This window comes from Pseudopipra pipra, chromosome 7 (genome assembly GCF_036250125.1).
Source record: "Pseudopipra pipra isolate bDixPip1 chromosome 7, bDixPip1.hap1, whole genome shotgun sequence".
Lineage (NCBI taxonomy): Eukaryota > Metazoa > Chordata > Aves > Passeriformes > Pipridae > Pseudopipra > Pseudopipra pipra.
Window position 1 is genome coordinate 2,676,816 of NC_087555.1, and position 60,948 is coordinate 2,737,763.

General features: G+C 52.2%; 1 protein-coding gene and 1 long non-coding RNA gene across 3 annotated transcripts; one reads left to right on the forward strand and one right to left on the reverse strand.

Annotated features, from left to right (window-relative positions):
- Nucleotides 1-25,127: 25,127 nt before the first annotated feature.
- On the forward strand, nucleotides 25,128-58,961 carry SH3BP4 (SH3 domain binding protein 4). 2 transcript variants are annotated; one of them, XM_064660198.1, is made up of 5 exons: nucleotides 25,128-25,268; nucleotides 45,092-45,279; nucleotides 47,286-49,648; nucleotides 55,832-56,020; nucleotides 56,619-58,961. In XM_064660198.1, exons 2-5 carry the CDS (start codon nucleotides 45,162-45,164, stop codon nucleotides 56,841-56,843), a joined length of 2,895 nt encoding a protein of 964 aa, XP_064516268.1. In that variant the 5' UTR covers nucleotides 25,128-25,268; nucleotides 45,092-45,161; the 3' UTR covers nucleotides 56,844-58,961. The 2 variants fall into 2 exon arrangements, with proteins under 2 accessions (XP_064516268.1, XP_064516269.1); XM_064660199.1 differs by lacking the exons at nucleotides 55,832-56,020; nucleotides 56,619-58,961 and adding an exon at nucleotides 50,911-53,830 and having other exon boundaries at nucleotides 25,129-25,268.
- LOC135416895 (uncharacterized) lies at nucleotides 31,275-45,095 on the reverse strand. The gene is made up of 3 exons (XR_010431805.1): nucleotides 44,388-45,095; nucleotides 33,601-33,790; nucleotides 31,275-32,379 (listed from the first exon to the last, which is right to left on the reverse strand). It is a non-coding gene; the product is annotated as an uncharacterized LOC135416895 (long non-coding RNA).
- Nucleotides 58,962-60,948: the final 1,987 nt, after the last annotated feature.

A 60,948-nucleotide genomic window follows, 5' to 3' on the forward strand; every position in this document is an offset into this window, starting at 1 on the left:
TTTGCCAGAGCACGTAGCTCTGACACAGAGAAACTGCCCTTTTGACTCTAGGAGGATATTGAAGATGTTCTGGTAAATATTTACATTTTTTAATCTCCAGTGCTAATCAGAGCTGAGATTATTGAAGTTATTAAAATAAACTCTGACTTGATTGCTTGCTTTCTGCATTTGCTATTTTTTTTCCCCTGACTGTCCAGATGCCAGGGAAGCTGAGAGTTTATTGAGGTTAGATTTGCTGGAGCACTGCAGTTGCTGTAGTAGTTTGAAAGGGTCTGGTCACCAGGGGCAGATGTTGTTCCAAAACGAGATGTCACCCGAATCTTTCTTAATGCTGAAATTACTGAGCAACGGGGAATCTTGGGAGAGAAATTATTCCCTGTGTTTTTATTCTTCCTTGAAGGTTCTGTTTCTCGGGAAGAGGGGTTTTTATCATTAGGGGAGGGCAGCGTGAGCTCTCTTGGCATCGTTTCAGCCCAGCTTCAAGGTCAGGCTTCTCCTGCAGCCCCTGGAAGGGCTCCTCTGGCCCCATTCCCATGGAACTGGCCTGGGTTATCACCATTCATCCATCATCTCATCATCAGCCCCGGGGCTGGCTGATAAATGCTCCCGAGGCCACACTGAGCACTCTGAGTGTGCAGTGGGGCAGGGTTTGCATCCCGGAGCTGGGAAGACTCCAGATTCATGGCTCCTGCTCTTCCCTGGGCCTTGCAGGTGTCCTGTCACGCTTTTAGCAGGGTTTGACTTGGTAAGTCAGCAGTAACAAGAGCCTGGGCTGTGTCTGTGGGAAATCTCTACCCAAAGGAAAGGCTCCAGTGATTTTTTTTTTCCTCCTTCCCTGCTTTGCAAGCTAAAAATTAAGCCCAGTCTGGTTCTGTGCATCAGACCATCTTGGACCGGTGCCTGAGTTTTATGGGGTGGGTTGACCAACCAGGAGCTACAAAGGGTCAGGAAAAAGACCACTTAAAAAGCAAGCAGAGCTTTGTAAATGCCCCCCTGAAGCCTTGGATTTCTTACAACTGTCCCTGCTGCCAGGGCTCATTTTGCTCCTTGCACAGCAAGATTTGTGAGAGAGGAAAGCAAAAGCTGCATGTCCTGAGCTGGGACAGCCAAGGACAAATAATTGCAGTCGGTGAGGACAGAATAAATGAGCTATTTGAAAATCACAGCAGGGCTCAGCACTGCAGCTCCAACTGCTGCCCATATCCTGGGGTCAGGGAGCTGTGGGCTCTCTCCTGCCTTCAGGTGTCTTTGGGTTTTGCTTTTTAATGTCAGCCTTGCAAAGTTTGCAGCTTTTCCAGGCACATTCTTGCAGTGTCACTGAGTTTGGAGTCTGGGCTGAGGTGAGAAGCCCTTAAGGGAGGGGAAAGCATCACACTTTGCTGTTTAACATGACTTTTTACTAAGGCTGAGTCCATTAGAAATCAAGGTAATGCCACCAAATTAGCTTTTGGTTATTCCTGCTAAACCCTCAAACAAGCTGGGGAGGGAGAACATCCCCAGCATTGCCCCGAATTAGGAATAACTCGGGAAAAATCCTTAGATCTCAGATTTTTGTGGGGGAAAAAACAAATTGCTGCTGTCATCTGTGTCCCCCCCCCCCCCCCCTCCCAGGGCCAGGCTGTCTTGTAGCAAAAGCTCACCCAGCTTTTCAAGTCTGTCAGCCAGCTTTGACCTTGATAGGAAGCAGCTGGGGCTTTGGTTTGTCACCAGACAGGGTGAGGAGCGAGGTGAGGGAAGAACATCCCAGTGGGAACAGAGGAGTGCGAAAAACAGGGAGAAAACCGTGAGCAGATGGAGGGAGGGGGGGAGTGATGTCTCGAGACTCGCTGGCCCTGCTGCATTAATGATGTTAATTAGCACTGAGGAGTGATGGGTGAATTTATGGAAGTGGTCAGGGTCAGCTGGGGACACCCCAGGTTGCCCCTGCTTTGCAGTTTTAAGTTGAGTTCTGGGGAAATGAGTCCTTTCCCACCACCAGGGATCAGGGAACTCTTTCCCAGACTCTGGATAAACTGGTTGTTAACCTGCCCCATGTAGAACACAGTGGAGAGAGAATATAGCGGCCTCCGGAGGGGCTGGCCCCAGGATCTCTGGGAACAGGAGTTTTCCCTGGCACAGGACAGCTCAGAGCAGGCTCTGAGTGATGCTTCACATGTCTGAGGAGCTGAGAGTGGGAGGGCATTCCTGGCTGCCTGGGATTCCTGTGCTTCCTGGCTGGTGGATGCCTCAAGCATGTGCTCCCTCACAGAGGATGGGCACAGCCACTGGTGGCACTGCTGGGAATTCCGTCCTCCTGGAGCTCCTAACCCAGCTGGGCGGTTCCAAACTCCTGTTTGCTCACCCTGGGGGTGCTGAGGGTCGTGAGCTCAGAGCACAGCAGGAACCTTTAATCACTGAATCATTTAGGCTGGAAAACCCTCTAAGATCATCGAGTCCAACCATCCCCCAGCCCTGCCAAGGCCACTGCTGACCCCTGTCCCCAGGTGCCACATCCACACAGCTTTTCAATCCCTCCAGGGATGGGGACTCCACTCCTGCCCTGGGTAGCTGTGCCAGCACTGGACAACCCCTTCCATGAAGAATTTTTTCCTAATATCCAATCACCAAATAGGTGAAACAACCCTCTACCACAAAGCCAGCTAGGGAATGTTACCCATGGACACTGACATGACTCCTCCTGGCATCTTCCAACTGCTCCAGCTGGGAGCACCCCTTTCCATCCTGTTTTCTGTCAGGTTTGTACCCAGGCATTGCTGTATCCCACTTTCCAGATCCTAATGAGCACCACCGCAAGCTGCAAACACACTTGTAGGTTGTCAGAGCTCCTTTCTGCTCTCCACCTCAGGCCAATGCTGAGTACCACGGGTGGAAATGCAACTCCAGGGCAATGGGAAGAGGAAGGAGGGGTTGCTTGGCTTGTGTGGGGCTCACTGAACCTGCCAGGTCACGCCTGGCATTCAGTGAAAGTGGTGCCTTTTAATCTCCTGATCTCTGCCCTGCCTTGAGCAGCTTTGCCATCTGTTCTGGAGCAGTGGAAGGTGACGACCCGTGTCCCTCCAAAGCTCCCTCCTCTGTCTACATCCACCAATCCTGATTTCCCTAAACAACCCAGTGCTCAAGTGGTTCACCCTGCGGTGTTTGTCACCTAATGCCCAGTTTTGCTGCCAGAATAAGGTGGGAATCCCCTGGTTTTATTTCCATGATCTTAGAGGTCTTTTCCACCCTCAATGATTTGGGTATTTTTCAGTGGTTCTGCTTGTTTGGAAGCATTTCTGCTCCTTGCAGGGTGGGGGGGTTGGACTAAATGACCTTTAAAGGTCCCTTCCAACCTCAGTGATTTGGGTATTTTTCAGTGGTTCTGCTTGTTTGGAAGCATTTCTGCTCCTTGCAGGGTGGGGGGGTCGGACTAAATGACCTTTAAAGGTCCCTTCCAACCCGAACCATTCCAAAGAAAACTGAACGTCCATTTCCACAGGCAACCTGAAGCTGCAACAGCCCCAAATACTTGAAAATAAAGAAATCCTTGTCTTGCTCTAGACAAGGCTAATTGCAGAAGGTTTCTTCAGCTTTGACAGCGTTTGGCTCTTCGCTTTTCCCATCAGCAGGTCTCCAAGCACTTCCCAGAGGAAATCAGTGTATTTTCCACCGATTAATGCAGGAGAAGTGACAGCTCTAAAAGTCCACGATGTCCCCAGAGTCGTGTCTTTGCTAAGTACCAGCGTGGGGAGGGTTTAACTCTCTCCCTTTCAGCTGTGCAACCCCCGGGGTCTGTATGTGCGGTCACATCTGTGCGTGCCCAGCTCCCTGCGTGATCCTGCCGCTCCAGGACACCTGCCTGCTGTCCCTGGAATACTGATGGACTCTTGCCAGTCAGCCACAGAGGCGAGGGTGCAGAAATGCAGCTGAAAAATGGCTTTTTTTGTCTCAAGAATGAACCTTTTGGGGTTCAATAGTTGAGGCTATTAATTTAAGACTCTCGTTAGCGAGGAGTTGATGATAATTGTGCGAGGGCAGGTGATGTTTGAAATAGGATCTGTGTGGTCACTGTAACTGATCCTTGGCTCAGTCCGTGCTGAATGGCTCTTGAAACACAAATATTTGCCTGTGCAGAGAGGCCTTATTATTAATTTAAAGCCTGCCATAAATCATGAGCTCAGAAATGCAGACTTTAAGCTCCACGGACAAAAATAGATGCAGCCTCTTGCATGGGGAGCCATTGCAATTGCTCTTCCATAATTGGATCAGGCTGCAATGGATACCTTAAATTTAGTTACAAAAGGCTAACAAGAAAAAAATGCCAACAATTCATCACAGCTGTGGTGCTATATTTAAAGCTGTCAGCGTTCCTAGGATATAAAGTGATAATAAATCCCAGTGATTTGTAACCAGCCCTAGGAATCTGCCTCCATGCTGACATTTAACATTCGAGTTCTCCACGCTGGGAGCCCTTGATTCAGCCATGGAATTAAGCCTTCACCTCTTTTTCAGTTTAGGAATTGCTGTTAAAGGCTTAAATGGAGCTCTGTGCTGTCAATTCAGGGTCCAAACTCAATTAATTTCCTTCAGGAATCAATACCTTGCTGTTGGTTTGGAGGTGGAGGAACAAAAATGCTGCTCTCCCGTTCCATTTAACAGAAATAAAGCACTGCCTGATCCTGGTTTGGGTCTGGGGCAGCTCGTTATCTGACAGATGAGAAGAGCAGCAGACAAAAACATGAGTTAGATGTGGTTCTCCATGAGCCTTTCCTAGGAATCTTTAGCAAAAGACAAGCAACAATCCATAGTTTAACATCTCTTCATTCCCTGGAGCCTGCTGGCATCATCAGCCCAGTGCCACGGCTCCAAAAAAGGGATAAAAATCTTGGAAGCAGGCGCAGAATGACTGTGCTGAGGTTTCTTTACTAGTTCATGCCCTGAAGGAAGGGAGTTTACCTTGGTTTCGAAACTCCTTTAGAGCTTAATCTTGCAACCTCTAGTAAGGTGGTGGCTCCCTTCTCACCAAGTTGACTTTTCCATGGACAAAAGCAGTAGAATGACTCTGAAGTTCAACTCCACCTGCCCTGATTCTGCAGCCTGCTAAGATTTCAAAGCAGCCTTGATTTCTAGAAGTTTCCCCTTTTCTTGGGACACACCAAAGCCAGGTTTGCACATCAGAGATGCTGGAACCAAGAGCTGATCCCAGCTCTCCATTCCTTCTCCACAAAGACAGGAGTAGAATCAGAGAATCCCAGGCTGGTTTGGGTTGAGAGGGATCTTCAAGCCTATCTCGTTCCAGCCCCTGCCATGGGCAGGGACACCTTCCACTAGCCCAGGTTGCTCCAAGCACCAGCACTTCCTAAGAATTTCCATTCTTTATTACTAAATGACCTCGGGGGTAGGAGATATTTCACCTGCTTGAGACCTACACAATGGAAAGAATGTTTGCTTTGAATTATGATCCAGATAATCCTGAAAGAGCCTGGAATTTGGAAAATTGGCCAAGAAATAAGCCGAGCAGCAAAGCCTCTGTCTGTGGCTCTGCTTCCCTTTGTGTTTTCATTTCCTACCTTCATTCTTTCTCCCTATCGTGATGTCAAACCTCTGGAATGCCCTTATTGATTGGCAAAGAACAATAAGAGAAAAAATGCAATAAAAGAAGAAATTGCTTCTAAACCTCCCTCGCCAAGCATGTGAATCCCTCAGGAAACTAATACATGCCACAGCTCAGCAAATCAGTGAGGAATGTGAGTTGTCCTGTGGGATTAAAGAGCACTCAGGAAGCCTGCTGAGATATGGGGTGGGGAACCCCACTGCACCACTCTTGTGCCGAGTTCATTTTCCATGTCTTCTAAAAAACCTTGTGCCTATCAAAAGTTGTTGGTGGAGGTTTTTTGGGTGGTTTTTTTCAGCCCAAAAGCTCTTAATCTTTTTTCTTCAAAGCCAGGAAGGGCGAATTTCTCCCTGGAGGTGCAGCCACGCTGCACCTCCGCTGTTCGGAGAATCACGGAATCATATAAGCTGGAAAAGGATCATCAAGTCCGACTGTTAACCCAGCACTGCCAAGTCCAGCACTAACCATGTCCCCATTTACACCTCCCAGGAGAGGTTTTTCAGGAAAGGCTTCCTGTCTGTGTTAATGCCAAGGCAAAAATCCTCGAGCAACAGGAGGGTGGGAGGTCAAAACCAGCCCCGGCTCAGCCCTGCTCTCACTGAAGCTGGAGAGACCATCCCCTTTCCCATCCTCCTGCCCAGGGCAGCTGGCACCAGGCATCTCAGAGAGTTTTTGGAAGAGGGTCTTGCCTTCAGATAACCAGGGAAGAACCTGAGCTCACAGGATTTATGGGTGTGAGGAGAGACAGTCCCGCCCAGCCGAATGCTGAGATAAGTGTCTAAAGGGGCTCCAAGAGAGCTGGAGGGGGACTTTGGACAAGGGCCTGGAGTGACAGCACAAGGAAATGGCTTCCCACTGCCAGAGGGCAGGGTTAGATGGGATTGTGGGAAGAAATTCTTCCCTGTGAGGGTGGTGAGGCCCTGGCACAGGTTTCATGGAGAAGCTGTGGCTGCCCCATCCCTGGAAGTGTCCAAGGTGCCATGCTGTGATAGAGCATCTCAAGTTGGAAGGGAGCCATCAGGATCATTGAGTCCAGCTCCTGCTCCTTGCAGGACTACCTAAAATCTGAGAGCATTGTCCAGATGCTTCTTGAGCTCTGGCAGCCTTGGTGCTGTGTCCTCTTCCCTGGGAGCTGTTGCAGTGCCCAACCACCCTCTGGGGGAAGAACCTCTTCCTAATATCCAACCTTTCCCTGATGTCCAACCTGAAGTCCTGTCACCCAGAAACAACCCCCTTCCCTGTTTTCTTTCCATTTTCACCAAGACTATCCCTTAAATCTCAGCCCTAGTTTGTCAGCAGGTCCCACACATCCGCCCCAAACATCAACAATTCCCAGTTGACAGACATTCCACAGGAAAATTCCTTTTCTTTCACATCTCTCTTGCTGGCTCCTCTGGAAATCTCCCATTGCCACTGTGACTCAGACAAGGTGCCAACAGCAAGCAGAGGAAGGGATTACTTTTGGTGTTCCAGTCAAATTTATGTTCCTAATAATCCTTCCTTGGACAGAGTAAAGAAGGCTCAGCCAAGCAGATATTCCAAACCTCAGGGTTGATGCCTGGGAGGAAGGTTTTCCTCCCTCTGCTCAAATATCAAGTGGGTGGGGGATGGCAAATGTTAATAAAGTTGTTACGTGGAGATCCCACAGGTAGGATGGGCTGGGACTGCGTTTGGGAGAGGGTTCAACGGCTTTGATATCCCAAATATCCTCAGAGCAGCCAGGGGATCACACTCAGCCACCAGGGGATGGATGGCCATCAGTAAAGCTTCACACACACCTCATGCCCAGAGCTCAGGGAACTGTAAAATGCAAATACTTGCTACGATGGGATTTTTAGCTCCCAGACCATCCAGGTAACACTGAATCCCAACTCAGCCACCTGGAGTGAGGAGGTGGGGTTGAATTTGCTGTGGAGAAGGAACAAGCCAAGTGGCTGAAACCCTCTGGGGGGGTTATGAAACCTTCTGGAAGGATCTTTCCACCATAAAAGCAGCATTCAGGATCCTCCTTCAAAGTGAGGTTGCTTTTGGATGTCTCCACATGGGCTCCTGCCCACAGAGACTTCAGAGCTGAGCTTTGAAATTGTCCACCCTTTTCCCATGTGTCTGCTCTAACTTTGACCTTCCTTGCACAAAAATAGCTCCTTTCAGTCACAGAGAATATCAAAGGTGTTGGACAATGATCCCTGTTCTCATTGAAGTCTGTGGGAACTCTGCCATGGTCTGGAGGAGAACGTGATCAGACCAGCAGGGCCCTAGAACAGCCCTACTGGGGTAGGGGACCCATTTCCTCTTGGGAACACATGGACAAACCCAGCCTCTGTTTGGTGGCCTGTGGCACCAGAGCCAGTTCCTGGCACGTGGAGGTCACAGCAAAGCACAGGAGCTCCAAAACCAGCGTTAATGAGCTGGGCAGAGCCAGAGCTGCAGCAACAAGGTTGTCCCAGCCTGCAGGTTCTTCTCCACCAAACCTACACCACCCAACCCACAGGTCTTACCTTCCCAACTTAGGTGTCCTTCCCCATCCCACCCACAGGTCCCACACCATCCCAACCTACACGTCCTTCTCCATCCCCCCCCAAGCCCCACGCCCACCATTAGAGTCACCCGGGTGTTGTCGCCCCACATGGCTTTGCTCTGTGCCTAATTTTACCTCGAGTTTACTGAGAGTCTCAGAGTCTGGACTCATGTGAGTGGGAAACAATCTCCACTCTCATTTTTTAAAGCCTGAAAGTCTTTTGGGGAAATTGCTGTCACACATTGGGAGCGCTTTAACTCCTCATGGGGAGACCAATCTCTGAAAGCCCAGCATGTCTAAGCTTTTTACTTGTTTTTTGGGGGGCTTCGGGGTTTGCTGGATTAAAAAAGATATGGGGTCTGCTCACAGACCTTCCCTTACCCATGACCTTGGACTATCCCAGCCACAACAGCTCTGCCATTTGGAAAAATTATCTTTTGAGCCTGTGGCTGGAAATACCACTCCCAATTGAACTGCCAATTTCTCTGCTGGAGCTCAGGCTCCATCAGAAGAAACTCGTGGTGGTGTTCCAGTTCACAACCTTCTCTACAGGCAACAGAGTTCAACATTAGAGATGATGAGACAAAAATAAATGGAGGAAACTGGACACGGGAACACAATCAAAGGCATTGAGCCTTTTAAGATAGTATTTGTCCTAATATTTACAGAGTTCTTCCAAAGCCAAGAGACTTCTTCTGGACTTCAGAGACTCTGGACTGCTCTGTTCTTGTTTATGGCCCCAATGCCAAAGAAAATTGAGGGGCTGATAAACACTGTGCACCCTGCCATGCTCTGTCAATGGATGTCTTCCTTGGAATTGAGTGCCTGAACAACATAAAAGCATTTTCATTCTGCTTTATGTTCTCATCTGCCTCCTGAACAATTATTTTCAGAGTTGTACAGGAACATGAACTCAGTGGGACTCAGGTTTTGTTCCTGCTTTTCCATCAGGCTCCGGTGGCAGCCCACGTGCAGAGTGTCTCACTCACAACCCACGGCATTGTCCTCACGGGGTGGGCTTGGCGTTGTCCCTCCGCTGGGAATTCGCTCATCTGAATCCAGGGAAAGCTCCAGCCCGCCAAGGAATGGCTCCCCTCAGATGTTTAAAGGGAGCTTTCACTGTAGCCACTGGATGTTCAGTCCCTTTGGGTGTCTGGATCCTAATTAGAGGAGGGAATTGTGGATTGGGAGCAGGAAGTTGGCAGGACTCTCGAAAGAGTTTCACCCCAGGGTTGTGACCTTCTGGGGTTTGCTGTGATTAGTGGCTCCAATCCCACTGCTTGGCTATAATGGAATAGAAGCCCTCTCACTGTGTGTTAATTACAGCTAATTGCTCACCAGGAAGAACTTCAGCCTTCCTAGTGACAGTGGGAAGCAGTGATAGCTGCAGGAGGAGCCCCCGGGGCATCACTCCCTGGAAGGGGGATGCTTGGCAGGAGGCAGGGAAGGGCTGCCCCCTCACATTCCTCCTCTGGCATCTGGGCTGCATCCAAGTGGGCACATCCCCAGGGCTGCCAGAGCTCCAGGAGCACTTGGACAATGCCTTCAGGGACAGGGTAGGATTTTTGGGGTGTCCTGGGCAGGGCCAGGACACAGACTGGATGATCCTTGGTGATCCCTGTCAGCTGTGATTCTATGAATCAAACCCTGCACTGATCTGGCTTTCTTGGGCATTTCCAGAGGGAGAGGACCAAGAGCCAGGGCTGGGCAGCTGTGGAGAGCAGGGATAGCCCAACTCCTGCCATCACCCCACTCCTAAATCCAAGACACTCAAAGCCAGTGTCTTTGAGTGCTGCCCTCACTGGGAATGGAGGGCACGGACCTCCTGCTGCTTCCGACACCTCAGAAATTCCCTCAGATCCTTTTCCCCTTTGAGGATTTCAGACCAACATCAGCTTTGAGGCTTTCCAAGTGACTTGGAGGGGAAGAGAGGCCTGGGGGGGAGCCGGGATGTGTGGTGGGAAGGGCGGATGGATGGGCACCCAGCAGATGTCTGGCATGGAATTCCATGGAGAAACTGCAGCAGGAGTGGAGCTGGGCTGGGGCTGTGACTTTGGAAGAGAAAGGGAACATGGCCAGCAGGACCAGAGCCTTTCCAGGCTCAGGATGAATGTGGGGGGCCGGGGTTTGGCTCTGGGGGGTTTGTTGTTGCAGGGAGGAATGTGAGCAATTCCTTGGCAGGAATCCTCCGCAGGATATTAACATTAGAAAGGGAGTCGCTGGGAAAAAGTAGCTCAGATAGGCTGTTGTTGGCTCAGTTCACCCTCTCCAGGGTCTTGGTTTGCCCTGTCCCTTTTCAGTTAGCGTAGTCTAAGGATCCTTTGATTCCTCCACACTTTTCACATCCAAAGCACCCCAAAACCAGCTAAGGAGGACAGAGGGCGGGATAACATCCCATTCCCCATCCAAAATCTCTGCAGGCAGAGTGCAACCTGGAGCCTGCAGGAAAGGGTCTCCTGGCAAGGACAAAACAACAGATTGATGCTTTCTTTCCTTTCCCGCTGTGACAAAGGGATCCCAAACGGGTCTTTGTGTCTCTGCTGGCTCTGGTTCACATGAGGAATTTTAAACTAATGAGTCTGTGATCATGTCCAGGGCACCCAGGGGACGATGGGGAATCTAGACCACAAGATATAGATTTTAAAAATACAGGTATTTTTAAGGCACAAATGTGGATGGAACCCAGGGGAATATTTCCCCCTGTAGAAAGTTTGGACCGTGACAACTGGATAGGGTGTTTTTTTGGGAAAAAACCCTCTCTGTGCATCCTTTTACAGCAAGTAGTAAAACTTACTGCTTGTCAAGCAGCATCAGTACCTGCCCCTTCTGGGAAAAGGAGCTTCACTGTCATTAGAGCAGTGTCACCAGAGCACAAATTCATGCCCTTGAGCATTTTTAATTAGCACTTTGGAAAACACTCCTTGTCCCTCCCCTCGCTGCTCTGGGAAACCACATCCCAACCAAAACGGAGCTGGAAGAACAGTTTCTGATCTCCCCCTCCTCGGGGGCAGCACTTCCAATCCAGATTAGATTAAACTGACCCAAAAGGCACCCAGATTGTGCAGTTGTAAAGCAGCCAAGAATTAATGAGTTTTCATCCCCCTAGGTCCACACTGCAATTTCTTTTGCATTCCTCTTGCCACCCACACGTGTTGAACAATGACTGTGCCCCATGTCAGGGACCATCAGGTCAGTGGATGTTTGTAAACTGAAAATTGATCTTTGGGCCATTGGAAAGGCACTGCTGGAGCAAAAATGGAAGCCTGGCAGCCCTTATCTGTGGATAAGGAGCTACTGGAATGGGGGCAGGGATGGAGCAGCTCCATCCTTCTCCAAGCATCTGCCAGTGGAAGAAGGGTTTTTAAGCGTTGAATAAATTGCATAAAAAGCTGTCAGGTTGGGTTTTACACTTACTGGTAACTCAGGAGCATAGGGAACTTCAACTGTAAAGAGGCACACAGGGGTTGTGTTTCAACAGACACACGGCCAGGCTTTAAAAATAAGACTGTGAAAGCAACTTGTTGAGAGGTGATTGAACATTGGGAGGGGCTGCCCAGGGAGGTGGTGGAATCCCCATCCCTGGAGGTGTTTAAGGACTGACTGGACGTGGCACTCAGTGCTCTGGGCTGGGTGACAAGGTGGGAATGGGTCATAGGTTGGACTTGATGACCCTGGAGGCCTTGTCTTCTTCCTCAGATGGCTCACCCTTCCGTCCAGGGGCAGGAGAAGGGGCATAGCGTGGCTCAAATGCTTCAAGGCAGCTGCAGCTTGGGGATGATGAGCCTGGGAGGAGTGGGACTTATTCTGGGACAGGAATGAGCAGCCACATGGTCCAAGTTAATCCCATTCACTGGAGAAAGAGGCTGTGGGTTGGGTTCGTTCCTTCCAAAGATTAGAGCAGCTTTGGAAGAGCCTGCCCAGCGTGTGAGCCCTTCCTCCATCCCAGGGTAGTGGGATCTGCTACGGGAGATTCCCTGCACACGGCGAGCCCTCCTCCCACTGCCAGAAAACGGGGTAAAAACCCACAGAGTTTTCTGCACTGAGTCAATGATTTACCAGCAGTTTCCTGGGGAGTGACGTGAATGTTAATGGTCAGTCAGTGAGAGAGCCCAGTGGAGCAGGACACTGATGGGGACAGGTGATCACAGCCATGGTTTGAAGGCTGAGTGCCCCTGAATCACCCGAATCTGCTGCTCAGCCAGCGCCGGTGCAGCAGAGCCTGCAGAGGGAGGGAGGCTGAGCATTGCTAAGGGTTGGACTGCTCTGATGGTTCTCTTGGGACTGTTTCACAAAGGCCTGAGACTAATGGAAGTGCCAGTGGAGCCAAACACGGCGGGCAGGGATGTGAAACAGGGAGCGGAATTGCTGTTCTGGGTCCGAGAGAAGGTGAAGAGTCTGAAAGGGAGGGGTCCACAGCTGATGGGGGCACATGAAAGCCCATCAGACTTTTTGCCAGGTCCGAAAGGGACACCTCACTCTCACCTGCCCAGGAGAGAGTCACAGCTCCTTTGTGGGGCTGGGAAAATCTACCAGGAGACATGGATGTGTTGAACTGGTGCTCCAGCCTGTCCCAGATGTGTTGGACTCAGTGGCTGAGATCTGGAGAGTGACCAGTGATCCCAAAAATTCCTGTTCTCTGTTGTTGGGTTTGGTGGGGCAGAGGGAGGGTTTAATGTGCCTTGAAGTAAGGGTGCATATAATGATAGAATCCCAGAATTGTTTGGGTTGGAAGGGATTCCAAATCTCATCCAGTCCCACCCCCTGCCATGGGCAGGGACACTTTCCACTAGCCTGGGTTGCTCCAAGCCCCGTCCAACCTGGCCTTGAAAACTTCTAGGGATGGGGCAGCCACAGCTTCTCTGGGCATAATATATATATATTATATATAATAAATATATATTATTTTATATATATATACACACACACACATATATATATATAAAATGACAGTTTCTGTATATTTTAATAAGCATATCCTAAAAGCCCATAAGCTCTCACTGTACTAATTACAGAACAGGCCAGGGCTAAAGGTCCCTTTCCCATTATCCATGCTCCTCCTCCTGATATTAAGTCAGACTTGACTATTTTCATGCAGTGTGAAGGAAATAAAGCAAACAAGAGTGAAGTGGAACATGCCATTAAGCTCCAGGCAAGATTCCGACCCTGCAAATGATTTCCTGGAATCTTTAACAAAGTCAGAATTATGGACACAAAAACTGGGATGAAAAAAGAGAGTAAGATTATTTTTATAACCTATAAATCCTTACCAGATTTATTCTTATCTCAAGTTTTACGATGCTCTGACATAATTCCCGATAAATTTTTCAAATGGTGTTTTCATCCCCAATTTAGTTGGCGTTGTAAAACTGGCTGTGACAACACTGTTTCATTCCAGCTGCTCCAACACCCTCTACCACAATACTGAGTTATCCATCTGGGATGGGATACAGGGATACAGGCATTTCATATCACTGGGGTGGTCCTACCTGAAGCCATCAAGTAAAAGTTTGTCATATAAATGTTTGTCTGTCACCCGTTCCCTGCCCCTGGAAAAGGGGTTTGGATCCAAATCAAAAGGGTTGGTGGAGTTGGATCCCAATGGGCCTGATATCTCTACCAGGCTGTGACTCCAAGGGGAGATCCCTGAGCTTGGGCTGACACATCCAGCTCCCACCATCCAAGAGCAGGATAAGGCCTTGTGGTATGAAGGGCTGGGATCAAAGTAATTCCATGCTTTCCTGTTTGTCCCAGCTCCTGACAAGTACAAGTGCTGCTTGGACTAGATAGGAGTGGTGAACGTGCTCCTGGGGAGGTGAAAGCCTTTTGAACTGAAGGCAGCCTGGCATGAAAAGCACATTTGTGCTTCCCCAGCCCTCCCACCTCCTGCAAATCCCTCAGGGTGGGACCTCCTTCGATCCAAAAGCTTTGCCATGAGAAAGGAGTCACAGAACCATAGAACGAGTTGGGGTGGAAGGGATCTTAAAGATCATCTCATTCCACCCCCCTGCCATGGGCAGGGACACCTACCACTAGCCCAGGTTGCTCCAAGCCCCGTCCAACCTGGCCTTGGACACTCCCAGGGATGGGGCAGCCACAGTTTCTCTGGGCAACCTGTGCCAGGGGAGTCAGGAGAAACACTCGGATGTTCAGAGCTGTGGCAGCATAACCTTGGTTCTTCCTAAAGCCCAGGAAGAAATAACTCCTAGAAAAGTGGTAGTGCTGGTTTTGTCAGGTCCAGCTCGGTTTGGGATTAGTTTAGGATTTTTAGGGCTGTGTTTGTGCCAGCTGAAGCCCTGGAGGAGGCAACACCAGCATCCCAGAGCCCCGTGCAGGTACAGCAGCCTCTCCCTCCTCCTGGCTCTCCTCCCATTGCTCTCTAAGCTCCCGAGGGTGTTGTGGGCTAAAGCCTCCCTTGCCACCTGGACTGATGCTTTTTGGATGCAGGTTACTCAGTTTCCAGGCTTCTCACGACTGGTTTTTATTTTCGCAGCCAGCCAGGGCCAAGCTAGCCCTGGGGAGCCCAGGGGTGAGTTTGGCCCAGGGTGTTCCTATCACAAAGCTGTCAAAAGCAATTTCCTCTGATGAGAGCAAGCTGAAATCCCAGCGGAGGCAATTCATCTCCTGCTGGCTGCTGGATACAACAGCCAATCAACATCAGAGCAGAAGAGCCTGGTTGGAGATGAGAAATCTTGTCCTGTGATAGAGGTTACGAACCTTTCTTATCTTATCTCTCTGGGTTTCATAACGAGAAGCCTGACGTGGGAGCAGCCTGGCCCTGGAGTGCCAGGAGGTGGCTGGGAATGCTGCAGGGAGACAGCCAGCTCTGCCCCCCAAGTCTGTGGAACAGGGCAGCCCTTCTGCAGGACACATCTCTTCCAGGAAAACCGGAAGACATGGTCCTTGTTTCCCCTGCTGGCAGGGGAATGTGTTTACTGGTGGAGAGGAGGGGGTTGAAAGACAAGGAGGGGAGGGAATATGTGATCTTAAAGCCACGGTGGATTTAACAGCAAACACTTCACTGCTGCCAACGTGCAAGCAAACACCTGTGGGAATGTGGCAGCCCTGGCCAAGGTCGTTCCTCCAGACCTCTTGTCCATATATCCATTCTGACACTGGTTTGGGAGGCAGCGTGTGGGGAGCCGGTGGTGGAGCAGCTCCGTTCCCTTCACCTCCTGCTCTTGTCCTTAACCTCCACTCACCCAAGCCCCAGAACCTCTCTGAGAGCCACCTGTGACCATCATTCTGGGCACACGGTTCACCCCCATGCCGTGCAACCCCCACCACCTCCAACCACAGAATATTCCCAGTCGGAAGGGAACCACCAAGATCATCAACCCACTCCACCTCTCTGGACACAGGGGGATTTGTTTCCTATTTGCCTACAGCAGCTGCCACGCGTCTGCTGAGTGAATGAACCTGTGGGGATGGACCCATTCCACCAAGCTCCCCTGGGAAATCAGTGTCAGAACCAGGACCGGCCTCCCAGTGCCTCGATTCCCATCCCCGCTCCGGCACTGCAGCGGCGATGGAGGAGGAAATGCAAGGGCTTAAGTGATTTAGCTCAGGGAATGAGTGAAATCTACTTACATGGGCTAATTGATAGCAAATGATTCCTTAATTAGAATTTATAGAATTGCCCCCTAATTTAGGAGGCCCAACACGATGAGGAGCCGAGGGGTGTTTTTTGTGGTTCCTACCGATTTTCCTTTGGAGATGCTCTGGCCGATTAACTTTTCATGACATAAATTTGTTTGCCTTCAAATATCCAGTTAGAAGCATTTTCAAATGCATTATTTAAGGCTTGAAAATAAATATTGGATGTGCTTTGTGAAAGCTGCAAGCAGCTTGTCTTCTCACTCAATTATTGATCTTGCTTTCCGCTGCGTTGGAGACATTCCCACATGCACAGGGGAAAATCCTGACTTGTTTACTTGCTCCTTCCATTCCTCAAAGTCTCTAAAAACTCACCCAGCAATGGGTTTGGCATGTTTATACCTTTTTACATCTCTCTCAATGTGTTTTTTCTGGAGTTTTAATAAGGTGTGAGCACCTCATGTAATTTTTTTCCTCGCTGAGACATTTGCGTCTTCTCAACGCGGGTGTTACAGGACATAAAATTTTGCCAGGGCATATTTCGCCTTGTGTCAGATTTAATTTCAATTAGAATCACAGAATCATTAAGGTCAGACAAGCCCTCCAAGTGTAACCTTTGAGAGGCCTCAGGGAGAATGGTGGCTTGCACGTCACCTGCAAGAATCAGAGAAGTGCTGAAAGCTCGGAGTAGACAGAGAAATGAGATTTGTAAAGGAGAAGGAAGTGCATGAACCTCACTTCAGAGTGAAGATTTCAAACAGGTTTCCAGGGATATTTGGGGGATGCAGTCCCTGAGAGATGCCAGAGCCCAAGAACTGCTCGCCCTTGCCTTCGTGTCAGGAGATCTGCCAAAAATGTGCTGGTGGAAAACCGGTTATCCCGGCTGTTTTGCTCTGCAGCTGGAGCCTCGACAGGAATGGCATGTCCAGGGGGAAGGTTTCTGCACCCTGGGAAACACTGTCCCCCACAGAAATCTGCCCTGATGGTGCTTTGTGTGAGCCCCAGCATCACCCAGGATGAGTCTGAGCGTTGCCAGAGCCACGAATAACTCGGGAGCTGTTTGGAAGCGTCACACAGGGGAACCACTTTGCATCCCTGCTCCTTCCCACACGGCAAACTGGAGCCACAGAGCTTGAAAGCCCGGCAGATTCATGGCCATAATTAATATTACAAAGCAGCAGGCACAGGGAAAGCCACCAGACAGGCTCCAGCTCCGGGTCTGACCAGCAGCAGGTCTGCAAAGGCCTCAGCGTGCCATGGCTGTGGTCAAAGCCAGTGAGAATCTCACTGGTGACTTCAAAGGAACCAGAATTTCACCCCAAAGCCCTGCTGCTCCATCTGCTGATCCCCTGCAAGGCCATCCCATGGTGTGAATGGACCATATAAGCCCCAAATCCTTTCCATAGAATACCCACCTCGTCATAACCAGCCCAGGCAATGTTACCTCTTTCTGTTTCAACAACTTCCAGCCCCAATTTTCCCACTTTTTAAACGGGAATCAGCTGTTCACATTGGTGGCAATTCCTCTAAGGGGGAAGCTCAGCTTTTGGGTTGATCATCACTGTTATTGCAGGGAGGGTTTCTTAAAAATAATAATCATGAATAATAATAATAATAATAATAATAATAATAATAATAATAATTATAATCCCATGGCAGTGGTGAGATGGAAAAGAAGAGAACTGGGCATTTCATAGAAAAGGAGTGGGAGCACCAAAAAAGCCTCACAGAGCTGAGTGCTCACTGTTCTCCTTTCCGTGCTTATAAGAAAGCAATTCAGGCTTGGCTTTTTTTCATTTACGAAATGAAAAAGGAAAAATATCCTTGTGACTTGATTTCTTTGCAGGGCAGCCGAGCAAACGGCTCGACCTTGAGACATAATGAAGCATTGAGAAGCAAATCCGGCGGCACAGAAAGGAAGTGTGTTCCACCAGGCAGGGCAGGCATTGAGGGCCAAGGAAGAAGCAGCCAAGTGGTTTTATCTCTGAGGGCTTAAATCTCAGCCAGGCAGAGCTTTGTACAAAGCCTGGCTTTGTTGGGAGAGCCCCAGAGGGGAGGAGGGCTCTGCGGGGTTGTACCTGGCGTCGTGGGGCTCAGCTGGCATTTAACATCATTTTATTAAGATATAACTGATGCCCTTTGCCCTTGTCAGGGTGTTACAACCCCCAGGACAGGAATCCATGTGCTGGGAGCAGGGGCAATCCAGCTCCCACTTCGCTGTCCTTGGGAGCTGCTCCCAGGAAGGGGAAGGGGATGCCTTGAGCAAGCAGGGGACGGTTTGAGTGTGGTTGTGGATTTAAATCCCTGCCAGGGATGGGCAGGGACGGCCCTCAGCTGGCCCATGGACATCGGAATCACTGTTTTTCCCCCTTATCCTGGCAATAAATGTCCCTGGTTTTGTCTTGGGGCAGTTTTGGGGTAGTTGGCTTGACAGATGTTTCAGCATCTCAAGCTGGGCGAGAAATCCCTGAAAACACCCTGAGTTAGGGACATGCACTGTGCCCCTGCTGTGCTAAATGGGCAAAATGAGGATGATCATGGAATCATAAAATCCCTGGAGGATTTGGGTTGGAAGGGACCTTTAAACGAAAAGAAAAGAAGGGAAGGGAAGGGAAGGGAAGGGAAGGGAAGGGAAGGGAAGGGAAGGGAAGGGAAGGGAAGGGAAGGGAAGGGAAGGGAAGGGAAGGGAAGGGAAGGGAAGGGAAGGAGAAGGGAAGGAGAAGGGAAGGAGAAGGGAAGGAGAAGGGAAGGAGAAGGGAAGGAGAAGGGAAGGAGAAGGGAAGGAGAAGGGAAAGAGAAGGGAAAGAGAAGGGAAAGAGAAGGGAAAGAGAAGGGAAAGAGAAGGGAAAGAGAAGGGAAAGAGAAGGGAAAGAGAAGGGAAAGAGAAGGGAAAGAGAAGGGAAAGAGAAGGGAAAGAGAAGGGAAAGAGAAGGGAAAGAGAAGGGAAAGAGAAGGGAAAGAGAAGGGAAAGAGAAGGGAAAGAGAAGGGAAAGAGAAGGGAAAGAGAAGAGAAGAGAAGAGAAGAGAAGAGAAGAGAAGAGAAGAGAAGAGAAGAGAAGAGAAGAGAAGAGAAGAGAAGAGAAGAGAAGAGAAGAGAAGAGAAGAGAAGAGAAGAGAAGAGAAGAGAAGAGAAGAGAAGAGAAGAGAAAAAGAAAAAGAAAAAGAAAAAGAAAAAGAAAAAGAAAAAGAAAAAGAAAAAGAAAAAGAAAAAGAAAAAGAAAAAGAAAAAGAAAAAGAAAAAGAAAAAGATGCATCACTTGGTAGCACCACTAATGGTTCTTGCTCCCCATGTCTTTGCCCCAGAGAAGGTGTAGGGGGAAATCTGGGAGTCAGCAGCTCAAAAGTGGTGGAGAAAGGGCTGCTCTGAACCTCTGAGGGACACAGAAAAGCAGCTTAGAAGGATGTTTAGCTAAAGACAAAAGTATTCTTGGCTGAAAACCAGGACTTTCTACACATCTAACTCCCTCTTGGAAGCCCTGGGCCTGATCCAGAGCCACAGAAATCCACTGGAGCCTCTTCTCTGACTGCAGAAATGCTGTAATCCAGCTGGATTTGTGGGTGTGTGGAAGGGGTAGGTTGGAGCCATCTCAGCCTCATTTCAAGGTTCAGTCATGTCCCTTTGCATCCCCCCTCTGCCAGGCAGGGATATTTATCCATCTGGGAAGCCATTATAAACAGGAATGAATTCCCTCTTCCCCTCAGCCCTGTGCTTTCTCCCCTAAGGATGATAAAACAGTCTCATCCAGGTGGGGAGTTGGAGATAGAGCTGCCATCGAGCCACAGGACTTTTTTGCAGCTTCTGTCATTCTGTTGCCAGGAGAGTCTCCATCGGGAACAAAAGCTGATGATCAGCCAGGAAAGGTGGGAATTGCGGACAGGGATTGCTTGGCTTCTAAAGGGTGACAGGGAAAATGAACTGGGTTATTTACTGGCAATGGTGGCTTAAAATAAAGGATTTTCGTTACAAAAATGTGCCTAAAGGGACTCCAGAAGAGCTGAAGAGGGACTTGGGACAAGAGATGGAGTGACAGGACAAGGGGCAATGGCTTCCCACTGCCAAAGGGCAGGGTTAGGTGGGATTTTGGGAAGGAATTCTTGGCTGGGAGGGTGGGGAGCCCCTGGCACAGGTTGCCCAGAGAATCTGTGGCTGCCTCTGAATCCCTGGAAGTGTCCAAGGGCAGGTTGGATGGGGCTTGGAGTAACCTGGGCTAGTGGGATGTGTCCCTGCCCGTGGCAGGGGGTGGAACGAGATGAGCTTTAATGTTCCTTCCATCCCAGCTATTCTGTGATTCCCTGATTTTGGTTACAATAAAGGATTTTGCCATATGGAGTAGACTTCCAGGAGGGGGGAGGCTGGTGTGAAGCTCCCCAAAATCCATCCCTTCCCACAGGACATTGGGAGCACGGCTGCTGCAAAGCTGAGGGTGAGGGTGCCGGGGTGGAAGAGGGTTGGAGGTTTTCCCTGAAGACCTGTCCCTGTTCCTCTCCCATCTCTCCCCTCCGCCTCTCCCCTGTCCTTTGTTCATTCCCTCCGTGGACGTCAGGCAGCCAAAGATATTAAAAGCCTCTCCGGAAGCTTTGTCATTTGCTTTGTGCACTTCCTCATCCGGCTTAAAAAACTAATCCCTGTTATTAATGGGAATGATTGTTACCTGGCCAGGGGGTCACCGGCACCTCACAGGAGGGTTTGTGGCACAGCCCTCACAGGCGATTCCAGCCCCACTTCCAACAACTGTCCTTCCCTTTGGCACCAAGATGGCCCAGATTTATGAGTCACGGAATGGTTTGGGTTGGAAGGGACCTGAAAGCTCATCCCATCCCCTGCCACGGGCAGGGACAACTTCCACTAGGTCAGGTTGATCCAACCTGGCCTTGGACACTTCCAGGGAAGGGGCAGCCACAACTTCTCTGGGAATTCCACCCCAGCCCCTCCCCACCCTCCCAGGGAAGAATTCCTTCCCAATATCCCATCTAACCCTGCCCTGTGGCAGTGGGAAGCCATTCCCCCTTGTCCTGGCACTCCAGTCTCTCTCCATCTTTCTTGTGGGCTCCCTTCAGGCACTGGAAGGCCCCAGTCAGGTCACCCCAAAGCTTCTTTTCTCCCAACTGAACAATCCCAACTCTCCCAGCCTTTCCTCCCAGCAGAGCTGCTCCATCCCTCTGACCATCTTGGTGCCTCCTCTGGACTGGCTCCAGCAGCTCCATGTCCTTCTCGTGCTGTTCCCCAGGGCTGGAGGCAGCTCTGCAGGAGGGTCTCACCTATCCTGGGGATACTCACCTGCTCCAGGTGGGTGTGGCTGGGGGGATGCTGTGCTGGAGTCTGAGGAAAAGCAAAAGCAGAGGCCAGGCTTGCAAATATAACATAGGGAATTGCTGCCTTCAGCCATGGCAATGGATGGAGACCTTGTGGCCAAGGAATGGGAAAAACTCCTCCAGACTCCCACTAGAAAAAGAAATGGGAGATCTGTGTGGAGATGGGTGTTGGAGGAGTAAATCTGCCCTGCTTCCCTCCCAGCCCAGCATAATATAATTCCCAAAAGGAAGCAGGAACAATCCAGTTGGGGGGCCTGGCAGAAGGAAGACGGTGCTTTGTTTGCCAGTTCCAAACGCTCCAAGCCTCATTTTTGAGACACTTCCGTGGGTAATTGGTTTTGAAATGAGAAAGTTATACCTACAAAATAAATCCTGTCGGAATTTACTGGCTCCATCCCACTCCTAAACCCGGAGTGCCCTGAGCTCGAACACCTGGAAGTGCTGCCCGTGCCAGCGATGCTCCGGAGCCTCGATCCCTGCCAAGGGAGGTGATTAATGCACTGCTTCCCAGGAATAACTCAGCCACCCGCTTCCATAGGAGAAGAGGGATATCAAAACCTGCCAGTTATCCCTATCCATGGTCATTAACCGCCACTGCTGTAATTAATTCACAGCGAGAGGAGGATTGGCCTGGGAAGAGCTCGCCCCAGGGAGTTTGCTGGGATCAGTGCAGTAATGAAGCTTTATTAAACGTACCTTGGCAGCTTCCCGAGCTCTGGAAAACAATCTATAGCATGATACAGGCAAAGGGATTTGCTGGATTCCCACCAAAAGTGGAGGATCACGGAAAAAGCGCTCCCTCCAGCGCGTAGCAACAGGCTGCAACAAACCCAACAAACTCCCACCAGGGAGGGCCAGGGTTTTCTTATATTCCATGTGGAAGTAGGTTTTTTTAGGCTTAGGTTTGGGAACATTTCCATCTGGAAGGTTTCAAACTAGCTCAGCGCTAGTGGTTGAGCCACGGCAGCACCTACAGGAGCATCCCTGCCCCTGGCACAGGGTTGGAACAAGATGGTGTTTAAGATCCAAGCCAAACCAGCCTGGGATTCCATGATCCCTGAGCTTCAGCCCTGGCGAGAGCTTCGGTGTCCCTGGGTTTGGGCTCATCGGACCCCTCAGAGCAGATTTCCAGCTCCTGTCTGGAATTTCAGAGGCAAAAAGGAGCTTTTCTCTTCCCCCAAAAAGCCAGCTACATTCATGTACCTGAGCCACAGGAATGTCATCCCAGAGCAGTCCTTTTCCTAAGCACAATTTAGGCAAAGAGAGACAATTTCCACCCAGTTTTGTGCTTGAGAAACACTACAGGGGAACGGACGGAGAAATGAACTTTACCATGGAATTCCTGCCAGATGAATTCCCAGAATGGTACAAAAGCCTGAGCACGTTAGGGAATTCTGTCCGGATTTAACTGCTCGCCAGTATCACTTCCTGGCACGGGAAGCAGGAGTGGCACCCATCCAGAGGTGGGATGGATGGCTTTGCCCGGCTCTGTCGCAGCAGGAGCAGAGGGAATGTGGCAGCAGGAGGCAGCTGGAGGCGGGAGCAGGGCAGGGAAGCAGGAGTCCAGGGTTACCCCACTCCAACACCCACTGGAAGGATGCTGTGGGAGCACCCTCTTCCACAGCCATGGATTTTGGTCTGTGCCATGGACTTTGGTCCATGCCATGGATTTTGTGTCACATACAAACAGCTGCAACCAAATCCCCCCTTCCTGCTCTGAGCTGCCCCTGGGCATTTCAAAATACCTGTAAAAGAGAGAGGGGGATGGATGTGGATGGAATGCTTATCCCTCCATCGAAGGCTCAGCAGCAGTGCTGGGAAAGCTGCTCCCAGGATGGGCAGTGGCCATCATGCACCAATTGCTGCTTTTTAAGGGAGTTCCAGTTCAGTTTTCCCACTTGGAGACGTGTTTTTACCCCCAAGGCGGCCGAGCTGGACCTCCAAATGCATGGACACCTCCTCCTGGGATGATCCAGCACGAGGTATAAGTCATGTTGGATTCACAGCATCCAAAAGATGGGAAATAATCACATTAGGGATGGAAGAGAGAAATAAACCAGCAGCTCAAATAATGATTTTAATCAGACTTTTGCACAACACCTGCAGAATCAGAGGGACAGGAGCACCTTGGATGCCCCAGGATGGGAGCAGCACCCAGCCCAGCTGCATCCTGGGTGCCATCCCAGTGTTTTCCATCGGCAAAACAGGATGAAAAAGCGCCATTTCAATCAGAGAATTGGGTTGCCCGGCTGCAGGGAGCTCACCTTTGACAAACCCCAAAGGTCCCAAAATAACACCACGGAAAAGAGCTCCCAAGGGCGCTTTGAGGTGCTTCTGTGTGGCTCGTTTTGTCTGGGAAGCCGGGAAAAGGGTTGGATGAGGCCAGGAAGCGCCCCCGGGATGGGGTTTGGCCATGCAAGGACTCGCAGCCACCCCGTGGCCACCCCGCTTTTGTCACACGCCGGCCAAAACCCTGACTCCTTGTGCCACGCTGGGCACAGGAGGAGCCAACACCGGGAAGAGGAAATATAATCATCAGCTCCCGATTAAACCCAGGAAAAAACAAAGAGAGGGTGGGAAAGAGCAGCGGCTCGTGGAGCCTGGACCCTTCTGCTCCGATATTTCTCGCTCAGCTGCTTTTCCAAGGGGTGCTTCCTCAGGAATTGGCACCGTGGTGGCGTCGGCGGTCACCAGCTCTGCCTGCAGGTCACATCCACCCCTGCCCCAGCTGATGTTCCTGGTATCCCAGTTCCTAACCTCGCATCCCAGCCGGCTGCGGGGTGGGATGCTCCCTTAATCCACGGGGTTTGAAGGAGCACAAAGCCTTTTGTTGGCCTTGGGTGCCGCGGGAAGCTTTGAAGTTGCTCCCAAACCGTGGTTAACATAAGAATTGAGGGGGGTTTTCCTCCTCGTTTCTTCCCACTTGCAGGAATTCCTGTGCTTTACACACACGAGCTCCCTTAAAATGTGTCTTACACCCTCCCCCCTCACGCCCGTGTGTTACACACCCCCCCCCCCCGTGTTACACACAAACCCCCCTCACACCCGCAACACCCCTGCCCTCACACCCGTGTTACACACAGACCCCTCACACCCGTGTTACACACACACTCCTCACACCCATGTGTTACACACAGACCCCTCACACCCGTGTGTTACACACAGACCCCTCACACCCGTGTGTTACACACACACTCCTCACACCCGTGTTACACACACACACCCCCTCACACCCGTGTTACACACACACTCCTCACACCCATGTGTTACACACAGACCCCTCACACCCGTGTGTTACACACACCCCCCTCACACCCGTGTGTTACACACCCCCCCTCACACCCGTGTTACACACACACACCCCCCTCACACCCGTGTTACACACCTCCCCTTCACTCTCGCGTTACACACACACTCCTCACACCCGTGTGTTACACACACCCCCCTCACACCCGTGTTACACACACACACCCTCACACCCGTGTTACACACACACACCCCCTCACACCCGTGTTACACACCTCCCCTTCACACTCGCGTTCCACACACACTCCTCACACCCGTGTGTTACACACACCCCCCTCACACCCGTGTTACACACACCCCTCACACCCGCAACACCCCTGCCCTCACACCCGTGTTACACACAGACCCCTCCCACCCGTGTGTTACACACAGACCCCTCACACCCGTGTGTTACACACAGACCCCTCACACCCGTGTGTTACACACACACCCATCACACCCGCGTTACACACACACCCCTCACGCCCGTGTGTTACACCCCCCCAACACCCGTGTGTTACACACATCCCTCACACGCGTGTTACGCACAAACACCCCTCACACCCGTGTGTTACACACAAACACCCCTCACACCCGTGTGTTACACACAAACACCCCTCACACCCGTGTGTTACACACAGTCCCCTCACACCCGTGTTTTACACACAAACACCCCTCACACCCGTGTGTTACACACAGTCCCCTCACACCCGTGTTTTACACACAAACACCCCTCACACCCGTGTTATTCCCCCTTCCCCTCCCAATTCCCCTTCATTGTTCCCGCCCCTGTGCCCGCGGCCCCGCCCCGGCCCCGCCCCGTGACGTCAGGCGGGCGGGCGCGCGCGGCGCGTGCCCGGCGGGAGCGCGGTGGGGCTGGTGCCGAGCCCCGTCCTGATCCAGAGCCCCGTCCCGATCCACAGCCCCGTCCCGATCCACAGCCCCGTCCCGGTGCTGCAGCGGGCGCAGGTGAGAGCCGGGGCCGGCCGGCGCCGGGGGCACCGCGGGCACGGGGGCGGGAGCGGCTCCCGGGGGCTCCCGCTGCCGCCGGGGAAAAGTTTGTGTCGGCGGCGCCGGGCGGGCGGTGCCGGGTCCGAGCTCAGCCCGCGGCGGGGACAGAGCGGGGAGGCGGCGCGGGACGGAGCGGGGGTCTGCGAGAGTGTCCGTGTGTCAGCCAGGGGTGCGTGTGTCCGTGTGTCTGCAAGCGTGTGTCTGATGGCCGTGTGTGTCTCTAAACGTGTGCATGACTGTGGCTGTGTGGCTGCGTGTGTGTGTGTCTCTAAGTGTGTGTGTGTGTCTCTGTGTGTGTGTATGTCTGTGTGTGACTGCAAGTGTGTGTGTCTGTGTTTGTGTGTCTCTCTGTGCATGTATGACTGTGTGTGTGTGCTCTGTGTGTGTGTGACTGTATGTTTAAGAGTGTATGTGTGGCTGTATGTGTGTGTGTGTGTAAGTGCCCTGTGTGTTTGTGTGTGTGTGAGTGACCGGTGCATGTGACTCTGGCTGTAAGTGTGTGTGTGTGTGTGACTGTGTCTATAGTTGTGTGTGTCAGTGCCCTGTGTGTCTCTGGGTGTTTATGCGCCCTGTGACTGTGTGTGTGTGGCTGTTTGTCTGACTGACTATGCCATGTGTTCTCTGTGTACGAGTGTGACTGTATGTGTAAGTCTGTGAGTGTGACTGTCTGTGTGTCGTGTGTGACGGTGCATGTAGTGTGTCCTCTGTGTGTGTGACTGCGTTGTGTGTTTGTTGTGTGTCCTCAGTGTACCTGGTACATGACTGAGTGTTCTCTGTGTGTGTGTGTGATGTGGTGAGTGTGTGAGTGTTCTGTGTGTGTGATGTGGTGGGTGTGTAAGTGTGACTGTGTCCTGTGTGTGTGCCCGTGCCCTGGGCGGTGCCATGGAGGGAGTGGGTGACCTGTGCAAGTGTGACACGTGTGAGAATCTGCTGTGTGTGTGCAGTGCCCTCAAGTGTGTGCAACTCCACGCGTGTGCGCAACTCCACGTGTTAGCAAACTGTGGCTGTGATGCCTCCTGAGTGTCACCACCCCCAGGCAGGTGTTGCTACCCCCACGTGCACACCAGTAGTGCCTCCCTGTTGTCCTCCAGGGACTGCTGGCACTGCCAGGAGGGGATGGGGACAATGGAGACCAGGTTGTCACCCCGGCACCCCGTGAGGAGCCCCGGCCAGCTGGTGTGACTGGGAGCGCTCCCAGGACAACTCCGCCGCGCCTCCCGGTGCTTCCTGTCGGCCACGGTGGGATGTTCCTGGGCAGTTTAGGGTTGTTTTGAACAGCATTCCACTGGCTGTGCCCAGCATTTATTTTCCAGGAGGATTTTCCCAGCTGGGGCTCACTGATGTCACAGGTCACCGACCTCTTTGCTCCTTGCTGCTGCCAGGGGGGACGTTTTGGGAGCAAAGGATGCTGCGCAGGGTTTGGCTTGGGGTGGTGGTCAGTGGGAGAGGTGGAGTCGTGCAAGTGTGTTATAGGGAGGCAGGAATGTGCTGCAGCCTCGGGCTCAGGTGCTGGGATACCCATTTGGGTGTTTTGGGATCCCTGGCTGTTAAGGAATAGCTCAGGCTCGGAGTGACTTCGGTACAGAGGGGACGGTGGTGACCAGGGCGTGGTTTTGTGCCTCTACCCTCGTTAAACCACGTGGCCTCGAAGCCCCAAATCCAGAGGATTCACGGGATGTGGGATCAGGTGCATGGAAATTCCTGTGCTCTGGCAGGGAAGTGCTGAGGAAGCGTTGGGAATGCCCACCACTGCTCCCCCCCCCAGCCTGTCCTTCCTGGCTAACACTCCCTGAGATTTGCATTAATTAAGTTGTGGCTGTTAATTAATATATATAAAATACAACTTAATAATGAAGTTATGCTGAGCAGAGCAGCAGCTTGGGCGGGAGTTGGATTTGAGGGGGGGTGTGGTGTTGACACCTGTGTCTAGATGCTGAAATGTCTGGAATAAGGATTTATCCTTGATTTCTTTAGGCATAACTGCAGCAATGGGATGCTTACATGTCCTTAAAAAAAATCCTTGAGAATAGCATCTTCCTGGGATGGCTTGTAGCTCTGACAGGGCTTAGTGTTGGGCTTGGCAGTTGGGTTAATGCTTGGACTTGATGACCTTAGAGGGCTCTTCCAACCTAAAGAACTCTGGGATCCTGGGAATGTTTGCATCTCCTCCTGGCTCTTGCTCCTGTGCAGCAGTGTCGGTGCCAGACCCCGCATAGGTGCCCTCATGCAGTGTCTCTGGGAGCAGCTTTTCTCTCCTTTTCTGCTTTTTCCCTCTTTTCTCCTTTTCTCTGGAGCAGGTTGCCCAGAGAAGCTGTGGCTGCCCCATCCCTGGAAGTGTCCAAGCTGGGCTAGTGGGAGGTGTCCCTGCCTATGGCATGAGACGAGCTTTAAGGTCCTTTCCATCCCAAACCATCCATGGTTCTGTGATTCCCTCACCCTTTCCAGGGTCTCCGTGCTCTTCCCCCCTTGGGCGCTCCCAAGAGGATTCCCACTGTGCTTCTTGATCCCGCAGCCTCTCCGTGTCCCCTCCAGGGTGGGGATTTTTTTGCCAGCAAAGATTCCAGCTTCCCATATATATATATATATATATATATCTTTCCAAAATAACCCCGGTCAGGCCGTGGAAGGGAGTGTCCTTTTCAAAAATAGCAGCTTCGTTGCTCTTAATCAAGCGAAGCCGGAGCAGCGCCGAGTGATTGCAGCCGCTGCTTGACATCCTAATTATGTTTTCATTTTAATGAGAGGAAAACTCTTTGAGAAGCTAAAATATTTATTTTAGCCTGGTGGGGCTGTTCAGAAGAGCCTGTGTGGATGTTAAGGAGGTGGTTTAGGCACCGTGTGTGGGTTTGTTGTTTTGTTGGGTTTTTTTTAATGGGAAAAACATTTAAATCCAGCAAGGAGCTTTTCGTTGCCTGGGCTGGGAAGGGAGGTGGCAGCTGGAGGAGAGGTCAGGACGTGGAGGGAAATTTGCATCCTCCTCAGTCTTCTTGTTTTCAAGTGGTCTGAAGGTCGTGTCGCCTCCTGGCTCGGTGGGTGGATTTCTGATGGCAGCTGGAATGGGATGAATGCAAATCAACTGGGAGTCCCTCAGCCTTAGGTTTGGCACCTGACTTTTGTCTCCTTCCCAAAATTCATCCGGAAAACACCTGAGCTTTGCAGGCTGCCCAGGAGGCTCCCCAGGACGTGGTAAGGACATGGGATGGGTTTCCATAGAGTCACAGATCTCCTTGAGTTGGCAGGGCCCCACCAGGACCATCGAGTCCAACTCCCGGCCCTGCCCAGGACACCCCAACAATCCCACTCTGTCCCTGAGGGTGTTGTCCAAACACTCCTTTAGCTCTGGCACCGCTGCCCTGGGGAGCCTGATCAGTGCCCAACCACCCTCTGGGGGAAGAACCTTTCCCTGAGATCCAACCTGACCCTCCCCTGCCACAGCTCCAGCCATTCCCTGGGTCCTGTCCCTGCTCACACAGAGCAGAGATCGGAGCTGCCCCTTTGCTGGGGATGGCAGCTCCCAGGAAAGTTTTGTAACCAAATGTTGAGTTCCCTGAGTGACCAGTGACGAGTCAGGTTTGAAAGAGGGGGATCAACCCACTGGAAAATGTATTTATGCTTTTTCACTGGGATATATTAATAGGAGCCCCTCTGCTCTGGAGCCAGGCTGGGAGAGCTGGGGGTGTTCAGCTGGAGAAGAGAAGGCTCCAGGGAGACCTGAGAGCCCCTTCCAGGGCCTAAAGGGGCTCCAGGAGAGCTGGAGAGGGACTTTGGACAAGGGCCTGGAGGGACAGGACAATGGGGAATGGCTTCCCAGTGCCCGAGGGCAGGGTTAGATGGGAAGGAGTTGTTGACTGTGAGGGTGGTGAGGCCCTGGCACAGGTTGCCCAGAGAAGCTGTGGCTGCCCCATCCCTGGAAGTGTCCAAGGCCAGGTTGGACGGGGCTTGGAGCAACCTGGGCTAGTGGAAGGTGTCCCTACCTGTGGCAGGGGGTGGAATGAGATGAGCTTTAAGATACCTTCCAGCCCATCTCCGATGGCTGCAACAAGGTGTTTATTGAGAGCAATCTGTTTACTGAGAGCAATGTTTATTGAGAGCCCTTCCCTCTGGACAACAGGATATCCCACAGGGATACAGGAGGCGTCTCCACTGTCAGCCCCAGCTGAGGACCCATCCAATCTGCTCCCTAAAATTTGCAGGGTGAGATTTCAGGTTAAAAAGCACAAAACGTGTCCCCCATGGTTCCCGGCGGGGCCTGAGCGGTGCTGTCGGAGCGAGCGGAGGATGCTCTGCTTTTGCTCCCTTCTCGCAAACAATCCCCGCATTAACCCTGCCAGTGTCTGGGCACAGGGCTGGCATTGTTTGGGGACGTTGGAAGCACCGTGCCAGCCTTGGCTGGGGCAAGGAGCACGTGGATCCCTCAGCGCTGGCACGGGGAAAACCCGCCGCCCGCCGCGGACGTGACTTGGAAGCGAAGGCTGGAGGGGCAGGAAGAACCATGAGGAGCAGCGGGGGAGGTTGCTCCTGGGGGAGGTGATGGGATTAATTCCTCTCCCTAAAGGAGCTGCAGGGTGGTTTGGAGACACCCAGGACAGCTTTGCTGCTTCATTGTGGGGCTGCAGGTTTGTTAGACTCCAAACTGCGACCCGCAGACTGAACTCCTTTTGTGGCCATAAATAACGTTTGTTTTTTAGGAAGGAAAAAGCATAAAGCACTTGCAGGACCTGCTGATGGGAGCAGGTCCTGCAGTGGGCACATGCATGTCCTGACAAGTCCCTTTCCTTGGCTTCCCCAACAAAGTGGAGAGACTCGCTCCTAACAGCTCAGAGCTGGTTTTTAGTGCTCGAGTGATGTCCCAGTTCCATTAACACCACAGCTATCCACGCTGAAGGAGCATTTTTGAGGATACCTGTGGCATCAACCCCCTGCCGTGGTCCTCCTTGCAGCCTGGGGTCCTTAATTTCTCCTGTGCTCCTTGGGGTTGGAGTGATTTCTGTGGATTTCTGTAGTGATTTCTGTGGATTTCTGTAGTGATTTCTGTGGATTTCTGTTCCCGTGGGCTCGTAAAGGAAAGCGTGGGAGGATGCAAAGGGATGTGTGTGGATGTCTCACAGCAACATGGAAATGAAGCAGCATGTGAAATCCCATTGCTGCCTGGGGGGGGCTGCAGGTCCAGGTGTTCCCAGGGTAAAGTCAGTTTTTCATGGATCAAAGAGCTGACCAGAAAACTTTTGACTCTTTCATCCTGTCCTTGGATTAACTTTATTTTTCCTATGCTGACAAAGTTGGCATTTTGGGTGGGTTGTGTGTTTTTGGAAGGAATCACTCGTCCCACAAACACTAGGTACTGTCTTTAATCCCAGTTTTTTTGTGGCCAACCTGCTGCTCCTCTGTTAGGAACCCCTTGACCAGTTCACCCCCAGCCCAGGAGATATTTCTGTTTTTGACCCGGTGATTCCATGTGGGTTTGTCCCAGGGTTTATTTTTGTGCTGGGAGGCCGTCATTCCAAGCTGGCATATCAACTGCTGGGAGCAGCTCTCACTACCCAGGGAGCAAAACCAATTGCAAGTCCTGGGGCTAAATATTGCTGGCTGTTCCTATGGGAGTGGATGTTCCCGCTCTGCCAGGAGAGAGGTTGCTCCAGATTCAGCAGTGAGAAGGTGGTACATCCCATATCCTCTTGACAAGATCATCAGAGAATCCCAGACTGGTTTGGATTGGAAGGACCTTAAAGCCCATCCCATCCCACCCCCTGCCACGGGCAGGGCCACCTTCCACTATCCCAGGCTGCTCCAAGCCCCATCCAACCTGGTCTTGGATACTTCCAGGGATGGGGCAGCTACAGCTTCTCTGGAAAACCTGTGCCAGGGCCTCCCCTGGGAAGGCTGAGGAGGCCCTGGCACAGGTTGCCCAGAGAAGCTGTGGCTGCCCCATCCCTGGAAGTGTCCAAGGCCAGGATGGAGCAACCTGGGCTAGTGGAAGGTGGCCCTGCCCGTGGCAGGGGGTGGGATGGGATAGGCTTTAAGGTCCTTCCAACCCAAACCAGTCTGGGATTCTCTGATTCTTCCTCATCTGGGTGCTTTGATGTAAATTGAAGGGATGCTGATGCACATCTGGTTTGCAGCCCTGGTAAATGATGGGGAAAGCTGTACATAATAATAACAATAATAACAGTAATAATAATGTGAAAGCCTTTCCTTTTCCCAGTGCTCTGTGTTCTCTGAAGTTGCTCCCTCTGCCCCCTCTCCTGCCCCACGGGAGGGTTGCCCTGGGGACCATCCCATCATTTTCAAGAGGGAAATCAGTGCCACGAAGCAAACCCAGATGTTTTCTAGCTGACTCCAGAAACCTTTGACCCAGCAGAGCATCGTGGCTGTAGTGTGGAGTCGTGGGGGTGGGTTGCTCATCTCGTGCTCCAAAGGAGCTCCCGGCAGAGCTGTTGCTTCCCTCTCTCCGGGGGTAAATTCAGCAGCTGCCTTCTCCTGTTGTGCCTGGATGAAGTGCTTTAGGTCATCTGTATAAAGTGCTTTAGGTTGTATTTAGGGGGAGGGGTTTGCCTGGTGTGTGGCCTTGTTTGAACAACGCTGCCTGTTTCCTTAGGAACAGGGAGAAAAGGCTCTTTGGAGCTGGACAATGGGGCGTCACCGGCTGGGTCAGTGGAGGAGAGCAAGGCAGGAGGCGTTTGATGGTCACTGCTGCTGGAATCAGTGATCTTAAAGGGCTTTTCCAGCCTAAATTATCCTGTGAATTTGGAATGAGTCCATGGGTGGGTTCTTGGCTGGAGCATCCGTCAGTTCACTGGGCGCGGTGGGAGGTGCTCGCGTTGTCCATCCAGGAGACACCTCCACCAGGAGGAGGAAGGGAGCAAAAGGAGCAGGAATTTGGTCACACAGGGAGTTCAGACTAAAGTCTCCCAAGCCTTTGGGAGTAAAACCAACGTTTGAGCTCGGGTTGCGTCGCTGTGGGAGCTGTAAAGTCTGGAATTCTTGCGTTATTCCTGCTGCTGCGCCGTGGGTTTCGCTCCCATCCGTTCCCAGAGCGGCGCCGGGTCCCTCGGCACAAACGCCACCACAGCTATAATTAAACAAACTCCTCAGTTTTTTGTAGCTGCTCCAGCTTCCTGGAAAATGGCAGCGAGCTGGAGGCAGGGAAACAAAACAAGCCATGGCCCGGCCAGAAAAAGCCTCCTCACCTCTGTGGCATTTCCTTGCTTTCTTTCCCCCCTCTGCAGCCTCCCTCCCGCTCCAGCCCCTCCTGCATCCTGGCTGCTGCATTGAAAACCTGCCATCAGATTAGCTCTCCCGGGGTGGGGTTGCTCTGGGAAGCGTTTCCCAGCCGGCAGCCTGCCTGGAAAGCCAGCCTTGGGAATTGCTTGCTCCTTGCTCTCTCCCAAGTCCCTCCGCGCTTAAATCCCCCCTTGCTCAGAAAAAAACAGCATTAGTGGGGCTTTTGGGGTGTGTGGCTGAGCCTTCGAGGCAGACTGAGCTGTTGGAGGCCCTAAGGAATAATTCCCAGTGCACGTGGCCTGGGAGCAACTGGTCCTTGCAATGGATAAGGTTTTTGGAGGTAGGGAAAAAAACGAGGAGATGTGTGAGTGCATCTTGGAAAAGGAGGAGGACATTTGTGGGTTCATCCCACAAAAGGAGGAGATGCCTGAGTGTATCCTGCGAAAAAAGGAGGAGGAGATGAGAGTGCATCCCAGAAAAAGAAAGACATAGGGAGTGCATCCTGCAAAAAGGAGGAGGAGTTGGGGGGGTGCATCCCAGAAAAAAGAGGAGGTGCACGAGTGCATGCAGCAAAAAAAAGGATGATGGGATGGATGGGTGCATCCCTCAAAAGGAGGAAATGTGTGAGTACATCCCATCAAAAAGGAGGAGGAGATGGGGGGTGCATCCCAGAAAAGGAGGAGGAGATGGGGGTGCATCCCAAAGTTTTTCTTGGCTGCTCCATACCTATGGATACTGCTGGCTGCAGCTTTATTGGAGCAGCCTCCCCACGAGTGGAACCTCTGTGGGGATTCATCCCGTGTTTGACTGGGCAGAGAAGGACAAGTAGGGTTTTTTTTTTGCAAAGGGGAAGAAGACAGAGTCTCCGGTGACAGGGTGGGTTATTTTTGGGGTGGTTTGTTCCTTTTTCTTTGATACCAGCTTCCTGGGATGCATCTCCTTTCCAACAGCCAGCGTCTTTGCTGGGGAGCGGGGCCACAAAACAAGCCTTTTTCTGGGTCTTTGGAAGTGTTTTCCATAGTTATCTCTGGACACAAAGTGTTTACTGTCCCTGGGAGAGGGCAATTACCTCGTCAGCAGAACAGAGCCAGCACTGGCCTTGACCAGCTTATCATCCCAAGGGTGCCGGGCAGCGCCGCCGGACTTCGGAGCTCATCACTTCTGCCTGGGAAGGATGCTCTGGGATTGGGCCATCAGCCTGGTCGGTCTCCTCCCACGCATCCATCCACTGCCTGGGTCTTCTCCACACACATTCGGTCCTGTAAAACAGACGAAGTTCTGGGGCTTGGGGATTTTTTGATTGCGACTTGCTCTGAGTCAGCAAACGCTGCTGAGAAATTGGGAAGTGCTTCCAAGTCATTTTTCCCGGCTCTCCTACTGCTCTGTGGCCCCTGCTCCCCGGAGAGAGCTGGAGCAGCGCTCCTGAAAGTTAATCACTGCTGAAAAATGCTTTAATTAACTCAATTAGCCAGACGGCCCATCTGGGTCTGGCAGCGCCTGACGGGAGCCGTGGAACAAGGTCGCAGCTCCGCCCCAGGGACCAGGGCTGGGCAGGACACATCACTCAGCCCAGGCCCCAGGGGATGGTCTGGCCTCCAGAGTATCCCTGCTCTTGGACCTGCAAAGGGAGGTGTTTTACAAGGGCATGGAGTGGTAGGACAAGGGGGAATGAATTCCCACTGGCAGACGGAAGGGTTAGGCTGGATACTGGGGAGAAATCCTTCCCTGGGAGGGTGGGGAGGCCCTGGCACAGGTTGCCCAGAGAAGCTGTGGCTGCCCCATCCCTGGAAGTGTCCAAGGCCAGGTTGGATGGGGCTTGGAGCAGCCTGGGCTAGTGGAAGATGTCCTGCCCATGGCAGGGGGTGGAAAGAGCTCTTTAGGTCTTTAAGGTCCTTCCAAACCATTCCATGATTGTGCCCCTTGCCCCGCCATGGGACATCCCTGAAGTGCCAGAGCAGCTGGTGCCTCTCCAGCTCCTGCTCTGCCTATTCACAGGAGCTGTAAAACATCCCCCAAATCCAGGATGCAGGACATGACCAGGCATGGAAAGAGTGAGCAAAAAAAAAGCCCTGCAGTCAGTTTGAGCAGAGGAATGCAGGGCCCTGGAGCAGGGATTTGGGAAGGGTGAGTGTTTAACCCTCTCTCTGCGTTGGGGACCGTTCCATCCTGGCTTGATCTCCGTGTGTCGACCTCTTTTAAACCCTGGCCTTGCAGACATCCCGAGGGAAGCTGGTTTTCCTGCTGCCTGGCTGTGATGGGAATCCCCAGGTGGAGATGCATCCTTTAGGTAATGGGGAGGGATCCATGCCCTGGAGGGTTTGGGAAACTGGGGCCTGGAGCATCTGTGTTGCTCCATCGGAGGCTTGAATCGTGGTCTCTGCAGTTGTGGTGCTCATGTCTTCAAAAATAGGCTTTAAAACCACTTCAAAAATGCTTTTGTGGTGGTGGGAAAATAAATCCCTGTGTCCAGATCACCCTGCAGTCAGGCAGGACAAGTGGAATGGGAATCTTGGCTCTTTAGCCTCTTTAAGGGATGTGACCGGAGAGCAGTGATGCTGGTGCTGCATCCAACGGTTCCCTGGCTGGGAGGGGGAAAGGGAGGTGTTTTTCCCTTAGGAAAGGGCAGGTCCTTTTAGTCCTTTAAAAATTAGTTCCTGGTTTCAGGCTGCTTTAAGGCAATTGAGCTTGTGGAAGGGGGTGGAGAGTAATTCCCTGTGGGAAGGCTGGCAGGGAAGGTGATGCTGGGCACTTCCTTTGGGCTGAGCATCCATTGCCAGGGCAATCCTGCCAGGGAGGTCTCAGCTCATCCTCAGGTCCCAAGCAGTGCAGAATTCCAAGCATTATCCTGATTTCCTTCTCCTTCAGTGGATGGGATATGTGGGAATCCTTGGGATGCAGCGGTCTGAGCCTGTCTGTGAGAAATGACACATTCCATATGCTGCAAACACTTCTGCCTCCCTTTTGCCTTTCACTGGAAAATCCTCATCCCTCTTCCTGCACAAAAAAACGTGAGTAATGCCAGAGAAATTTGGGATGAGGCCCAGCAAGCCATCGGAAATCCGGCTGAGCACCGCTCCGACTTCGGAACTAAAAGCTCCCAAGTGAATAATGTGGCAGGAGAAACAGCAGATTTTAAGGGACTGTATTTTCTGGGGGGAGCTCTGCTTTATCTCTCTTTAAATCTCCAGCCTGCAAAACTTGGGAATGGCTTTTTTATCACCTCCCTCTATTTGTTTTACGCCTCAGCAATGACACATTTCCAGTTGTCCTGTTAAAAACGAAGCTGGTGGTATTTAAAAATAATAATGATGCCAGCTGTCTTGTGATGCACATCATGTGTTTTGGCTGAGAGACTTTAATGTTGTTTCCTGGGACCAGGCATGGAAAAAAAAAAGCTGAATTCTCTGTAAAAGTGGATTGTTTGGAGGCTCAAATTCCAGTGGATGTTGCCCTTAGGAATAACGGGGGGTGGTGGCTGTCCCTCTTTTAGGTTTCTTTTCTCCTTCTGGGCTCTGCCAAAAAAAGTTGCCATTTCTTTCCTACTGATGGAGTAATTAAGTTGTTCTCCTAAATATAAACCCGTCCTAGTGCGTCAGCTGTGCCTGGGACTTCACTGCTTTTATGTGGCACTTCAAGCAAGTTTTAATTAAAAAAAAAAAAGAAGAAAGGTCCATCTGCATTGGTTTGATATTTAGGGTTTCTTTCCTCATCAAGAGCGTGTCTAATTCCAGCCTGACCCTGCAAAGTCCTGCAGGCTTCATGTGGGAATCAGCTGGTTGTGCTGGAGAGCATCCCTCAGCTCCTGCAAAGCTCTTCCTGCCTCCTGCTTAGAATCATGGAATGCTTTGGGTTGAAAAGGGCCCTAAACTCCATCTCATTCCACCCTGTGCCATGGCAGGGACACCTTCCACCAGCCCAGGTTGCTCCAAGCCCTGTCCAACCTGGCCTTGGACACTTCCAGGGGTGGGGCAGCCACAGCTTCTCTGGGAGTTCCATTCCAGGGCCTCCCCACCCTCCCAGCTAAGAATTCCTTCCCAATACCCCATCTAACCCTGCCCTCTGGCACTGGGAAGCCATTCCCCCTTGTCCCACCACTCCATGCCCTTGTAAAACGTCTCCCATTCCCTGGAGATCCAGATCTTCCTCCAGCTGCTTCTCCTTGCAGAGCTGTCCCATCACTGGCACCAACATCTGCTGCACTTCTGGATGTGACCGGCACGGAGATCTGGAAGAGCTTGATCCTACAGGGGAAAAAACCTGGGATGTTGATGTTGCCATTAAAGATGCTGAGAAAAGGAGGTGTTGTCTAGGCAGGTGGGTGAAGGTGCCATGGATGGTGCCCTGGAATGTTGGTTGGACCTGGAATTGTCTCCTCTGGCCAAGAGCCTGCTGCTGGTAGGTCCATGTTTTGGGTATCGAGCGACCTGGTCCCATGGAAGGTGTCCCTGCCCGTGGAAGGGGGTTGGAATGAGATGGGCTTTAAGGTCCCTTCCAACCCAGGCCATTCTGTGATTCCATGAAATCCCAGCAGGAATGACTGGAGCATGTGGCTCTCAGGAGGCTCTCAGGTTCCTCTGCTTGTTGTGTCTTGGGCAGGAGAAGCCAGAGCAGGTCTGTCTCCTTCCAGCCTTGCCTGACTTTTTGGGGACAGCAGAGAGGGAAGAACTTGCCCTTTGGAAATATTCCCTCTGTGGTGTCCTGTGGCTGCCTGGTTTTTAGGGGGTGCTCTTGTGCACACGTGGAAGGGCATTTTTGTGCTTAAAATGCAGAAAGGTCTAGAAATGACTCCCCTCAACCTGTAAAGCTCTGCCTTAAGCAGGGAAACAACCTGCCATGACTTTAAGATGACTTTCAGGTCTTGTTTTAATTTTCCCTGGTGACTAAGGCTGCAAAAAATGTTTCTGAGGTTCAACCCCACTTCATCCAGCAACGAGAGCAATTTACAGCAAAGCTGAGATTCTGCCAGATTTACATGAATTACTATTTCTATGCCCAAGCATCTTGCTAAAAAAGGGGCTTTTTCTCCCCCCAAAATGCTGAGCTTTTTGCTAAGGGTTATGTCCTGGCCCCGAGAAGCAGCTTGTCTTTGCCATGGCCTGTGTGGAGGCTGCAGGGGAAGGCTCAGACTCTCCTTTCACACCACGTTAATCCAGACCTGGCCCTCGCTGTGTTTTTAAGCTGGCGTAAAGCTACAGTTCAAAGTGCGTGGCTTTGTTTGCAGATAAACCCTTTCAATAAACATCTGGGGCTTAAAATGATGAAATTGGTTTCTTATCAGCCACCTGAGCCTGTGATGGGATGGAGCAGGTTTTAACCTGGCCAGACCAAAACGACAGACCCCTGAGGTGCCGAAACAACAACCTGAAACAACAACCCTGAAGTGCCGGCAGACGGGAGGGGGGGTGGGGGTGGTGTTTTGGGTTCTTGCCCTTCGCGGCCTTGTTGATGCTGTGGAAAATGCTTGGAGCCACTGCTTGGATGCTCCCTGGCCTCCCTCAGCCCCGGGTTGGGTTCCCCTGGAGTTAATTTGCAGGTTGCATGAATTCTCCGTGCAGTTTGATGGGCTTTAATTTCAGGGGTAATTAATTAACCAAACAGGCGTGGCGTTTGCTCTTGTGTTGTCTAAACAGGGGCCTGTTTTGGGTTCTCTCAGACACCCTCCTGGCTGGCAGAGGTAGGTCTCTGCACCTGGAAAGCTCATTCCCACCTGTGGAAAAGCTCTAATCTAAATTAAGGTGAGGACTTGTGCTGCCAAAACCACCTGAAATGAACCACGTGGTCTTTTTGTGTCAGTGTGAGTCTGATGTTCAAAGCATGCTGTGACTTGAAGCAGGAACACTTTCTGGGATGGGTCTGCAACTGGCTGGATTTACAGGTGAGATCAAGTCCAAAGACAGCAGGTCCCAATCCAGCCTCTGGACCGGACCAGATGCCTGTTTGAGTTGGTTTAGATTAGCTGTGAAGAAGAAATCCTTCCTAGGAGGGTGGGGAGGCCCTGGCACAGGTTGCCCAGAGAAGCTGTGGCTGCCCCATCCCTGGAAGTGTCCAAGGCCAGGTTGGACGGGGCTTGGAGCAACCTGGGCTAGTGGAAGGTGTCCCTGCCTATGGATGGACTGGATGAGCTTGGAGGTCCCTTCCAACCCAAACCATTCCATGATTCTGTGATCTGCCCTCACAACCCCTTCTTGCTGCACGCATCCCAAATGGCATCATCACCTGGCATTGCTTTGCTCTCCAGGTATCTGCTCCCTCTTTCCAGCATGGTTTGTGGACCGGGGATTGTGTCCAACCTGGAGCATCCCGTAGGGCGACCACCCCCCAGTCCAGTTTAACCCCCCATCTTGTTTTCCTGTCACACCATCAACTCCAGCAAAGGGTTAAGCTGCTTAAATCCAGGTGTCTGGGGGGCATCTGGTTTGGAAATGTTTACCAAGAAGGAGCTTAAAACCTCTGCTGTGCTGAGGAAATTCATTGCAATGTGCTGATTGGATTGGTTTTTGCCTCATTTAGGCTTGGGGTGGGTTTTGGCTCCTCTCAGCATTGTTGGTGTCATGTAATGCGGCAGCAGATCAGTGCTGGACTGATCAGGAAGGTGTGTAAGAACATTAAACCCAGGCTCAGCTTTTGCACCAGCTCATCTCTCGAGTGAGCTTGGATAATCCAGAGAGGTTTCATTCCTTAGCAGTGGAATCTGTGCTAGCTGCTCCATGTCCATGGACTTGCTCAGGCAACAAGTTGGGAACAAAACTCCTTGTTTTTTCCCTAAAATGGTCCTCCTGACTGAGGATAGTTGGAGGTAGATAAGTCTTGGTGGAATACCTGAGCTCCCTCTTGCCCCAGTCCTGCTGTCCTCCGTGGTGGTTTCTTGGGGCTGACTGTCTGGGACACGGGTGACCAAATCCAGGGGGTGCTTGGAGATCCTGCAGGGAAAGCCCTCTCTTCCCCTCCCACCCCTAAGGCTGGCCTATATTTGAGTCTCCCTGGTGATGGATGTCCAGCAGGACTCGTGCTCCAAAGTCCTTGCTATAAAAGGAAACTTTCCCGTCCTTCCTGCTCTGCTCACAGGGGTGACATTCCCACCAGGAAGGCCGTGATGGACACCAGGGCCATAATGACATTTTTTCCCCTCCCTTCTCCCTCTCCTCCATCAAACCTGCCATGCATGGCTTGAAGTCGCCTGGCAGCAGGAGCCAGGCTCAGGAGCTGAGCCAAGTTTAAGCTGGAGGGCAGGATTTTTCCTAGGGCTTGGCCAGGAGTGGAGGGGACAGCCTGGAATGGGCCAGGCTCCGCTGTGATGCCTGAGCAGGGACAGTGGGAATGAGGTCCAGTGGTGGGAATGGGGTCCAAAGCAAAGCCCTGAGAGCGCTGCAGGAGGGCTGGGAGGTCCTGGTGTTCCCACAAATCCCTTCTTGTTTGCTGGAAAAGGGACTAAAGAGGCGTGTGCCGGGACGTGCGTGAGTTCACACCGCTGTGTTCCCTCTGGTACAAAGAGCTCATGTTCGGTGTTGTCTTAAGGGGTGGTTTATCTTCACATGGCTTGGGTGGGTTTTTCTTTCGAAGATGAAAGCGTTGGCTTTGCAAACACAAGCCCTGGAGCAGGAGGAGGAGATAAGGGAAAGGCGACGAGGTCGGGAATCACTGGGATGTGAGGCATTGCTGGCAGAAGGCTTGGGACAGGCTTCTAGGGGGAAAAAACCAAGAGCAACATCTCCACCCATCTCTGGCAACAAAGCTTCTGGAGCAGAGCCAGGATCACAAGGAGATGAGCTGCAAGGTCCTGGTGTGTTCCTGGCCACCACAGGTGGCACGAGGCCACCAGCAGCTTCAGAAGCCATCCCAGTCTTGTAGGAGGCTGCAGAGGACCTGGCCGGGTCCCTGGGGGCGTTCCCAGTTCGGAGGGTGTTGTGTTTGTCACGTGTGCTGGAAGATCTGTTGTTGTCAGTGTGGGGAAAGGAGGCAGACCCGAGCTGGTGGGATCATTTCCTGCGCGTTGAGCAATGCCAGCCCCACGGCCAGGGCTGGGCTGGGTCACGGTCAGGAGGGAGCTCTCGAGGGTGAAGAATCTGCAGAGCAAACCCAACTTCCTGAATTATACTGGTTGCTAAAATGCAGAAATTTTGGCCCCTTTTGGCCCTTTTTTCTGAGGTTCTCTTGAAGGCCTTTGCACGTTGCAGTGTGTTGGTGCTCCCAGGCACAACTCCCTGAGCAGCTCCTTCAGGGCTGGGGTGTCCCCTGGGCTTGGAGGAGTCTTTTCTGCATCTGTTTCCATGATGCTTGAGTTACTGGGGGTTTTGTGAGAGATAAAAGCAATGAGTTCAGTGAATTCCTTGTGTGGGATGAACGTGCTCCGTGTGGGTCATGCTGTGACTCCATCAGATGGGTTTTTAGCTCCCAAGAATTTAAATTTGCTCATATCCAAGAGAAACGGCCTGTTTTGAAAAGAAACCTCCAAAAACACTTCTGTGTTTGTGGGAGAGCCACAGGAACTTGTCTTTGGAGAAAGAAAAAGCAAATTTAAAAGCCATGAGCAACAAGTGACTGGAGTTGATCTTGGCCCTGGAGTGGGAAGAGGATAAGGAGTGATTGATTGGGAGCTCTTTCTTCGCTTCCCACCTTTCAGTTTGTGGCCAAGGGTGGAGTAGGACATTTCTCCTGAGCTGGTCCCGCAGGCTTCGGGCTTGAGGGGCTTTTGGATGCATTTCCCAGGGAGAACAGGGGTGCAGGACAGTGGTCATGGCAGAGCTCACCAGTCCTGTGTTGTGGTGGCTCCTGTTCCTGGTGCTTCCCGTGGATTCGTGTGTGCCATGGTGGGATGCACCCCGCAGCTCCAGGGAGAGCTGGGAAGTGTGGGATGGGCAGGGATGTGCATCAATGCTTTGCTGGTGGCAGGTCCCTGTGCTGCCCTGGCCTGGCTCCATCTGCAGCCCTGCCCGTGCTTGGTACCACCCAGCCCTGTCAGCCCTCCCCGGCCTTATCAGCCCAAATTCTTGGCACTCAGGAGTTTTCCATCACTGAGGCTTCCAGAGGGATCCTCTCCAACCTTTGGTCAGTGCTTCTTGGAGAGGACCTTCCCTTGACCAGCAGCAGAACCGGGGTTTGCACTTTTGGGTGTTCCCGTTGTTTTATGACATTTCTTTGCTCGAGGACGTGGAGTTTTAATGCTTCCATTAAGGGTATTTTTCCCGGGATTGCTTTTCCCTGCCAGCCCTGCTCAGCATGGCCATGTTATGTCCTTGATTTATAACCCCTTGTCCAGGGAGAGGTGGGTCTGTGCCATAATCCCATCAGGACCAGCTCGGTGTGACGGATGGAGCAGGGAATGTTCCCGGGGCTCTCTCCCTGTGCCAGGGGGTCTCCCTGAGGTCTGTGGGGCCAGGAAGGGAAAGCCTGTGGTTGTTTTTGTGGGATAAGTCATACTAGACAGTTTGCAGAAGTTCTTTTTAACCTTTTCCATGCCAGTTCACACCGGGAAATGCTGCTGCTGGGAAGCTGAACTCCATGTGTTCAAGTGCTGCAGAAAAAACACCTTTTGGATTCATTATTTAAGAGGCTTTAGTGAATTTTCTTTTAATAGATGCTTCACCATCACCAGCCCCACACCTGCCCAAACCTGCTGGTGCTCCGTGCCTGGTGGAATCACAGGGAATGGCTGGAGCTGTGCCAGGGCAGGGTCAGGTTTGATCTCAGGGAAAGGTTCTTCCCCCAGAGGGTAGTTGGGCACTGACCAGGCTCCCCAGGGTTTGGTCACGGCCCCAAGGCTGCCAGAGCTCCAGGAATGTTTGGACAACACCCTCAGGGACAGGGTGGGATTGTTGAGGATGGTCCTGTACAGGGTCAGGAGCTGGACTGGATGAAGCCTTTCCCAGAGAAGCACAGCCGGATCTGTCTCATCCCAGAAACCTCACTTACAGTTAAACCCCAAAGCAGCACCATCCATCCCAGGAAACTGGTGAGGATTCCTGGGGTGCCAGCCAGCCCCCATGGGAATGTGCCCCTCAGGGCTTCCCTAAACTTTCCCCAAGCCTCAGCAAAGCCTGGTTAGGATGTTGGACAGAGTCATGTCCCCACGGTGGAGCCTGCTCCTGGCAGCTGCTGCCTGCTGGGTTTGTTGGGATGTGGGGAGCACACAGCAGGCCCTCCTGGCTGGAAGGCTTGAATTTTACCCTGGAGCATTCCCTCTCCCCCTGTGGGAGGGAAAAGTGGTGTAAGAAGCAGGTTTTTGGTGCTGCCTGAGGAGATGCTGCCGCTGTCCTTGCTCTGATCGCTCCCTGATTTCCTTCCCGCCGCCGTTCCCTTCGGATGCTGTTTATGGCTTTGGGTAAACACGTGGGGCTGGGTTTTTCCTAGGCTATATTTAATCCCAGGCTAAATTTAAAGTGCTTTCAGGGGAGTTTGCAGCCCATTGTCTCAGTGATTTCTAAACAAATCTTGCCTCCTCCAGCCTTGTTTCCCCTCACCCTGCTCCCCACTATCCCCTTTAATTCTCTGGATTTGAAAGTCTCCTGGATTTCTGTCCTACCTCTGCATTCAGAAGCATTTTGGGGCCATCCCCAGCTCCAGAACAGGGCTCCCATCCCAAGTCTAGCGATGGGGGGCCCCATCCCTTTAGGCATCCTCATCCCTTTATGTGTGTGAGCATCACTTCATCCAGGACAAACAGACACATCCAGGATGCTGCTCTTGGGAGAGGAAATGCCTTTTCATCATCCCTCATTTTTATGTAGATTCCTGTTGCCTTTTGAGGCTTCAGGATTGGCTGTAGAGGGGGGTTTTCCAGCTGTTTCTCCACATCTGTCAGAGATCTTCAGCATGAAGTTATATAAATAGAGAGGAGAGAGGGAACATCCCTGAAAATGCCAGACTTGGGGATATGATGGTGAGAGTTGTCAGTACTGTAGCTGCAATAATTAATATAAAATTCAATATAAAAATTTATTCATTGTATAATATAAATAAAAATTAATGTAAATATAAAATTAATAGAAAATAATCAATATAACATTAATTCTGCTGGACAGCACAGAAACATATCCTGGGTGGATGGTGAACTGTGCCAGCCAAGGAGAACATCCTTCCTCCCTTCCTTGCTTCCCACTGGTTATTCCTTTGTCTTACCTGGCCTAGCTCTGCTAAGCTCAGTCTTGACTCAAAGCCTGGTTTCTCTGGATTTATTGCCTGCCAAACCCTCTCCCCTTGCCTTGCTCCCAGCAGGCCCCCAAACAAGGCTCTCCTCAAAGGGCAAACGTTTGCACACCAGTTCTCCCTTCCCTTTTCTGGCTGGAGCCTGGTGCATCCCTTCCAGCTCCCACATTCCCGGCATACCAGCCCTGGGGATGGCTTGGGAAGCATTTCAAACCAGAAAGTATCTCCTGCTCAGGCTCTCCCCTGCAGATTTCCTCTTGCTGCATTCCAGAAAAGGGCACTGAATCCTTCGGGGGGCTCCCTATTCCCACCTAAAGAATTTGGGGTTGGGGGTTGTTTTCTGCTTGGTCTAATTTTCAAGGGAGGAAAGGCAAAAATTGCATGGGAAGGGGAGAAAGGAAAAATAGTGTTAGGAGAGGGTGAAAATCCCCTCATAAAGCAGGGATTTGGATATAACTTTAGTTCTAACTCTGTTTTTAAGAGCTGTTGGTGCTTTGCAATCAGGCTGGAGTTTGAGGGAGCGGGATGGAGGGATGTTGGGTGCCAGAATTACCAGGATGATGCCGGATCCCTGGAGTAGCAACACACAGCTCAGGCTGTGCTCCAGCCTTGCCTTCAGCTGGCAGAGAGGCTCCAGCATTCCCTGATTGTCCTGATCCACCTGGCCCCTCTCCAAGTTCCAGAGGACAGGGATGATGTCAGGGAAGGTCTTACCCGCGCTTGCATCAGCCACAACGTTGGTGGTCGGAATGTCGGCGTGTCCTGTGGGAAATGGGGGAATTTTCCTCTCTGCTCTTCCGCAGGGATTCTGGAAGTGGTTTTGCAAGGGAAAAAGGAGGAAAAAACTCTGTGTTTTTATTTTTCCTCAAGTGAAGCGGGGCGGTTAGTGCAAGAAGGGGTGTTTCTCTGCCTGGTCCCTGGCTGGGGAGGGAGGGATGCAGGGAGCAAGCGGGAAGAGCCAATCCCCATCCCAGGAAATCCCAGTGCTGCAGTGGGAGAGAGTGGCGACCCATTTAAACAGGCAAAAATCCCAGTCCTGTGGGTCCTCCACTGCTCTGGGTTCCCACAGCACCCAGTGCCTGGTGGCTTTATAATTATGTATTACAGCAATGTGCAAGTGCCCTGGAAGGTCTTGGGAAACAGGGAGAAGGACCAATTTATGATCCTGGAAGCGACATATCCCTAAAAAGCTCTTCCTATGGGGTTGTTTCCAGCAGCAGCATCCTGCAAGACCAGGCTGTCCTTGCTACACAAAGCCCTTGGTGGTTTTTAGACAGTGCTGTGGAGCATCCAGGTTATGTTCTGTGATGTTTTAAGGAGAACACGGGGATGTGTTCCTGGGTGTGTCCCTGGGTCGTTGTCGCTGCGATGGCACCCGGAGCCTTTCTAACATGCTGGGGTTTGTCTCTCTCCCCCAGGCTGGTTCCCTGAGGTGACAGGGGGGTCCCTGGAGAGGCCATGGCCACCTAGAGCCTGGTGGGGCCGGAGATGGCGGCGCAGAGGATCCGGGCGGCCAACTCGGGGGGTCTCCCGCGGTGCAAGTCCGAGGGGACCCTCATCGACCTCGGCGAGGCCTTCACTGAAACCAGCCTGGGCGACGTCAAAGGTGGGTGGGGAGGGGCCCCCTCCTCGTTCCCCCTCACCCCGGTGTCCAGGAGGGGTTGGTGACACCAGCAAGGCCTCGGTGTTCCCTTTCCCCGGAGCTCAGGGGGGTTGGTGACACCACCACGGCGGTTACGGCCCTTGTTGTTCCCCTTCCCCAGAGCTGGTTGCTTGAATACTCCATGTTTTCCCCTCTTTGACTGCTTTTTCCCCTGCTGTATTTGCCTTACCCAGCATAAAAGGTGGCGAGGGGGGAATTGCTGTTCCCCTGGCACGAGCCCAGCCCAAGGAATAACTCCAGGTGGGAGTTCTCGCACACTGAGGGCCTTTAAAAATAAACACGCACGTGGAGGGGCCGAACATCAAACGCTCAGCTGCAAATTGGATTGTTTTTAGATCAAAAATAGGAATTACTCATGTTCTCCGAGGGCTTTGCTGCTTTCAGCACATCCCTGTTAACCCCCCAGCTGCAAGGACGTGGGAACACAGCCACGTGGCTGATCCAAAGGAATGGGGACACCAAAAATGCCTTGTCCTGCAGGTGACTGAGTTAACAGTGGCTTCCAACCTACCAGGCTGGCAAAATAATTCCAATATAGACTTTATATCTAGTGTTACACTGGATAAATGCCCTCATGACTTTGCCTGCCTGCTGGTGGAGGTACTGAGGAGTTGGTCAGGATGTGTCCATGCTCTGCTCCTCTTAATTTTTCACCTCTAGCCTGTATTTGAAGACTTTTCTTTGCTCAGCTGTATCTTCCATTGCCTTGTTACCTCCATGTCCCAGAAGTGCTGCCAACCAGGGGCAGGATGCAAGGAAGTGCAGTCTGAGCTCCCATTCCTTCATCTCCAGGATTTTAGGGACTTTCTGTGCTTTTTAAATCCCCTTTTCCCTCCAGAGAGCTCTCAAGGTGTTGAAGGTGCTGTCCCAGTTCTCTTGCAGCTCTGTGTTGGGGAAAATCCAGCTCTCCTTATTTTCTGTCTAACACACATTTAACCACTGTTGTAACACCATCTGCAACTTGTTTGAGTGTTTTGTACAGAAACGGGTCCTAAAAGTGAGAACAAAGCCAAGAAATAGGGTGACACTGTAGGCTTGCCCCAGCCTGGATGGAATTGGGATCTCCTGGGAAAACAGCTTCCTGCTGGGATGCTGGAGATGCTGCCAGGACCACAACAGCACTGTGGGAGGGTTCAAACTGTGGGACCTTCTTTAGAATCATGGAATGGTTTGTGTTGGAAGGGACCTTACAGCTCATCCCATCCCACCCCCTGCCATGGGCAGGGACACCTTCCTCTAGCCCAGGTTGCTCCAAGCCCCGTCCAACCTGGCCTTGGACACTTCCAGGGATCCAGGGGCAGCCACAGCTTCTCCGGGAATTCCATCCCAGCCCCTCCCCACCCTTGTGGTGAAGAATTCCTGATACCTAATCTAAAGCTACCAATGGAGTTGATTTTTGTTGAGGAGCTTTGAAATACAGCTGCTGTTCAAAAGAAGTGAGATGATGGGTTTTTTGGCTGGTGTGACATGAAAAACTAGGAATATGATGTGCCCTTAGTTGGTTTTTACACTGAAACATGTTTCACATGTGCCAGGAGAGGGGTTACAGCAAAGCAAGAGGGCTTTTAGGCTGTCCTGAAAGTTCTCTTGGGTTTACATGAACCCTTTGGGAAGGGAGATGTGAATGTACCGGAAATAGCAGAGTTTTCTGGAAAAATTTTACACGGAAAAAACACTTTCAGGCTTGGGAGATTGCCCAGGGAATTAGTGGAGCTGGAAGTGTTCAAAACCCACACAGATATGGCACTTGGGCACATAGTTTAGTGGTGGAACGGGCAGTGCTGGGTTCAGAGTTGGACTCAGTCTTGAAGCTTTTCCAGCCTTAGTGATTCTGTGATCCTAAAACCACCGTAACCACTTAAAGGTGGTGACCTGAGAGAAATGGTAGCAAGTCAGCGGTGACTCCCCTGTGCATTCCTCACAGTGCTGTTCTCTCCTTGCCTTGGCAGTGCCTTCTCCCAGTGCCTTGCTGGTTGACAATCCCACGTCCTTTGGGAACGCGAAGGAAGTCGTAGCAATCAAGGATTACTGTCCGACCAATTTCACCACGTTGAAGTTCTCCAAGGGGGACCACCTTTATGTCCTGGACACGTCGGGGGGTGAGTGGTGGTACGCCCACAACACCACGGAGATGGGCTACATCCCCTCCTCCTACGTGCAGCCCGTGAACTACCGCCACTCCTCCCTGACGGACAGCGGCATGATCGACAACCTGCTGGAGAGCCCTGACGAGGGGGCCAAGGAGTTGGACCTGCTTGGGGAGTGGACTGATGCGAAGAGAAACTCTGTGAAAATCCACAATAACAACCCCTTCCTGAACGGAGTCCAGACAAACCCGTTCCTGAACGGGAATGTGCACGCGGTGCCCGGCTCAGACAGAGAGTCCGACTCCAGCGTCACCGTTGACTTGCTGCTCTTCGACACGGGGGCTCCTGCATCCACTGTCTCCAGTTCTGCTGCCAACAGCAGCCTGGGGAACATTTTTGATGAGTTTCCATCCACAAACAGGCTGGATCTGGACCAGCCTGTGAGAAGAGACAACCCCTTCTTCAGAAGTAAACGCTCCTACAGCTTGTCTGAACTGTCTGTTCTCCAGGCCAAGTCAGACGCTCCGGCATCGTCGGGTTTCTTTAGTGGTTTGAAGTCTCCCACCCCTGAGCAGTTCCAGAGCCGGGAGGACTTTAGGACAGCGTGGCTGAACCACAGGAAGCTGGCTCGGTCTTGCCACGACTTGGATTTGCTCGGTCAGAATCCTGGCTGGGGTCAGACGCAGCCGGTGGAGACCAACATCGTGTGCAAGCTGGACAGCTCTGGTGGGGCCGTTCAGCTGCCAGACACCAACATCAGCATCCACGTGCCCGAGGGCCACGTGTGCCCCGGGGAGACGCAGCAGATCTCCATGAAGGCCATGCTGGATCCGCCGCTGGAGCTCAACAGCGACAAGTGCAGCACCATCAGCCCCGTCCTGCAGATCAAACTCAGCAACATGGAGGTGAAAACCTTCATCATCCTGGAGATGAAGGTGTCGGCAGAGGTCAAGAACGACATCACGAGCAAGAGTTTGGTGGGACTGCAGTGCCTGCGGAGCGACATGAAGGAGGGGCCGTACACACCCATGCAGCTGAGCTATTCCTATGGGGACACGATCCAGGTGCAGCTGGAGAACCTGGAGCCTTGCATGTACATCGCAGCCGTGGCCCAAGGGCAGAACATCCTGTACCCTTCCACCGTCTGGGATTACATCAGCAAGAAGATCACGGTGGGCGTCTATGGCCCCAAACACATCCACCCTTCCTTCAAAACCGTGGTGGCCATGTTTGGGCACGAGTGTGCCCCCAAGACCCTCCTGGTGAACGAGGTCACCAGGCAATCCCACAGCCCGGCCCCCGTCGCCCTCCAGCTCTGGGGGAAGCACCAGTTTGCCCTGTCCCGGCCTCAGGACCTCAAGCTCTGCATGTTCTCCAACATGACCAACTACGAGGTGAAGGCCAGCGAACAAGCCAAGGTCGTCCGGGGCTTCCAGATGAAGCTGGGCAAGGTGAGCCGCCTCATCTTCCCCATCGCGTCTCACGACCCCAACGAGCTCTCGGACTTCACGCTGAGGATACAGGTCAAGGATGACCAGGATGCCATTTTGACCCAATTCTGCGTCCAGACGCCACAGCCGCCTCCGAAAAGTGCCATCAAGCCGACGGGGCAGAGGCGGTTCCTCAAGAAGAATGAGGTTGGGAAGATCATCCTGTCACCGCTGGCTGCCACCGCCAAGTATCCGGTTTTTCAGGACCGGCCGGTGCTGAGCCTCAAGTACGGCAAGCTGCTAAAGACGGTGGTGAGGCAGAGCAAGAACCACTATTTGCTGGAGTACAAGAAAGGAGATGTCATAGCCCTCCTCAGTGAGGAGAAGATCAGGTTGAAAGGCCAGCTGTGGACCAAGGAGTGGTACATTGGCTACTACCAGGGCAAAATTGGCCTCGTGCACACCAAAAACGTGCTGGTGGTTGGAAAAGTCAAGCCCAGCTACTTCTCTGGGCCAGATCTCACCACCAGCCTGTTGCTGGAGCAGATCCTGAGGCCCTGCAAGTTCCTGACCTACATCTACGCCTCGGTGAGGACTCTGCTGATGGAGAACCTCAGCAGCTGGAGGTCCTTCGCCGACGCTCTGGGCTATTCCAACTTGCCACTCACGTTCTTCTGCCGGGCTGAGTTGGACAGTGAGCCCGAGAGGGTGGCCTCCGTCCTGGAGAAGCTGAAGGAAGACTGCAACAGCACGGAGAACAAGGAGAGGAAATCTTTCCAGAAGGAGCTGATGACGGTGAGTCCAAGGCGTGGTGAGGGGTGTTCATTCCCTGCTGTGCAGGGGGATTCGGGTGAGCGGGAGGGGCAAGAGTCTTGATTCAGACTGAATTAAGATAGAGACCAATCTCTTGAAGGGACCTTGAAGACCAGGCCCTAAGGTCTTCTGCAGACTGCTTGGCACAGCTGGGTGGAAGTTCAGCCCATTGGTGGGCTCTTGCCTTGGGGGGATCACGGAAATAATGAGGGACATGCTGAGTGAAATACCGTCAGTACTTGGAATTCCAGAATCCCAGAGTGGCTGGGGTTGAAAGGGACCTTAAAGCTCATCCAGTCCCACCCCCTGCCGTGGGCAGGGAGACCTCCCACTAGACCAGGTTGCTCCAAGCCCTGTCCAGCCTGGCCTTGAACACTTCCAGGGATGAGGGTTTTCATGGGAGAGGTGTCAGGGTTGGAGGATGCCTCACTCACCATCCCCACAGCCTGTGCCTTTTGGGAACCCCCAAATCACGCTGGTTTTTTGGGAGAGGTGTCTCCAAGGATGCTCTGCTCACTGTCCCCACAGTCTGCACCTTTAGGGCCCCCCATCTCACCCTGGTTGTCATAGAGTGGTTTGAGTCAGGAGGGACCTTAAAGCTCATCCAGTGCCACCCCCTGCCATGGGCAGGGACACCTTCCACTATCCCAGGTTGCTCCAAGCCCTGCCAAGTGGCAGCTTAGCCAAGGGCACCTCTGAGCCAGAATGTTTTATATCCAGCTGTGGATGGCGTTTGCAGTTGGAAATGCACGACTTGCTTCTTGCCCTGAAAGGAATTTGGGAAAGTGCTGCCTGCAAGTATTTCCAGGATGCCATTAGGGACCCTCTTAGGAAATGTCATCTTCGGGATTGTCTCTAGCATTTCATGGGAAGTGAGCCAAAGAAAACAGAGGGAGAAATGTCCGGTGGAGATTTGCAGCTCTTCCAGGCTCTCCCATGGAAACAGGATAACGGAGTTATGGAGAACCACAGGCTTTAAAATGTCACGTGGATTAAGGAACAGTTGCCTGGCAAAATGAAATGATGAGTGGGACAGGAGCTGAATGAAGGAGTCCACTTCCCAAACTCCCTTTAGTAAGAAGGGGCATATTTGAGGATTGAGTAGGAGGGATAAGGTGTTAACCCGTCGTTACTTACGGAAGTACCATGGGGAGAGCTCCCTGCGCTCTGTGGCCCTGTGGGGGCATCTCTGATCTTTGACCTCCAGCTTTCAGGACATGCCACCAACTCTGCTTCTGTTGCAGGGTTGTTCTGGCCATCACATGGTTATATCTCTTTCTGGGACCATCCAGGATTGGAAAACTCCCACCATGGGAGCCTTGGTGTCCCTGGTCCCTCCAAGGAAGGGTTTGCTCCTTTAATCCTTAACCTCGGGGAATGATGGGATGGAATCTGGGCTGCTCTTGCTGGATGCTTCCAAGAGCTTTGTGCAGTTTGCTTTACCCCATTGCAAACCCAGAGGTGTTTCTTTTATCTCCTCCCATTGTTTTCAGGGATCCCAGACAATGTGTAGGTCCTGGAGAATCCATGCCAGACCTTGGTGGGGAGACAAGGGGCAAGATAAGGCTCTTTGCATACTCAGGGAGCTGCTGACTCAGGGGGAGGAAAACATCCTGCTCCCATAGGGATGCCTGGAGTGCAGAGTCCCAGGGCAGGTTTTATTCCCCTTGTTTGAGGCTAATCCTGTTCTCTGGGAGGCTGAGCCTGTCAATAAAGGATGAGCTCCCTTCTTCATAGAACATGATGCTGCTTCCAAACCCTTTGCTGCCTTCAAATCCTCCTTGGCTTAGGGAGAAATTAGATTGAGCCTGTTGGAAGAAGCAAATAATGACGTTTCGGGGGCTGACAATGGAGCAGTAATGTATTTTATTGTGTTTAAATCTGATTTTATCTGCAACAAATGGACTCTTGCTCTGGCAAGAACTGGTTGCATTAAGCTCCAAACTGGCCATGTCATCTTCAAGTTGGTTGTCTCCCCTCAAAAGGACTGAGAGGAGAAGTCCCAGGCAGGTTTTTCTGAGTTCAGGACACAAAACTCCAGTGGCAGAGCTACTGCACCAGCAGCCAAGCATGGAAAAGCCTGGTCAGGATGACTAGTTAATAAGTAATCTGTCTTTAATGACTGTTTTTCTAATGGAGCAGTAGCAGCAGAGTGTGAAGGTAACTTGGGGCAACGTTGCTCAGATGGGAATCACCACAGCAGAAAGGGAAACCTCACCCTCCCTCCTCCCTGCAGGAAGAGCACGGATGGTTTGGCTAAAAACCAGCACCTGGGCACGGATTCAGGAAGATTTTGTTGCCACTGGTACCTGGCCATGGCTACGGTGGGGTTAGACCTGTCCTGGGACACAGGAGTTCCCCTCTCCAGCTTTTCAGTACAGGGTTTCTATGGAGACTCTCAGTTATCATCCTTCCCAACGGGCTGTTGGGAAAAACACAGGTCTTCTGGGAATGCACCCAGGCACGTCAGCACAGAGCTGTGGAAACTGTGAGCTTGTTCTTCTCCAGGCTGCTTGTGCAGGTTGTGCAGGAGAAGAGGTTGGGATTCTTCTCCCTCCTCTGGTTTTGTTTGCTCTGACTGCAGGTGTCTCGTGCTGCCTTTCTTCTGCCAGAAGTCCCTGGTGTGTGCAGATCTCAAAGAGCTGCTGGGGGGCTCCACAAATCCCTAAAGTCCTGTAGATCAGGGTGTTCGGGCCTTGGACCTTGTGCTGCCACACCCAGGGTGGCTGGTGTTGGGTCCCTCCTGCTCCTCCATCCTGAAGCAATCGTGGAATCCCAGAATGGGTTGGGTTGGGAGGGATCTTAAAGCTCATCCGGTGCCACCCCCTGCCATGGCTGGAACACCTGCCACTAGCCCAGGTTGCTCCAACCTGGCCTTGGACACTTCCAGGGGTGGGGCAGCTTCTGTGGGCAACCTGTGCCAGGGCCTCCCCACCCTCCCAGGGAACAATTCCTTCCCACAATATTTAAACCCAGAAAAGCCGCCCGTGGTTGCACTGATGGGACCTTCTCCAAGCCACTTGGGAATGTGGCTGATGGCACTTGGTGTCATGTCAGAAGGGATGCCTTCAGCACACTGAGACCCAGCTGGGCATCACATCCAAGGGAATTGCCCCATGGAGCCAGTGCATGACTGCATTAGGTAAAAAAAATGAGTATTTAAGACTGAGAGTGTGTAGTGAGGTATTTTAAGTGTGTGACGTGATTTTGGAGGTGCTGACAGCCAAAAATAGGAGCAAAAGAGGTGTTTAATCCCTGAACAAGGGTTATTTTGGGGAGCAGAGCCGACTTGTTTGGGTCAAAACCTCCCCTGTATCCTGGAGCAGACAATGGAGACAGGAGCGTCCTCTCACCCCGGCTCTCAGGAGCTCCTGGGGACACGGGGCCTTTCCCTGCGTTTGTGGAGGTCCCAGGTGGGAGCTGTTTTCCTGCAGCTGCTGCTTTCCTTCGTTAGGAAATGGGATTGTGCATTTCAAAGCTGGGCTGTGAATTCAGCCTCCCCTGGATGCCTTTGAAGTTGAGGTGCTCCTGCTTTGAACTGGCGTTGGAATATCAAACACCCTCTTTGCTGCCAGGCTGGTGGAGCCAGATCCTCCAAGGGGAATAAATATTTGGGAAGGCTCTGGCAAGGCACGGCCCAGGTCACACCTGAGCATGGGGTGGATGGGCCCAGCTACCCCTGGAGGTTTGTCCAGGGTAAGGGAGGAGGATGGAAAAGACTGCAGTGTAATCTCAAAAGGAAGATGGAAAAACTTGCAGTGTAATCCCAAAAGTGCCTGCTGAAGGATTAAGTCTGTTGAGCTCATCCCAGTGTGCTGCTGTTCCCACTAATATTCCCCCTCTGGCTCCGACCTTGGTGTCCTCCTTGCACCCATTCCCACCTGGCTTTTGTGGTATCCCCATCCCATGGAATCTGGGTGTTGAGCTGCCAGGACAAAGCTCGGGAAGGGGGTGGGGCTTTGGCCATCGGGAGGTTTCAGAGTCATGATCCATCTCTTCCGAAGTTGTTCCTTTGAGAAATTAATCACAGTTCTTGATTAGGTGCTGTCCTTGTTGCTGTTTTGTTTGCTTGGAGAAGGTCCCATCAGTGCAACCACAGGCAGCTCTTTTGGCTTTAGATACTGGGAAGGAATTTCTCCCTGGGAGGGTGGGGAGGCCCTGGCACAGGTTGCCCAGAGAAGCTGTGGCTGCCCCATCCCTGGAAGTGTCCAAGGCCAGGTTGGACAGGGCTTGGAGGAACCTGGGCTGGTGGAAGGTGTCCCTGCCCATGTTTTTGTTGGTTTTGTTTCTGGAGCAGCAGAAGGAGCAGGAGAATCCATTTCCTCCAGCTATATCCTTCTTAACCCGCTCCAGGCGGCCTCTCCTGCTGCCTCTGACCTGCTTGGCCTTGGGCAAGACCTGAGAGCAGCTCATTGAACCTGCTTCCCGAAATACCAGCTGCTGCTGGAGTTGGCATGGCATCAAGCCACCTCCAAAGGCAGGCTTGAGGATGCTAAACCTGCCCCTTCCTTGGGACCATCGGGATCCTGCCCCTGGTGGATCCGTGGGCGGTGTGGTAAGGTAGGAGAGGAGCTGGGCTATGGCACAGGTGTGGGATCTAAATGCTTCTTAATGTCTTTTGAAAAGCAAAATGAATGTTCTTTTCAAAGGATTTTCCTGGCTTGTTTAACCAGGGGGTTTATTGCTTCCCTTGCTCCTGCAGGAAACCAATGTCAGCACTTTGGAGGAGCAGCTGTGCTGAGAATCCAGCTCAGCTTTGAGCTGGGGACAGAGAAGGGGAAAATCAAGGGTGCATTTGCTTTGCAAATTGCTGGAGTGGTTCCAGATGTTCCCATCTTCCCCCAGCTGACCCTGTGAAACTGCCTGGGGGAGGATTTAACCCTTCCTTGCCCCAGAGCCCAACCAGGTGGGGTTTGCCAGACCCCCTTGTTGGGAGAGGATGTCAAGACCCGCTGTAGTGGAAGGCAGGTGGATTCTGGCCCTGTGGCGAACCCCCACATCCATGGTTTCTGGAATAGCCGTCCCTGTGCTGCTGGGAAGATGTGGGTGATGTTCCCAGTGCTGTTCCTGGATTCCTTGGGTGCTCAGCATCCCTTGGGGGGCTGTTCCCTGCATCCCTCAGCTGGTGCTTTGCCTTTACTGGAGTGAGGGACCTCTTGGCATTCCCCCATCCTGGAGCCACCAGCCTGAGTCCAGTGGTGCCACAGCTCTGGATCTGGATGTATGGATGAGGGTACCCAGCAAACTGTCCCCCCAGGGATAGTCTGGGGTCTGTTTGCTTGATTCCCATGGTTTTATAATATAAAATAGACATAGACATGGCTTCCTGTAGGAGTCACTTGAGGTTCAAGGTGGGATTTGCCCAAGGTCTGGGGTTGCCACTGGGGCTGTGTTGGTCCAGGGGCTGTGGCAGAGGCTGAGGGAGCCCTGGGGAGTGGGATGATGATCCTGGCGGTCAGATCACATCCTCTGGCACTGCTAGTTGCCATTAAACCCTTCCTTTCCAGGGCTACACTGTGGCTTTCCTCTACTGCCCTTCATCCCACTCTGAGTGGATTTTAATATGATTTGATGCCTTAAGACAGGAGCTGACCCTACTCCATCCTTTTCTTTTCCTGGCTAAGTTATTCCTACCTGGAAAGCCAGGACTGCTGCAGTTCCTCTTCCCCACTTCAAAACCATTTGCAGGAGGAGGAGGAAGAAGCGGAGAAGAGGAAGAACATCCCAAGCTGAGCGATGGTCCCGCAGTGTCTGGGTCTTCACCTGGGTCTCACCCCACAAGGCTGATGTCCATTTCCCATCCCAAAATGTTCTGGTTGCCCCTTACCCACTGGTCTGAAGGATGGAGCCAGATTAATCCCTGCTGGATTAATTATCTTGATTAAAAGCATCTGTTCTCCTCAGCTCCTGGGATGCTTTAAACTTCTTATGGTGGTGCCTGAACACCTCGGGGGGGGAGGGGTGTTGCCTGGAAAACGAGGCTGGGGATGTTGTCAAAGAGGGGTTGGGTGCTTTGTCCACTTAATGGGATTACTCTGCTGCCCAGCCCGGTGGCCTAATTGCACCAGCTGTCGCTGGAAGGGGGGTGGGAGGATTTTTGGGATGGGTTTGGAGGGACTTCCCTGCACAGTCCCCGGCCTTGACCCTCTTGCGGTTCCCCCGCAGGCCCTGCTGAAGATGGACTGCCAGGGGCTGGTGGTGAGGCTCATCCAGGACTTTGTGCTGCTGACCACGGCGGTGGAGGTGGCCCAGCGCTGGCGGGAGCTGGCCGAGAAGCTGGCCAAGGTCTCCAGGCAGCAGCTGGACGCCTACGAGGCCCCGCACCGGGACAGGACGGGCACCGTGGACACCGAGGTGGGTCCGAGTCTGCAGGGGTCCCCTTGGGTGGCAGATCTGAGAATCGTGTCAGCTGGAGAAGGTCTTTAAGATCATCAGCTCCAATTTCTGACCCACCACTTCCGAGTCCACCAGGTTCATACTCCCAGTTGGAAGGGACCCACAAGGAGCTTCAAGTCCAGCTCTTCTTTGAAGGGCCCCATCCAGGGATTGACCCCACAACCTTGGCATTGAGCTAATCTCAGGTTTAATTCCCAGCTGCACAAGACACTTTTAGGCCCAGTTCTGCACAAGCACGAGCTCCTCAGCACCCTGGTGCCTCCAGCTCTAGGGCAGATCCTCCACAGGACCACGTCAGATACAGCAGAAAGGACCTTTTTTCTGGAATGAGACCACAGTGCCCCGTTGGACTCGCTGATCTTAAAGGTCTTTTCCAGCGCAGACAATTCCGTGTTTCTCTGGAGATACCTCCAGAGCACCTTTGGGGGATCCAAGGGATTTGGGTGTGCTGGGGGGTGTTTTTCCAGGGATGTGCTTGTCCTGGGATGGTGGGGCGTGATGAGGGGTGGCTTTGCTTGCTGACCACCCACCCTGCTCTGCTTCCCCATCCCTCCAGGCCATGTGGAAGCCAGCCTACGACTTCCTGCTCACCTGGAGCAGCCAGATGGGGGACAGCTACAGAGATGTCATCCAGGAGCTGCACACGGGGCTGGACAAGATGAAGAACCCCATCACCAAGCGTTGGAAGCATCTCACGGGCACCCTGATCCTCGTCAACTCCTTGGACATGCTGAGGGCAGCCGCCTTCAGCCCCCAGGACCACGAGGATTTTGCCATTTAGCCCCTGGTTCTCCACATCTCCTTCCCTAGGATTTTTTTCCCCTCTTTTTTTTTAAGCAAAAGAAGAAGTGGAGGTTGCTCTGCCTGGGTTTTAAGAGGCCAAAGTTTGCAAGTTCTCTACCAGGACTGGAAATCAGCAGGAGAGACATCCCTCCTTGGTGGGAATTCATCTGGCAGGGGATGGCTTGTCATCACTGAAATGATGTCTTACTAAAAGAAACCTGTGGGGGGGTGACAGGGTGGGGAGGGAGCACAACAGAGATGGGGTTTTTTAGGCATTTCCAAATAAAAGTCTAATTTTTGTAATGAGCAGTAAAAGTTGGAACCACTTTGGGGGGGTTGGGGAAGCTGTGGCTGTTTTTTAGGTTGGAGAATCCACTTTTAAACTGTTTTTTGGGATGAGTCCTGTAAATATGTATTTTAAGGAGAAGCACAGTAAGTGCCCTTCCTCACCATGGTCAGGCTTTGGCAGGTACCAGATGTGACTAAAGCACTGAATGAACTTGGAATATCCTCAAATCTGGGATGTCCTCAACCCACCAAGCACCTTGCACCAAAAAAAGACCTTTTTTTTAGTTTTATTGCCAGGCCCTGTGAGCCCTTTGGCTGATTTTTGGGTTGTTTTCATGTGTCTGCAGACTGGGTGTTTGCTCCTCTGTGGACAGGGAGATGCTGCCCCTTCCAACTTCATCCCACCCAGGTGCTGCAGGACACCTCTGGAAGAAGCTGGAGGTTTGGGATTTGCCAGAGACCTCCTTGGGAGATGGACCAGGAGGATGCTGAGAGGGGATCACCCTCCCCTGGCACCAAAGTGGGGGAAAGAGGCCGGCAAAGGGGAGGGAATTGCTGCCATCCGAAAAAAAAAAAAAAAAAAAAGGAAAAGAGATAATTGTTCTCCTAATTTGAAATCCAACCTCACTGGAGATGTTCCAGGGATTTAACACTCCTTACCATTATTCCAGAGGGCTTCAAGGCTCCTTGAGTCCAGTTTAACTTGGAAATAATCTTTGCTCTGAACCTGGTGCCAACGAGCTCAGGATTTGTGGCACTGAGTGCTCGGATTTTTCTCCCTGTTCCTTTTATATCCAAGCTTTTGGAATGACCTTCCCTCCTCCTCCTGCTCCCAGCTTTCAGATATTTCACGTGGTAGGGAAACATTTTGGCACAGAAAGCTTATTTTAAGGGCAAAGTCTCTTCTTTTAGGGAAAAGCTGCTACAACAGGAAGGTTAATTAGAAAAGAGAGAAGGAATGGGATGGTGCTGGCAAAGGGAATGGTCTCCTTTCCTCTTCCCAGGATCACATCCATGATCACTCCGTGGACCCCACAAGTGAAATAGCACCTGAAGTTTCTCCCAGGGTTTGTGGAGAAACTCTTGGAGGAGTTTCCTGTGCCACTCAATGGGATTTGAGCAGCCAGACCCCTTTCTCTCTCCCTGAGACACCCCAAGAGCACATTTTCTCCCCTGCAGGAGCAGAAATCCCTGTTGGAGTGAGGAGCACCTCCCTGTGCAGGCAGAGGGTTGGATGCCTTTCTCCTGGGAGATTCCCCCAGTCTCAGCTTTCCCCTTCTCCTGGGCAGGCCCTGTGATGGGAAGGGTGTCAGCAGCAGGGGAGGGCGGGAGTTTGGGCCTCCTGGGATTCAGGGATGTCCCTGGATAATTCCAGCAGTTCATTTTCCCTCCCTCCTTGTTTTTTCTCTCTACCTCAGGTTCTGCAAATTCCCACCTGAACATTTCAGCAGCTGCCTAAACCACTTTGTGCTCAGCTCATCCACACCCCGTGCCCTCCCCAGTCCCATGGCATCACAGCCAGCATGTTTTGGGACCTGTGGGGTGACAACTCCATTAATTTCTCCCTGTCCTCGGCCTGAAATCCAATCCTTCCTCACCTGCTGGGACTGGGAATATGTCCTTAGGATGCCTTTTCCTTCAGGCCCTTCTCCAAATGATCTCTTTGGGCTTTGCATCCCCCCCACCCCCACCCCCCTTGTGCAGTGCCTGCTTTTTGTTCTTGTTGTTTAATGTTCCTTTTTGGTTTTTTTTTCCTTTTTTTTAAAGAAAAAAAGACTTTTGGAAAAAGAATATTCCAATTAAAGCTGTTACTATTCCAGTGCTCCCAGTTAGATGTCATCTGCTGGTGTCTCTTCATCCCAAAGCAGCCTGGATACCTGGGAGTCATTTGGTGGGTTTTCCACTCAATCCCTTCTCCTTCCCACCCTCTCCAGGGGAAAGTTGCTGGAACCCATCTCACCTCCCAGGCTGCTGCTTTTGGTCAAGCTCTGGGTAAGAAAATTCCTGATTGTTTTGGCACAGAGATGTTTTCTTGATTGGAGAGAACATCCCTGTGTCTGGCCAAGGCAGCTGTGGTGCTCCTGCTTCCAATGGAAGTCAGATCCCAAGCCATGGAAGTGAAATATGTGGCACTCTGGCTGTGGCTTCAGCTTGCCAAAGGTGAGGAAGTGATGGTCGATGGATTCCTGACCCCACAGGAGGCAGGAGCCCTACAGCATCCCAAAGAATAACAGGGAAGTAACAGCCTCACTCCATGCTGGGAGTGACGCTGATTGTGGTTTCCCCTTCCTTCCACTGCCCATCCCTGAATCATCCCATCCCCCTCCTGCCTTGCTGAAATCATCTCCCCACCCCACCAAGGAGTTGGGAATAATCCTGCCCTGCTCTGATTACCCCCCACGGAGCAGTAATTAAAGCTTCCAGCTGTGTGGCCTCAGCTGGCACAAAGGGACAAACTGGGATGCAGTTTGGTCCCTCACTGGGACAAGGAGCTGGAGAGGGATGTTTGGGAACAGTCACAGCTTGCTTGGATCTGCCCCAGCAAAGCAGGGACCATGTCCCCCCCTCCCTGAAGTAATCCAGGCTGGGAGCATTCCCAGGGAAAACAATCTGCTCCCTTTATTCAGGCTGTTTTAACCTGTGCTCCAAAAGCAGAGCTGGGGGGATCTGGGATCTGCTCGATGATTTGCTTTTATCATCCTAAGGAATCAGATCCAATGGAACCTTTAACCTTCCCCTTAATAGGGAGGGAATTGCTGCCAGGAGCACTTGCAGGGCCCTGTCGTAGCAGAGCTGGGTGACAGTGGCCTTTAGAGGGAGGTGGGACCTTCTCCCTGACAGGAGGGGAGAGCTGGGGGGGGTCGGGCTCTGCCCCAAGGGAACAAGGGACAGGATGAGAGGAAACGGCCTCGAGTTGCACCAGGGAAGGTCCAGGTTGGATATCGGGGAAAATTTCCTCACTGGAAGGGTGGTCAGGCACTGGAAGGGGCTGCCCAGGCTGGAGGTGGAGTTGCATCCCTGGAAGTGGCACTGGGGACATGGTTTAATGCTGAACACGGTGGGGGGGGTTAATGGTCGATCTTTGAGAGCTTTTCCAACCTTAACAGTTCCATAGGTTTCGCTGGGCTTTAAAGGCTAAAGCTGGAGCTCTTTGCTCCTCTCCAGGCTCAGCTGAGCACATTCCTGCCATGGAGGGGGAGACTGCCCCGTATTTTGTCCCTGATTCCTTCTGGCAATCCCTTCTGCCCTGGATTCATCACACTCACCTGTAAGTACCTCCTCAAACCACCCCGCAGGGCACAGTTGGAGAGCTGTGTTCCTGCTCCAGCTGAAAGGGCCTGGCTTTGCTGGTGCCAGCTCCCTGTCACCCTCAGGCAGTGCTGCCATGGGATGGGACATCTCCAGTGCCAGGCTCACTCCCTGGGATGCTGCAGGGATAACTCCAGAGCTTGGACTGGAGTCCACTGTGGTGTAGCCCCCCAGAATTCCCCCTGAACAGCTCCCCAGGCTCTCCAGGAGAACAAGGCTCTGTAATCCCAAAGCAACTTCTTCTGTGTGGAGTCAGGTGGCTTTGGGGTGGCTTTCAGTGGTTTTCATTGAATGAGGCTTCCCCTCATCCACACTCCTCTGGGAAGTGGGATGCACAACCACAGCTGCTCATCTCGTGCTCCCAGTGCTTTCCCACAGTGGGGAATGAGGCTGAAAGGGAGTTTGGGAGCTCCCACGAACCCCCCTCCCCCCAGACTGGTGTCACTGGTACCAGCAGCAGGAAGGATTTACTTTATAGAAAGCCACCCAAAAGAGAGGTGATAAAT

What these genes read in the sequence shown, in the direction of transcription:
- SH3BP4 (XM_064660198.1), top strand. Translation starts at nt 45,162, where the DNA reads ATGGCGGCGCAGAGGATCCGGGCGGCCAACTCGGGGGGTCTCCCGCGG. An exon ending in CAGCCTGGGCGACGTCAAAG is followed by an intron (nt 45,280 to 47,285) that starts GTGGGTGGGGAG and finishes TTGCCTTGGCAG; the next exon opens with TGCCTTCTCCCAGTGCCTTG. An exon ending in TCCAGAAGGAGCTGATGACG is followed by an intron (nt 49,649 to 55,831) that starts GTGAGTCCAAGG and finishes GTTCCCCCGCAG; the next exon opens with GCCCTGCTGAAGATGGACTG.